We start from the raw sequence: 72,089 nt of genomic DNA on the forward strand, positions 1-72,089 counted from the left end.
CTCTCTCTCTCTCTCTCTCTCTCTCTCTCTCTCTCTTTGCTACATCTCTGCACTCTCCTATGTTTCCATCTTTCTTGGATTTCTTATTTTTGTAGGTTTTTATTGTGTTCTAATTTTTTATTTTTTGGTTTTTTTGCAGGTTGTATATCACTACTATCTATCCCTAATCTCTCAAAAGTAAGCCCTATTTTCTCTCCTCAATCTCTTCATATTATTTTGATTTTGTGCTTTTCAAATGAAGTTGATTAGTGTGCTGATTAGTGTGTTAATTAGTCCTAATTATAACTTGCATATCCATCATATCCATGCACATATGTAGATGGAGGACTGTACATATAGGCCGGAAATCACCCCCGGCATTACCCCCCCAACCAATTGTCCTACCTACTCCACGCGTCATGAGCCCTAACCAATTTCGGGCTTTCATTACACAAGCCACTCCCAAGCAAGCAGCCATGGCGAGCCGGGTGCAGGCCGCGGGTGCAGGCCCATCGTCAACCACCACCACCGTCACACCTACACCCATACCATCCCCTACTCAAACCCCCCACCCTCGGGCCGTTCCTCCAACCGCAGTCGTGGTACCACCGATGTATTTACCCCTCCATGAGAGCGTCCACCTATACAAAGTATGGTCGACACCCCCATCTTCTTGCGTCAATCTAGTCGATGTTTTGGTAGTAGCCCTCTCCCTAATGCAGATCAGCATCTTTACATGGTGCAGGAAGGGAAGGTGGTACTTGATGATGTTGGTCAGGGGGGATGCGCAATTGTGTGAGGGAACTATGCAAAATAGTATTTACCTACGATACTTTAACCAAATTCCTCCACCTTCCATCTTAAAAAAAAAGGGTTTGCAATGAACTCAAGAGTGAATTCAAGCCTGCCCTAGGTAGCAAGGAAGTACCCCCAATAAGTGGATCTATGATCTCATGAGAGATTGTATGAAACACAGGAGGTCGGATGTCACCCAAGCAGTGAAAACAGGGGGAGAAAAGCCTTGGTTCATTGACCAAGAGCCACGGGATGAGGAGGCGAGGAAGCATGCCAAAAATCCTCAACCGTATACTTGTAGCAGGAAGGAGTAGTGACAAAGCATCTAGAGAGCATGGGGAGCTTGCACCTCGGGAGTGGTGAATGGGACTCATTTTATGAGTACTTTGTAAGTATCCATGCTTTTTGTAGCCTCTCATTTGCATTCCAACTAGTGTATAGTAGATTTTTTTTATTTAAATGTTTTGTTTTCATGTATGCAAGAGAGGGTGGTTGGATGCCAGGCTACTGAGCTGGAGGAGCGCTATGTATTCAAGCATGGCACTTATGCCTTGCTTGAGCGCATTGATCATGACGGGGAAAATATAGATTGGAATATTGTGGTTTTGGTAAGTACATCGTACCATATGCCAGTTTCAGGTTTTTTGTAAGTTTGTATATACTAATTCGTGGGTATTGCATTGTTTTTGCAGAGAGCAGTACCTGAGCCTCCTCTCGTTTAACAGGAGCTCGTAGTAGATTGGAGACCTTTTAGCTAGCATGGCTTTAATATTGTATAGATCTTTTTGGTTTCGAAATTGTAGAAATCTTTCTTGCACCCCTTGTGGGCATATATAGGTCGCTCGTATATGCGGCAATTTTTTTGTATATCTAGACACGTATAAGTATATATATCAATTGGTATCAATGTCTCATTGTTGTTTGACACTAAGTAATGCATTTAGATGCTCAACTTGATTTTGTACATCTTTGTTTGTGGTGATAACTTAAGTGTGTCAAATTTCAATTGAATCTAGCTTTTTTATTCAAATATTTAGCAAATGGTGTATCCAGGTATACAATTATACATGTATGATCTATTTATTCAAAAAAAAACTTGCATCCATCTGTAAAAGCGTCGGTAGTATCAACGTTGATAATTCCCTGCATCCATCAACAAAAGCATCAGTAATTCTCTATGTCCGTCAGTAAACGCGTCGGTATAAACATCGAAATACGAGTGAAAATAAACTATTTTTGGGATAGAAGTAGGTACACTGATTTCGACATAGATACCGGCATTGATATTGACGTGTGTTCTGACATATGTACCAACTTTTATACAGATGCTTGTTCCGAGGTTTTTATTGATGCTTTCTTTGTGAAGTTTTTATCGACGCGAGTATAGATAGTTGTGAGACCCCTACTCTCCACAACCTATCGGAATGCTACCAACGGAATAGCAACTACACACACACAGGGTAGAGTATCCCACTCAGGGCCTCGCCTACGTCTATCCGAGAAAGAGACTATCCGGTGACTCTTCCCTAAGCCAAACCCTGAAAAATTTTCTTGCTAAGAAAACATGGGCGATTCCTCCAAGGAAAAATCTAACACAAACTATCTAACGTGGTCATTTAATCTAATGGTCTTCTAATCCAGACTGTGTCATGTTGTTGAGTGACCCAGCCCGTAGTAAGAGGAGAAAGTCTTGCACTTGGTTCAAAGAGATCAATGCTTTTTCCCCCTCGTGTGTGAGGCACACCCGATGATCCGGTCCCCTAAAGCAAGACTTGTTCGGGTTCTCTATCTACCGTACGTATCTTGAACTAAACTTCTACCCTTGATTTATTTATATTTCAACTATAAGAAATTCCACCGATCCAGTCCACAATCCCATGGGTTAGACGACTACCGACGACTACCGACGACCACCCAACCACTGTATTGGTGGAAATTCAATTACTCACCCACCCATAATTGAAATGCCATTTTGCTTTCGAAGACAAATACACACACACTCCTCTTAGACATTTACTCACACACTCCTCTTAAGACAAGGATGAGTAATCAAATATCAGTACCAATACATTTTCACAACTTGAATATACCAAATTCCATCCTTTTCAAAAAATAAGTATCATTCCGGATGCCCTATTTTGAAGGTCTACTGACCAAACAACGAGTTCTAGATTTAGTTTTCAAAATTTATTTCTTATACATAAAACTTCTTGCCAATCCATGAAGATCTCCCTCGTCATACGCATGGGTGTCATCGACGACCGCGAGCCCGAGCATCACCTGGTCAGAACCCTCTAGGATCCTCCTTAGGTGTCCTAGCACTTCACTCAGGGACCGCTTCATCGGCCCCTTGCCCATCGTACTGGGAGTACACCATTTTAATCTTACCGAGGCTGGTCAAGACCTTGGTAGACTTTCCCGCGTCGTGCTCTTCTTGGGTACACGACCTTATTTATAACAATAAACCAAATGCTCTCCCCCAGCATTCTGGCATAAAACAGTTCCTTTATCAAAACAAGTTTCTATGCAAGTAAAGATTTCTAGTGATTGATTATATTTTCACAAATAAGAATTTTCAACTAAGATTTCTAAGTTTTTATTCTCACGAGATCTTTTATTTCAATTTTTGGACTTTCCCAAAGGAATAGTCATGAATTTCCTCTTTCGCTTAATTAATCTACTATTTTCGAGTGGGATTGAATTCAAACTTATTCTAGAACGAACTCATCTTTATTTTGCACCCTTAATTGGGTAAATGTTTTGCACCCTTAATTGGGTAAATGTTTTACCATTTAACCCTTGCGCGATTATGGCTTTTGGGTCAGGTCTGGGGTCTTGACATGATAACCAACGAAGTCCCTATATTCTTCCTACTCTTAACAACTTATTTTTACAGGTCCAAAAGGGGTATTTTCAAGTTAGGCTATTTCTACTATGAATTTGAGAATTATGGGGTCAAATTTGGATTCAACACCATCACAATACCCTAGTCTCCCATTTTTTCGGGACTCAAACGAGTACCCGGAACTACTTTAATCATGATTGAAATTTATAATATGACGGTCCACCACCCTCTAAGATAAAAGGTCATCTAATTGTCTATTTGAGACACGGGAAGCACCCTTATGGTCACGGGACAGCGCGCTAGATATTTTTACGAAAATCACTCCTGACAGCCCACCGGACTACGCTGGTACTTAGAGAGGTTTGTTTTGACCTCCGCCCAACAAGGTGGTCATCCCATAGAAACGCTTGTTTCTTATACTAAGACCCATTTCATATGGTCATGATATTATACGAAACTCTATGTATCTTCTAAATAACTAAATATAAATCTCAAGAATTTTCTTTATTTAATTTCCAAGAGAGAGATTAGCCTCCAAGATGAAGATTAGGCAAGAAACACAATGGTTTATAGAAAAAACTAAGGTTTCTACTACGGGGATAAAGGAGAGTGAGAGGGAGGAAGAAGAAATACACTAAAATTATTTTAGACTAACTTTTTACAAAAGGGGAGGCTCTATTTATAGGGGAGATGGGGGTGCCCTCTAAGTTTAGAGGTTCCCATTTAATCTAGTTTAATTTTAGTCAAAATTGGCCTAGTTATGCCCATCTAAAAATAAGAGGAAATATCTAGCCACCTCATGTAGTTTTTTTAAATAAAAAATGGCCCATTGATGTGATTTCTAGGTGCCCCCTTAAAGTGTGATTCCCTCTCCTTGCAAGGTGTCAATTTTCTCATTATTATGACAATGGTCACACTCTCCTAAGTCTATGCCACCACTTGCCACTTGTTTGCTACCTCATCATGCTTGAATATTTTATGCTTTTTATGATAATTATCTTCTATTTTCCAATATTCCACATTTTCCATGTGTGTAAATATTGATGTCTAGAAAGATCTCTTATTTTAACCTTTGAAAATTTTTACACTATCATTTTTGAATAAGGGTGTGTTTCCTTGCACCCACCGTCCAAGATTTTAACCTAATGATAAATCCTTTTTGGTTTCTAATTGGTCGATCTATATTATAGAGCCTAGAAGAATGTTTTCCATCAAAAGGATTTATTAAAATTCCACTTCCTGATTCTAGACTTAATTCTTACCTTATGTCACGTAGGCTATAATGCCTGTGGGACCGACGGGCAGACCGGATGGCCATGTCCGGGGTTCAGTGGGAGGTGACGCCCATGCGGAATCATGGGCGGCCAGGCTAGTGTGGACGGCAGGCCACACACTATATAGCCTGGGGGATGAGGGGCAATCCTCATTCTTCCTCTATGACTGGGTGGTGAGCCAGAGGCCTTCCCCTCTTGTGGTAACGCCCGTAGTGGCGTTACGGATATCTAACACTGGTATCAGAGCGTGGTTCGATGGGATCGTCAGAGTCCGCGCGTGACCGAGGGACCGGAGCCCACTCGTCGATGGTTTTCAACCATTCATCTTCTCACCCTTATCTCCACAATGGGGTGTGTGGAGGGAGGCGGCCAAGATTTTGAAGGGAAGAACTCTCTCTCTCTCTCTCTCTCTCTCTCTCTCTCTCTCTCTCTCTCTCTCTCTCTCTCTCCCCGTCACACACAGCAAGCAAATTGGAGGTAAGCTTCTCGTTTTTTTTTCTGTTAAGCTTGTCTGCTGCGAAACAATTTGTCAATGGTTTTGAGGGGGGGCGAGGAGCCACCCGTAGACTGTGTGTGGGGGTGGGGGGCGAAAACCAGCCCAAGACTCGTAGCTGAAATGCTAAATGAACTCTGCGTGGGGGGGCTGAAATGCTAAATGGCCTGCGTTGTGTGGGGGGGCGAAGACCAGCCCCACGAAAGAATGCTGAAACTCGTGTAAAGAGGTGGGGCGACTTGCGTTGAAGGAAGGTCGTCGTCTGAGGGGGGCGAAGAGCACCCAAGGGCGAAAAGTAGCCATAACACTATGTGTTGTGTAGAGAGTAGGGCGAAGAGCCATTATGTGCGCCACCCGAAACCCACGTCTGTAGGGGGGGCGACTTGCTGACCTATGCGCCGTCTGAGCCTTGCGTGTGCGCCGTCTGAAGAGACTAGGCGGCCAGCCAGGCCAACCAGCCAGGGGCAGCCAGCAGGCAGTGGCAACGACCACCAGGTAGCCAACCAGCCCAGCAGATGAGAAAAAAATATATTTATTTTTTTAAATATATATTTCATTATTCATTTTTAATGAAATTAAAAATGAAACTAAATTCAAACAATCCTCTCTCTCGATTGGGGAGGACGGATAATCCCCGCAAAGGGATAATCCCAACAAGGCACAGCCTCTCGATCATTTTTATTTTTGTTATGAAGACTCTGGGAGCGTAGCCTCGCCAGATTTCAATTTCCACTTTTGCGAACGTTGTCTTGCTAGAGTTAAAGTTTTTGTTCGGACAAATTTGTGTTTGTTTTGTAGTGACAAACAAATGTGTTCTTCTGTAGACACACCTTCTCTGCAGTGTCACCACTCAGGTCTAGTCCGGAGTGACTTGGTCCTAGTTCGAAGTGAATTGAGGATAGCACGTGTGGTGATCACACATTTGGTTCAGAGAGACTAAATTTAAGCTGAGCATAGACTTAGTATTGACCATCAAAGTCACGTAGTTTGGCTATCGTGTAAATCTAAAACTACGGTGTGTTTTACTTGGGCTAAGAGGACCGGCAATGGCATCAGTTGTGCCCAAATTAGACGAAGTGCTTATCCTGAGAAATCAAGGTAAGCCTAATTGAGCCGTAGTGCTCATAACCCTTCACAATCTTTTAACAGTTGCTAGAAGATTGTGATAAACTTTGGCAAATGAGAACCATGTACAAGCGTAGTCTTGATGTGGTTATGCCTTGTGTCCAAACAAGTTGCGTACTGTTTGTAGCAACAAGAGAGCCTTGGCCCGTAGAGGCAAGCTGGCCCTTGTTGGTAGTAACAAAATAGTGTCACTACTTGGGCCTAGAGAGTAGTGACTAGTTTGATTTAGTCACGTAGATTGCCTTGTAAAAGTAATCCCTAAGGTGTGTATTACTTGGGATAAAGGGGCTAGCAGTGCTGCTAGCAGTACTCAATTGAATGGTTTATCTAGGAGTACTAATCTGAGGGATTAGCATACGCCTAGATAATAATAGCAGATTTAGGATTGATAAGGTAAATCTGAAGGGGTATAGTCTTGAGATGTAATGCTCAATGCCCTTATAGAAGTTGATCGACGAAGAGAACTGTTCTTAAACTTACTAGCATGGTTTTCTCTTCTTTTTATTGCCATGCGTCGACATCCCACTGCTCGAGAGTTTGTGGTGATCTTTCGAGGGGGGAAAGAGCCTTTTTATATGTCACATCAATTGGTTTGGTGGTATGGGACATCAAATTCTCACGGAATCGATTTTAGTCTTGGTGGAATGGGATGCCAAGGCTTGTGCATATAACTTGACTCTTTGGCAGGTCTGTATGTACACTTGTCTGTAGTGATAAAGTGTGCAAGATAAAATTTGAACTTTGAAAATTACCAAATATAGCCATAAGTTGGGATAAAACCCAGTTACAAAGTTCGGAGAAGCTCTAGGTAGCAAGACCATGATGGTGTACTAGTGCTAACAGAGTGATTTAGTTTCGGAGTGATCTAAATCTAGAGGTTAGCAGTAAGACTAGTTTGGTTGGACAGTTTCATGCATGGGGGACGCCCTATAGCATTTTGCAAGCGTAGTCTTGCCTATGTTCAACATAAGTGTGCGATTGTGAGCACATTTTAGTTGCTACCATATGAATTTGGGAAATATATTACTTTCCTACATAAGCAATTGTAATATTTCATGAGACAGGCTATTTTGCTTACAAAGTTCATGTGCGTGTAAACCCTATAAGTCGTATGACCCCTGGGGAATGAGTGGAGCATTTCTAGGATTTAATAAGGTTTTACATGGCAATAGTGAGTAGTATCTCACTCCAGACGAGCCTGGTTGTTGTTAGTATCGGATCCGACATATGTAGTGTACATAAACTCGGGCTGAGTTAGGATAGGAGGCTAAGCCAGAGAGCTTAGTGGCAAATCCGACTGTATCTGGTGAGTTTTGACTTAACCGGAGTGTTAAGAAGTAAACTCAAAGTCTGGGGCTGAGCTGGAGTGTTCGGAGGCAGACATATCTTTTGTTAAATCGGAGAATTTAGCAACAGATGAGCTTGGGGTGAACCATGGTACCCAGGAAAAAAGCTCTTCACACTAAAATAGTGCACAATAATTTTAGGGTGATAAAAATCCATCGCAGGAATGTTTTACAACTTTCCATAGATGATAGATGAAGACCATGTACTTTACGGAGTTAAAGTACATAGGTGGTGACTTCGGCGCCACATTTTTTGTAGGAAGTCATCAGTGGTGTGGTTAGGTCAGCCGAGACTCCACAAGACCTATGCACTAGTTTTTAAGTTGACCTCTATGATAAGGACGTCCAAAAATTCGTGTTGTAATACCAGAGATTGTACTGCAATGTGCAATGGAGGGGTCAATTTGTGTAGTCACTTCTTAGCAGCAAGTGACTTAAGCATCTTGTTATAGATGGTTGTATATGGTACTCCCACTCGGGGGAGGTACGCCATTGGGTACGGAGTTACTCACAGACTAGTATGGAGCTACTAGTGTGATGATAGTGGGTACGTAGTTACTCACTACTAATACATAGCTGCTAATAAAATTAAGATCCTCAAGTGAAAGATACTCTAGATCAACATTTTAAATTGCCGAACCACAATCCATGAGTATCGAGGTACTCATAAATATGTTGACGTTGCTCAAATCAAGGGACCGATTTGTTCGATGGTATGGAATAAGCAAGGAGAGTGGAGTAACTTAAAAGTTACACATCACTAGTCCTAGTGAGTTGTCAACGTCATCCGTAGTTTGATGATCCCCTCTACCTCTATCAGACAACATTCACTAATCCGTAGTGATTATGAGTTTGGTGTGAGATATGGTTATGAAATTCTTACAAGAGTACTCGTTTATTTGCTTGTCCATCGGTTATAGCTTGATAAAATTGCCACCTGTGATGGGTAGGTAGCTTTGCCGCTATAATGAGGAGGCAGTAAATAATGTTCTCATAGTTATACTTCATACCAAAACAGGGATAGGATGAAATTCCTAAGTTCATCATCACGAAGTACTGTGATGTTTGCATTTATATTGAATGTATGATGTAATGAGACATTGGGCTTGTGTAATTACCATCAATTATCTAGCAACCTATGGCCTCGCAGCAGCAAGCTCAATCATTATCTGTGGATTGATAATGTGGTTATTAGTAGTTTGGAATTTTTCTTGATAGATGGTACAACCCACCCAAATGATTCATAAGTGTGTAACCGCTTATGAAGGGTAATAATATGCAACAATGAAGCACTTTGTTACAAGTGTGAAACCACTGATCTGTTGCAAAGCACCATATGTGCGTAGACACTATACCGCATCTTCGTTGCAAGATGTTTAAAAGTTTCTTGGAAGGACTCAAGAATATAACATATGATATTAAACACGGTCTAGATTTGTTCTTGGACCTATGACACTAGTGCGTAGTTCGCTTGAGAGTAGAGTTTTTGAGGACAAAAACCTTTCTTGAGGGAAAGGAGGGATATCCTCAAATATCACATAAACTCGAATAGTTGTGTGAGTCCAGACAATACTTGAAGGGATGTGTCTGGTAATAGCAACAAAGAGTTGTAAGTGATTGGATGTAACTCCAGACACCCGTAGTGGTGCAAGAATCTTTATCAAACATCTCCACATACTATATGGTCTGCCCGCAGATATAGTATGGCATAAGAGATAGGAAGTTTGATTGTTATATTTGAAGGGAAATTTTCAAAACTTACATTTACTCTGAGTTAGAGTGGAGTTTAACCATCCGTAGATTAATGGTAGTTAGAAACTCAACAAGATTCTAGAGCATATGCTTATGCAAAGATGTTACTCTAAGAGAGAAAGTATCTCTCAGCTTTGGAACTAATCCTTGTGATGCATGATTAGATTGGCTCTAGTTTATTTCTCCTATGGCCGTAGAGCTTTCCAAGGAGAAGTTTTAACAAGTTGGTGATGCAACATGGTAGCGTAGTCTACAAATATCTAGTAGCATAGTCTAAGAACTTGCGCTACTAGAGTGCTCTCCAGTACATTAGCTTCTGTGCTAATGACATGATGCAAAATCAAGGCATGAAATTTGCCTTGGGGTTTTGGTTGAAATACTAAATCACGGCTTGCGTGAGTACTACTAGACATTTGCTTACCAATGACTTCCCAGTTTCTTTTCGAGTAAAAAGACAGTTTTATTGGCCTAGTTTGTTTAAGGACGTCCAGACTTATGTGCTGAAATGCAGTAAGTGCCAGGTCAATGAACGTCTTAAGGTTGGAGGACTACTCCATCCGCTGGAGATTCCTCAAGGGAAATGGGAAAGCATTTCCATGGGACATAAAGCTTTATCAAAAGCTTATGAATTTATTTATTTTTTGGGGTGGGGTGATTTTCGCCCGGCAGGCTGCAGCGCAGCCACCCCCCCCCACCCCCCCGAGCGTGCACCTGTTTTGAAGAAATGAGAGAGGTCTCCCTCTCCACTCTCCTCTCTCCTTCTTCTCCATATCAATTCCTCTCTCACCACCCCAACTCTTCTCTCTCTCTCTCTGTTAATCATTAATTAGAGAGTTTAATTTATAATTAATCTCCTTAATCATAATTAATCTTAATTATGATTAATATTTAAAAAAATGTAATTTTTTAAGAGGTGGTTTATCCACACGAGAGAAAAATAGAAGAAAATTCGGAATTGAGAGACGAAGGGGGTCCCACACACACGGGAGAGCATTCAATGCATCAACATGCTACCCCCTATTGAATTTCAACAGAAAATTGGCATAAATTTGATCGCATACCCGTGGGAAAACCTGCAAAAATGTATAAAAAATACATTTTTAACCATAAAAATGCTCTTATAAATTAGGAAAAAATTCCTTTAAAAATCTAGAAATTTAGGGAATTTATTCTACCAAAAATATCCACAATAAAATATGTGGTATTTTTGTAAAAATTTCCATTAATGCTTATTTAAAACCACAAAAAATAGGAAAAAATAGCATTAAACTCATGGAATTCCCCCGCAACATCGATTCGTCCATTGAATAATAGTAACACACGTTCCAATCGCCATATCGACGATCCACGTGCAAATCATCAACACAAATCAACAAAATAACATTTTTATTATAGTAAATATTAAAATTTACTTCAAAAAATACCAAAAATTACAATAAGAAAAATTAAACAACAATTAACTAGAGATTGCTCTGATACCACTGTTAAAACCCTAAGATCTCTCTAGATATTTTTTATGCATAAACATGCATAAATCAGGCAGCATAAACTCATCCACCCAACCACCCCCAAGCCCAAGGGATGCACACATGAATTATAAATGAAATACATCATACCTCTACCTTGATGTCCCATACCATCAAGAGGTATAACTCCAATCCAATAGCATGTAGCTATAGTGTGAAATGGTAAGTGAGTAGATATGATCCTCTACACAAGAGAGCATAACATAGCCTTGGCCTCACAAGCCCAATCCTCCAAGCCTCCAAGCCTCCCTTGAGTGTGCCCCATGCCCCTATTATATAGGAGGGCCCTCAAGTGACTCTTGACTCTCCATTTTCCATGTGTGACCCTTGGATGCCTAACCTTAACCTTAACCCTTAAGGTTAGTCCTAACCCATGCTCCACTAGAGCTTGTTCCCATGCTCCCATGCTCACAAGCCTAATGTGGGTAGCCTCCTAGTATATGCACATATAATGTGCATATAACACAAATGTAAGATCACTCCATCAATGGATTGTGCACAATTTGCTATGGAACAACGTGGGCTGATAAGATTGTATGAAGCAAAGAGGAAAATAGAGCAACGTGCGAAAGCAATATCAAGATATAAAGGCAGCATACAGGATGATGTTGATGACAAAAAGAGACAAATGATTTCTCGCAATATGGCTATATATTTTTAGAGATAGAGTTTTGGAATGGATGAAGAAATCAAAAGAGACCTTTTCAAGAGATTTCTTGGCCATCCCTCCTTGAGAGGCAAATATGGGAATGAAGAGAAAAGTGTTAAAGCAGCTCTCCCCCTACGGGGTGTACGTAATAGCCTTGCTATGGTGAAGCAGCCAAAATTTGTAGATCAATTGACTTTTAAAATGGTCTAGTTTAATGATGTTAGTAAATGATACAGAAAAGGAGTCCTCTCAACCAAACTTGGCTGCCACATCAAGGTTTTTGATTATGTCTAGGAGAAGCTTGTATTTGGTAAAATCTAGGGTGCGTGACATGGCTAATGAAGATCTTCCCCTGTCATCATGCAAGCGACAAACAATGGGGCAGTTCGATTAGCCAAGAGGTGAAAGAGTTGGTGTTTGACTTTTGGTCATCACACACACGTGTGTCACCAAACAAGAAGGATATGTGCCACAAACGGATAGGGAGGAAGTCATTTGTGCAACACCTGATTCATTTACTAGAAGTCCCTCAAGCATGCCTCTTGTTCACACAAGTACTAGTTATGGGTTGTTTGGCTATAGGACTACTAGCTGTTGGATTTCTTACTACTAGAATGTTATGAACTACTACTTAGGAGACTGTGCTACTAATTAAAAGATTGGATAACGATTTAGTAGACTGGACTACTCATTATAGTAGATAAGCCTACTAATTAGTAGACTGGACTGCTGATTGTAGTAGAGAAGACTACTAATTAGTAGACTGGACTACTCATTATAGTAGACTGGACTACTCATTATAGTAGATAAGCCTACTAATTAGTAGACTGGACTACTCATTATAGTAGATAAGCCTACTAATTAGTAGACTGGACTGCTGATTGTAGTAGAGAAGACTACTAATTAGTCAACTGGATTACTGTTTAGGAGTTAATTATTAGACTGGACTACTGTTTCATTGATTGAACTACTTACTAGTTACTAATTAGTAGACTGGACTACTGTTTCATTGATTGAACTACTTTACTAGTTACTAATTAGTAGAGTGGACTTACTAGTCCCTACCTCAAGCATGCATCTTGTTCATACAACTACTAGTTATGGGTTGATTGTTGATAGGACTACTATCTGTTGGACTCCTTAGTACTAGAATGTTATGAACTAATATTTAGAAGACTGTACTACTAATTAAAAGACTGCACTACTCATTAGTTATGGGTTGATTGTTGATAGGACTACTATTTGTTGGACTCCTTAGTACTAGAATGTTATGAACTAATATTTAGAAGACTGTACTACTAATTAAAAGACTGTTCATACAACTACTAGTTATGGGTTGATTGTTGATAGGACTACTATCTGTTGGACTCCTTAGTACTAGAATGTTATGAACTAATATTTAGAAGACTATACTACTAATTAAAAGACCGCACTACTCATTATAGTAGATAGGACTACTAATTAGTAGGTTGGACTATTGATTGTAGTAGATAAGACTACTAATTAGTAGACTGGAGTACTATTTAGGAGTTAATTAGTAGACTGGAGTACTTTTTTTGGTGATTGAACTACTTACTAGGTACTAGTTAGTAGAGTGGACTACTAATTAGTAGTGTGGACTACTGTTTAGGAGGCAACTATTTAGTAGACTACTGCACTACTGTTGATAATAGTAGACATGATACTAATTAGTAGTTCAATCTCCAAACAGTAGTTCAATTTACTAATTAGTAGTCCAATCTACTAATTAAAAGTTGCCTCCTAAACAATAGTCCAATCCACTAATTAGTAGTCTAGTCTACGAATTAGTAGTTCAGTGTTCTAGATAGTAGTTCAATCTACTAACTAGTAGTCTTCTCTACTATAAATAGTAGTCGATATTGCAATTCAACAATGCTCATTTGAATAATTGAAGCCTTATCTTGTAATAAGGAAGTTAAAAGATAGATACACATGTTGCTATATTCAGCACATACAAATGATCTTCCTTAAAGATTCAATGAACTTTATGCCAATAGCCTAGTAATGGATTTCATGGAGCAGGTTGTTTGTGCAACTGTAAGATATGCCAAAGCAATGGTGGTAGTTCAACATGCATATCTATTGATCACACCTTCAAAAGTGTTACGTCTATTTGGGAAGGTGTGATATGTGAAAAGCCTATAGCTTCTAGTTTTCATCATTTGGACTGCACAATGGGATGATGTAAAAAGTGTGGGCTAAAAAAATTGGTTTTTGGCCAACGTGATATTTCTAACAGCGAAATAGCTATTCCAGTAAAGGTTTTTGAGAATGTGGCTTACAAGGGTAGGGGTGGAACAACAAAGAAAAGGAAAGAGTTAATAATCAAACAAATGAGCTGCAAAGAATTAGTACACTTATATTTCAAACTCACCTTGTAAAGTTTATTCAACACAACTTTATATACAAGTGGCAAGCTGAGCAAATTAAAAAGTGTATGATGTATTTTCCATTTGACGTTGTTGTGTCTATTAATGACTTTGTTGAGAGCTACTCATTTCAAGAGCAAAATGAGATTTAGTCTATGCATTAGTATTCAAAGTAGGTAACTATTCTTGTGCACATAATGTACATTCGAATTAAGGGTGAGATTCAAAAAACTGTCCATTTCTTCATCTTTGATTATATGAAGCATGATACTCTGTTTGTGAAACATTTTTTTATGCTTCATTATACGTGGATGGAGAAATAGGCGGTAATGTTACAAGAGCACTATGTTTGGTAAAACGGCACAACATCTCAATTCAAGGCAAAGAGACCATTTTATTTTGTCGACACATATCTTGGTTTGATTGGCTTAAAGATGATGTGGAATTCTTTTGGCTCGGGACGTGGTAAGGGTGAGCATGATGGAGCAGGGGCTATTATGAAGAGAGCCCTCACACATGAATAATTGAAAGTAGATGCTATGCGACTAGAGTGTTGCTAATGTGGTCAACTTTCTTCAGTCGAATTTGTCAAATGTAGCTTAAGCTTCCTACCCATATATGTGGCTAGATTGTTTTGGGAGGTGAAGGCTACACAGAGGTTGATAGATTAGTTTTTTGGGACTGCCAGCTTGTTGATAAAACATGTTCTATACATTGGGTTAATGGGTTTTCAATGACTAACAACACGAGAATTAGAGCACAAAATTTATCATATTTTTGTAGTGCTTGCATGCATGGTGCATGGAAAAGATGTTGCGACAAAGCATATGTGCAATAATGGGAATATCATATTATCGAGCCCGTACCACCAAGTGTGCATACGAATGATGACACCTTTGATGATGCCACCTATGAAGGACACCATGAGATTCTCAGTGATGCTGTGAGCATTGAGGATAATTTTGTTGTACAAAGCTTGGGAATTCTGAGGGTGTGGAGTTTTGCATGATAAAATGTACTACTGCAAAGTTTAAGGCAAAACAAACATTACGTGATGGATGGAAAAACATCATTGAGAAAGACTATTATGTAGTCTAGAGTATATACTTATAAGTGACTTGATGTCTATACTTATTGCCTTCTTGATGACCAACCTGAAGTTTTGACTTACTTGCACCTTATCATGGCCATCAAGTTTCCAATGGTTCAAATGGAATCAGTCAACAATGAAAGGAAGGTTTTTTTATTTTCAGATGAAGTGTACGAATCAATATACGATAACATGCCACTTGACATGTAACAAACCTACATTTTGATTGAGTTTAAGAAACATCAAAGATTCTAATTTTGATTATTATGCTCTCTTCCTGTCTGTCTTCTCTACTATCTCGTATATGCAATTGTGGCTCTCTTCACCACACACACGTATACTCATGAATAGTTCATGAGTGTACTTGACTATTACTGTGGTGCATTAGGTACATTGTGGCGTCTAATAAAAATCACTTTACTAGTCCAATTGTCTAATTTGTTTACTTATAGTATTCTATTATACCCTTATAGTAGACTATTAGTAGTATATGCCTATTATACCCTAATACTGACCTTATGTAATAGACTAGTAATATCCTACTAGTACCCTATTAGTAGTAGGTCCTTTAATAGTAATCTGTTTAGTACCCTATCAATAGTCTAGCAGAAGTATTACCCTAACACTGATCTATTATTATCCTAAGAATAGACTATTAGTAGTCTAATAGTAAAATGCCTTATTTTAGTAGGTTCTACCTATTAGTACTTTGTTAGTACCAATGAGTACTAGCCTATTAGTACCCTATTAATACACTATTAGTATTTTGCACTACTACACGATAGTATATTATCGACACTTTTATCGATGCAAAACACTTGTACTTTAAAACCCATGACTGTTGGTAAGATTTCTCCTCCAACCTCTAAAGGTGTATGACACATTTCCTTAATCCCAAGTGATCACCCCCTCTCTTTTATGCAATGAAAGACCTTGTTTACCCTGTTCTTCTAACCTAGAGAGAGAAAATCATTCTAGAGAGAGAAGACCATATCTTGGAAATATTTTTGATGAAGAAATTATCCCAGACTTTATGATCCCATTCCTCAAAGCAGTACCTTAAAAAGGATTTTTAGTTAAGAGATATTTTGGACGGTGGATACACATCGCACATAAGGTGTTAGATATCCGTAACGCCGCTACTATGGGCGTTACCACAAGAGGGGACGGCCTCTGGCTTACCACCCAGACATAGAGGAAGAATGAGGATTGCCCCTCATCCCCCCCAGGCTATATAGTGTGTGGCCTACCGTCCACACTAGCCTGGCCGCCCATGACTCCGCATGGGCGTCCTCTCCCACTAAACCCCAGACATGGCCATCCGGTCTGCCGTTGGTCACACAGGCGTTACAGCCTACGTGACATTACCCCCCCTTAAGAAGAGTTTTCGTCCTTGAAAACAAACTGGGGAAACCTTTTGGAAATTGTACTACGGCGTTCCCAGGTAGCTACCTCCTCATCCCTATCTGTCCATTTAACAAGTACCTCCTGGTACACTTTGTCGGGTTTGTCTGTCACGATACTTTAGAATCTTTTCAGGTTCATGTGGTATCTTTGGTGGCTCTATCAAGTCCACCAAAATTTTTGGAAAAACTGCGTTCTCTAACCCGTGAACTGATTTCTTCAGTTTACTGACATGGAAGACAGGATGGACTTGAGAACACTCCGGTAACTCAAGTTAATATGCTACGTCCCCAATCTTCTTAAGGATTTTAAAAGGACCACAATATCTCGGAGAAAGTTTATCACACTTTCCTGTTTTCATGGTTTTTGACTGCGCAGGAACCTTGAGGAATACAAAGTCATCTTCTGCAAAGGTCACCTTTCTTCGTCCTTTATCCGCATAAGTTTTAGCGCGATCCTGAGCGCTACGAATGCTCTCTCGTGTGGCTCTGAGCATATCATTCATATCTTCAAGGAAATCCTTGACAGATTGAATCTTCTCCTTTTCTAGGCCTACAGCCATCGGAGATCTCGACTGGAATCCATACATTAACATGAATGGTGTAATCGCTGAGTGTTTGGAGCTGTTATAGGCAAACTCCAATAAGGGCAAGTACTCTTCCCAATTAGATTGCTTCTTACTAACATAAGAACGCAACATATCCTCTAGAATTTGGTTAACTCTTTCAGTTTGACCATCAGACTCCGGATGATCTGCCGTACTCATACTCAGAGTAGTATCCAACTTTTTGAAGATTTCCCTCCAAAAAAGACTGTTGAACTTTCTATCTCTATCCGACACTATATCTGCGGGCAGGCCATATAGCTTGTAGAGATGTTCAATAAAGAGTTTTGCCAACTCTGGCGTTTTTACAATTTTCTCCGTGGCAATAAACTTTGCCATTTTAGTTAACCTGTCCACTACCACCCACACCGAGTCATTCCCTCGACTCGTCTTGGGTAAATCGGTAATGAAAGTTTTTTTATTTCCAAAAAAAGCTTTTAGAATTGTTTAAAAAAGAAAGCTTGAAAAAAGCCTAGAAAAATAGATAAAATTTTGACATTTTTGCTTTCCCAAAACCTATTGGCTTTTCGAATTCCGGAAAGACTTTTGACCTTCCGTATTCCGGAAACTTTTGACCTTTCACATTCTGATTTTTTTTTGTCTTTTCATTTTCCTGAAACTGTTGGCTTTCCGTATTCCGAGAAAACCGTTGGGATTCCGAAATTTTTGACCGTTCGTATTCTAAATGCGTTCGGGGTTAATTAAAAATTTCAAAAAATTCATGAAAATTAGTGGTTATTTTAAATTTTGGGAAAATGTGGGGTTGATGTTTGGTATGTAGTCTGTCCATTCAGGCGCCCGTGTGACCATTCGAATTCCTTTAAAAATATATTTTTGACCCAGAAAATTGAAAAATCGATTAAAACTTAAAATTTTCATTGGATTTGAGAATTGTCGAGCGGAATCGGAAAATTCGTGAACGATGGGATTCTCAAGAAAAATTAGGAATATTCTAGAAATTATTTTTAGAAATCCTAAAAATTGGTATTTTTAAAATATTAATTGTATTTTGGCAAAATTAATTGCTAAATTTTTTTTGAAAAAATATAGGTTTAAAATGCCATAAGATAGGTTTGGTGGAATTTAAAATTATCATATTTTGAGGCCCTAGAAAATTAGGAAAAAATCATGATAATTCTTTTTCTCGAGAATTTAATATTTTCGAGGGTTATTTAATGTTGAAGTACGTTTTCTCGTGCTGACATTAGATAGATGCGGGTTGTTTGCATCTATTATTAATACGATTGTACCTCGTATTAGTAGTTTTTTTTTGTTTGGATTAATTCTAAACGATGGTTTCATGATTTTTTTTACCTTTGTTTAGCCATTCTTTTTGGAAATGTTCCATACTTTTGATGGCTATAATTTGCATTCAAAGTGTGTCACACCTTTGACACTTGTCCATGATTGCACTTGTTTAAGTGTGGTCTGTGCTTAATTTCTTAAGCCTAAGACAAGTTCTATCATGTGTTAGTTGATCTGTTTATTTTGGTGGATTTTATTGGATTTTTTCCAAGTTTATATGACTCATCAGGTTCTGCCTAGATCATTTGTGTCTAGGGATTTCTTATTGAGTGCTACACACGTGTTTCACTTGCTTACTTTGGAGTTTTGCTTGAACGAGACCATGTTCATATACTTCGGATTGATGAGTTGGCCACTAATTTTAATGCTTCGTTTGGCATGATTAATGACCATTAGATGGTATACATGATCAACTATGGTTTTCATGGATTCGAGGAGCTTCTATGCTTTTATCCATGGTTTTATAAGGATCTTTTGATCTTTTGGATAATTTTATGTACTTTGAAGGTAGCATTTGCCTTCGTTTTTTGCACGTAATTTTAGAGTATATTTCTTGTACTCTTATACAAGAAATATACACGTGGATTCGAGTGTTGAAATTTGAGCTGAATGATGAGCTATGGTGGATCAAACACTAGAATCAGCATAATTAACAAAGTGATTAGCAAGTGATTAAGACGTAATTAGTGAATAATTAGCACATAGATTAATGTAGGCATGGATACTCAAAAACCAGCAAATTCTCATTAGGGCTATGCCTCAATTTATAGAGTTTACATCAAGCATCAAATCCCCTTGATTTCTCCATGATTTACTCCCTGAATATCTCCACCTCTTGCCTGATTCTCTCCACCTCTTCTCTTTTCCCTGAATATCTCCCAGAATATCTCCACACTCCTAAATTCCCTCATGCTACCCATTATTCTCTCCCAGTAGATTCTTCTAACCTTTTCACAGGTTCTTTCACAATTACATCTCATCTTTTACAGCCTCTATCCAAGAGCTTGTTCCCACACACACCCTTTTCACTTGTATATTTCAACACCTCCCCTCAAGTGAATAATCCTAACACACCTGGACCCTGTATCAAGTTTCCCTCTTACTTGATAGCCCGCGACCAGTGCCTCAAGTCCCTAAACTCCATAGTCCTTGACACTCTCTCTCTCAATGTGTCCAAGGCTACTATAAGTGCCCGTGACCTTGACTAAAGTGCTCACACATACATCTACCACTTGGCCTACATCATCGGTGGCTCAGAGGTGGTTTTACTTTATTGGGGCAGGTTACATTGGGTTGTGGGTTCTCTCTCTCTCTCTCTCAGAAAAGATGATCCGACTCCACTTCTCTTGGAGCCTCCATGAAGTTTGCCGATGTCGTTCCTTCTTCACTGGGTTTGCTGTAGCAGTCTCTCGCCATGTGTCCTGGCTTTCCACATTTGTGGCAAGTGAAGGTCCTCCCTCCTACTCTGCCTCTTCCTCGTCCTCGTCCTCGAGAGAATCCTCCTCGGGTGAAGAATGCTTTTTCCTCTCCTGCTGTTGAGTCGAGCTCTTTCTTCTCTTTGCCTCTGCTCTCTTGCTCCAGTAGAGCTGCTTCTATCTCATGTATCTTCAGTTCAGGTACATTCTTTAGTGTTGCTACAATGTTTTCATAATCTCCTTTATCCACACTCTTCAAAAGTACAGCTAATGCTTCATCATCTTCTACCTTTTTGCCAATAGCTGCCAGCTGTTGCTTAATGCTTTTATATTTGTTCAAGTGTGTGATTAAGGGTTCACTTTCCTTCATGTCCAATTTGTAAAATTGCATTAATAGATTTATCTTGGAATTTTTTGCTTGTGTACCAAATAATTTATTGAGTTCATCCCATGCATCTTTTGCCCACTGTATCCCTGTGATATGGTGAATGATCTCATCATTTAAACTGAGTGCAATAAGCCCCAATGCTTTTTCATTCCTACTCTTCCACTCATTTTCCCCTCTCTCTGGGCATTCATCTCTCCCTTCAACTAATCCCCACAGATTTTTCCTCATCAGCAAATACATGGTTTTTGTTTGCCATGTATAGAACTGTTCTCCATTAAATTTGGCTATTTCCTGTGCTGAATTCATGGTGATGTGAAGGGGGTCTTACCTCTTGATCCAAATTCAAGATTCAAGGGCAGTGTCTACCCTTTTACAACTCAATCTGGTGTTTAATAGATGATTACAACAATTTTATCAGCATAAAATCACCAGAAATTACATTAAATTGAGAGTAACCAATTTGTACGGGATGGTTGGAGTATCAAACCAACTCCGATTTGAAATCTGAAGTTATAGGGATCTGTATCAGATACCTAATGGTTAATTTGAACCCTCAATTGCACCAAAGTAGAGTGATTAGCACTGATTAATCACTGATTAGCAAATTAATGCTCTAGTTTATGTGCAGAAAACAGAGTATGCGGGGAGTCCAGATCTGGTGCCTTCCACTTCAAATGAGCTCAAATGCTTTGAAAGGCATCAATAGCAATGAGTCTAGTAGAGGATTAAGCCAAGAAACACAAGATTTGAGCAAATAATGAAAGCTTAATCTCTGTTTTACCAAAGTCACCTGCAGATTTGATGAAGAGCTTTGATCTCTCTGTAGACTTGATGAAATTGATTTCTGTCTTCACCAGCTTGTAGAGCATGCTTGATTACCCTTTGTGCTAAGAGGAATTAGAGAGTTTTGACCTGAGCAAAGAGCAATCTTCATTCTTCTTCAGAAAAACGGCGCCTGGAAATCTGCGAAAAATTGATGCTTCCGTCGGCGGTTTGCTGCGTGGATTAGATAGGCTTGAAGCTAAGGAGCTTAGCTAGCTATGGCTAGAAGCTTTTGCCCTAATTTGATGTGTGCTAGATGCTAGAGACCCTCCACTGGCTGGGGGTGAAGAGGAAGAGTGAAAACTCACTAAAAACTGATTTTTTTGCTAATTATCTTACTAATCCTGATTAATTCACTAATGAGCTCATAAATCTAGTTGATTCTAGGCATGGCTCTGATACCATGTTGAAATTTGAGCTGAATGATGAGCTATGGTGGATCAAACACTAGAATCAGCATAATTAACAAAGTGATTAGCAAGTGATTAAGACGTAATTAGTGAATAATTAGCACATAGATTAATGTAGGCATGGATACTCAAAAACCAGCAAATTCTCATTAGGGCTATGCCTCAATTTGTAGAGTTTACATCAAGCATCAAATCCCCTTGATTTCTCCATGATTTACTCCCTGAATATCTCCACCTCTTGCCTGATTCTCTCCACCTCTTCTCTTTTCCCTGAATATCTCCCAGAATATCTCCACACTCCTAAATTCCCTCATGCTACCCATTATTCTCTCCTAGTAGATTCTTCTAACCTTTTCACAGGTTCTTTCACAATTACATCTCATCTTTTACAGCCTCTATCCAAGAGCTTGTTCCCACACACACCCTTTTCACTTGTATATTTCAACATCGAGAAGCTTCTATGCTTTTATCCATGGTTTTATAAGGATCTTTTGATCTTTTGGATAATTTTATGTGCTTTGAAGGTAGCATTTGCCTTCTTTTTTTGCACGTAATTTTAGAGTATATTTCTTGTACTCTTGTACATATTCCAACTCAGATACCTAGTTGTTTATGTATCTAGGTGAGTTATTTTTTCTACCCTAACTTTATTGAGTTTATTGGGTAGTTATCATTAGAAAGGCGCCAATAATTCAATTTCTTTTCTGATGATACACTCGGAAAGAGTTATTCATTGATGTAGTCTGAGGTATATAGAGATAGATTTTAGTATATGAAAGTCTGGGATAAGGCCATCTTATTCCTTTTATATAGGATTTTATTCATATTTTCTTAGACGACATACTAGGGAGTTTCAAATTGTTAAGGTATGTATGGGTGGTATGGGACGCTAGCGATCTCTTACATATATTATCTTATGGGATAATTTGGGCTTAAGATTGTTGCTTTGCTTACATCACTTAGCATGTTGACCTCAACATTCAAAGATAATCTCATTTTCTAAATTCACTAGAAGTTATAGTGTGGGCATTCTCTAGATGAACTTCTTTTATCTATAGCCTACATGTATTGATGAGTGTAATCTCTTTGGCATTTTCACTTGTTGAAATCTTTTTCTTTAAAGTTCAACAAGTTTATCTTGTTGTGTTTAGATTAAGGAAATTTGGATTTTTTCTTTGTTAGCATTTCTTTCTCTAGTTCCGTACTTTAGGTGATTTATACAGTTAACTTGATGGTTTACGGATGGACATATGTGACTCATCGAGATGTTGATGACTCTCTATGTTGATATGGGTAATTCAGGATGTTGATTATTCCATGTGCAGATGTGGGTACATCGGGGCGCCGATGAATCCTTGGTTCCTGCTGTTATAATGCCATGTTTTCCTACTTTATTCTGAATGGTTTACAACGAGGAAATTACTTTGAGTATGAATTCCTCTAATCATCCACAGCCTGATGGGCAAACAAAGCATATGAATCAGATTGTAGAGGATATGCTTTGTGCATGTCTCTGGAAAAGCATTAAATTGGGAAAAATATCTTCCAATGATGGAATTTGCCTATAGTTTTTAACATACGGCTATTGGTTTTAGTCCATTCATGCTTATGTATGGGTATCAACCGAGGGCACCTATTGATGTCGGTCTTAAGGACATCGCGCTTAATGAATCGAGGGATTTCTTGCGTGATATGCAGGAAATGCTAACCAAAGCTTGGGATTCTATCAGGAGTGCTCAGGATATGGCATGGTTCTATGCTTATAGAGGACGCTCAATTTGGTCTTTTGAACCAGGAGCGTTGGCTTATTTAAAAGTTCTTAAAGATTTTCAGCTTTTGTCTCAAAAGGAAAATGCTCGAATTTATCTCCTAGATATTATGGTCTATTTTGATTTATACATCGGATTGGCACGGTTGCGTATAAACTTAAACTACCTCCACATGTTAGAGTTCATCCAGTCTTTCATATCAATAGATTGAAAGGGAAGCTGGGAGGTGAGGATAACATAGTTACTCCTCAAAAACTCGTTAAAGTCGAAGATTTATCCTATGTTCCACATGAACCCGATAAGGTACTTGAATTCAGGGAAAGGAAACTTTCTAGTTGACTAATCCCTGAGGTCAAAATTAGGTGGAAAGATAGGAAAATAGAGGTTTCGACTTGGGAGTTGGTTGATATTGTTCAGTGCAGTTCTCTTTTTTTTCATTGCAAGAGTGCAATGTTTTGAGAGAGGGGAAGTATGTTATATGCACATTATGTGTGCATATACTAGGAGGCTAACCCACATTAGGCTTGTGAGCATGGGAGCATGGGAACAAGCTCTAGTGGAGCATGGGTTAGGACTAACCTTATGGGTTAAGGTTAGGGTCAGGCATCCAAGGGTCACACATGGGAAATGGAGAGTCAAGAGTCACTTGAGGGCCCTCCTATATAATAGGGGCATGGGGCACACTCAAGGGAGGCTTGGAGGCTTGGAGGATTGGGCTTGTGAGGCCAAGGCTATGTTATGCTCTCTTGTGTAGAGGATCATATCTACTCACTTACCATTTCACACTATAGCTACATGCTATTGGATTGGAGTTATACCTCTTGATGGTATGGGGCATCAAGGTAGAGGTATGATGTATTTCATTTCTAATTCATGTGTGCATCCCTTTGGGCTCGGGGGTGGTTAGGTGGATGAATTTATGCATGTTTATGCATAACAATTATCTAGAGAGGTCTTAGGGTTTTAACTATTTGTAAGATTTTTGTTGATGTAATTGTGTTGGAATACAGGCAATATTCTCCATTGTGCCTCAATACAAACAAATAAAACCTGAACAACATTCAATCAAAAATTAAAATTGAGAGAAACAAAACCTTTCAATAGAATGTGAAGTTTGAGCGGCGATAAACATTGGCCCTGATAGTGTATTCAACTGTGTATTGAGAGAGAGAGAGAGAGAGAGAGAGAGAGAGAGAGAGAGAGAGAAGTGCAAGTCAACTCTCATGCAGCCAAAACAATGAGAGAACAATGAAGATAATCATACTTGAATCAAAGAATGTGTTCAGTTGTGCATTGAGAGAGAGAGAGAGAGAGAGAGAGAGAGAGAGAGAGAGAGAGAGAGAGAGAGAGAGAGAGAGAGAGAGAGAGAGAGAGAGAGAGAGACCTGATAGAGTATTCGCTTGTGTATTAAGAGAGGGAGGGAGAGAGGGATAGAGAGAGAGTCACTGTAACTATGGGAGAGAGAGAGTCGTTGTAACTGAGAGAGAGAGAGAGAGAGAGAGAGAGAGAGAGAGAGAGAGTCATACATGCTCAACAGAATCCAAAGCATAAGAAATCTTGCAAAGTATCCATGTGGAAGAAATCACCTCCTTCTCACTCTCATATTCCTTCCTTGCTAAGATGTTGGCAAGGGTAGAATGTGTAGAGTTGCCTACCAAGAATGATAAATCATACTTTTAAAGCTCCATCAAAATAAAGGACACATACATGCTCAACAGAAGCCAAAGCATAAGAAATCTTGCAAAGTATCCATGTGGAAGAAAACACCTCCTTCCTACTCTCATATTCCTTCATTGCTAAGATGTTGGCAAGGGTAGAACATGTAGAGTTTTCTTCCAAGAATGAGAAATCATGCTTTTAAAGCTCCATCAACAACTTAACAAACTTGCATGCTAACGGAGTCATCTTTCTCACCAAATAAGACATTGATAGAAGCAGTAAAAATTATAAAGTGCTTACGAACAAAGCTTATGAACAAAGCATAATATTTCTTACCAAATAAGATAGTGATAACAGAAGCAATAAAAATTATAAAGTGCTTATGAAAAAATCATCCTTACCACAAAGAGAAGAACCAAGAAAAACTTCTCAGTATTTATATACTTCCTCTCTGTAGGAAGCATCACATGCCCAATGCAGTAGATTGGCGATATAAAACCTTTTTCACCTTTTTGAAATACAATAGTCCCCAAAGCCTCTTTGCTAACACTCAAAGATACTTAGAACTCCTCATCCCAATCATTGCTTCATCATTGCCTCAAATATGGCTTGATGTGCATCAGTCCAAGCATAATCACATGGTTGAAAAGTAAGACGATGATTAAGCGGTAGAGAAGCTATGCAAGGTCCTCCAAGAAATGTGTGTAATACTTAACTTTCTTGATGAAAGAACAATTTGTGAGTCTATTTGGGAATAGGTAGAGAAATAATAGCCTCCACCTTATCAGGATCCATAGAAATACCATCAAATAAAACCATATGGCCTACAAAATGCACCTTGGCTTCAGCAATGTGACACTTTGAAGGGTTGAGAGATCCTTGATCCTTATGAAGACTCTCAAAATCTTGACAAACCTTCTGAAGGTGCGTAAACTTGAGGAGTAGATGTGTTATGGTGGCCTACTGCACCTCCCAAGATAACTCCACACATTCACTAATGGAATAAGCAATAGACGACAACCGTCATAGGGTACTTGCCAATGCTCCAAGCTCATGTCCCTTAAGGCTCTCCAAGATCGCTTGTAGAAGCAATAGACGACAACCGTCATAGGGTACTTGCCAATGCTCCAAGCTCATGTCCCTTGAGGCTCTCCAAGATCGCTTGTAGAAGCTCCAATCCTCTAATCTCCACCTCCACTATGTCACTACCAAGTCGCTCACAATTATAATGCAAGGCAATCGTCCTCTCACTCTCCCACACACAAGCATAGAAGAGACACATGCACTAAAAGTACACTCTCTCCCTCTCTCTCTCATACATAGGATAAGACAATAGCTCTTCACCGCACAAAGGGGGATTGTGTCTTTCCATTATTAGAAATTATCTTATATACAACTAGCCCTTATTCAAACTTGGGCGCCCAAGATTTCTAACTAAAGCCTTGGTGACTAGCCATTATCTCATAATGTACCACATTTATAGTACCTTTACAGAACACTTATTAATGTCCTCAATGGGAGGAGCATCTTTGTTAATCCAAAATGGGATTTAACATCCCCCCTATCTGATGTAGGTTTCTTCCTCAAAACCTCTTACTAGGTCAAAAGACATGGTCATGACGTGATTGAAGCTTTTTTTAGGGTTCTTCAGAATGGAGAGTGTGACGTCCAGAACCCAGTGTATATCATATCTTCAAATGTGACATGCATGTATCTTGGTAGACACCTGAGGCGATGATAATAGAGCATCATCCCTCGTTCATTAGGGCCTATTAATATCAAAGCATAGCTGCTCTGCATCGTGTCCATCATATCTTTCCTTTGGCTGATCAATGAGAACTATGATCAATTTTAAAATCTAATTCTTCTTTTTTTAATATTATCTACAAGTAAAGAATGAAAAATTATTTAGAAAAAGTAGATGCTCAACTTACTAGGTTTCCCCTTTGATTTTGATATCACACCCCTAAATGGAGGTGGGATTGGGACATGAATAAATTTATATGTATAAGTTGGTAGATGGAGGGGGAAATAGCTAGGAAATTCCTATTGAAACAATCTCTAACATACTTTCTAATTTGTTGGGCTCCACTCATCTACAGATATCAATCAATAAGAATTCCATTTCAAAATATTTGTGGCATCCCCAAAGGTACAAGGAACATTTTCTCATCATCTCACCTCTTTAAGAGTGGTGCTCTTACAAGCTGGCAACCAAATGGGCTGTTTTTTCTTCCTTTCCATTGAATAACATTTTCTCATCATCTCACCTCTTTAAGAGTGCTGCTCTTACAAGCTGGCAACCAAATGGACTGTTTTTTCTTCCTTCCCATTGAATAACATTCCTTAACTAAGGCTCAAAGTCTTCCCATTATGGTCTAATAATCAATTTAAGACTTCTATTCTTTTCTCTCCCATAGGGTTTTGATTAATGAAGGTTTTGTGATCAACTTATGATAAAGAATAAAACTTGATCGAATGGATTGGCTTTGAGTACATGTAACTTCTCTCTAACGATCACTTTAAAGTCTCCTAATCTTTTCTTTCCCATAGGGTTTGAAGGTTTTATGATTAAAGTTACGATAAAGAATAAAACTTGATCGAATGGATTGGCTTTGAGTGCATGTAACTCAATGTAATCAAATGGTATTTAATTTGGATCCAATTCTCCTTCATACCTTTACTTTGTACATCAACAAACCCTTGATCAAATGGGCTGGCTTTGAGTACATGTAACTCAATGTAATTAAATGGTAATTAAATGGTATTTAAATTGGATCTAACCCTCCATATTTTGCAACTTCAAGAAGAAGACTATAGTAAACATAGGAAACTTCATCAAACTATATTTTGCAACTTCAAGAAGAAGACTATAGTAAACATAGGAAACTTCATCAAACTATGGAGGGACCACTAGAATAATATAACTCAATGGTGCTTATCAGTTGAGGAACTCAAAGTCAATTGTGGAGGGACCACTAGAATAATACAAATTAAGGGTGCTTATCAATTGAAGAACTCAAAGTCAACATTAGAATATCATCTATGGACTCACATCCGTGCTAATCAAGCAAGGTAAAGATGCCCAAAAGATCAAAGCAACACTGTTTGAATACCCAAGATCGGCATTGTCTGGCAATCCAAAATTTCACCCCCCCAAGCCACGAAAGCTCTATAATGCTTTCCTTCTTTCTGCCAACATCATTGTGCTTCAAGAAAGTCACACCAAATAGCCACCAAGTTTTCAAAAAGATGCTCAAGAAGCATCTAGATTCATTCAGTGATGTTCTATAAGTTGTCCATAGTTCATGGTTTACCAATATACTTGATAGGCTAGGTGTCCTAAATTATTCCATTCTCATGGACAATCTACTCTCATTCACACTCGCCTTATCAGCCAACCTTGTCACACATCAACCACCGATTCTCTATCTCAAACCATGTGTAAGAGTCAAAGAAATAGAATGAAGAGTGTTAAAGAAAGGAGCTTGTTGGAGGATTCATTAAAAGATGCTTCTACACATGGGCCCACCTTTTGCCTAATGCCCATGTACACCACCTGCTGCAATATCTCCATGGGCTCTACATGTAATAGACACATAAACACTATTATTTCATGAACTTACATCTATCACTTTCCATGTCACCTTGATAAGCTACCTACCATTAGGGCCTCCCAAAGCTTCCAATCACTTTGCCCTGCATCTAGCTATAGATTGGTCCTGAACTATACCACTTAACCTTGGGTGCCACCTTCATGGTGTATCCTGGACCATCCACTTCCTAACAGTAGCTTCAAGCAGCACTTCCTACTCAAACGACGATGAAGATGAGAGAGACCTTTCCACCCCAAGGCACCCTACAAGACTTCCAAGACAATGCTCGCCTCATGGCAGAGTGCAGTACCTCTTGGTCCCCACTTGTCCCTGGCATGTCTTCGGCTCCTCCAACTGTTCCTGTAGCCCTAATGGTAGCTTCTACATTCGCTTCCATGGACAAGCTAGCCAAGCTTAAGAAGGAGCTTGAAGATTTGAAAAGGTTACAATAAGAGGATGTGGTCGTGGCAGCGCTCAGGAAGGAGATCCAGAAGCTCGAGGTCAAAGATCCCAAGACGAGTCCATGGTGCCCAGTATGTAGCTCACAAGGCCATCTTCCAAATGGTTGTCCCACCAAGAAATATTGCTCATTTTGCTCAAAGGTGGGCCATGAGGACAATGAGTGTTACTATCTCATGATCCCAAGACGAGTCCATGGTGCCCAGTATGTAGCTCACAAGGCCATCTTCCAAATGGTTATCCCACCAAGAAATATTGCTCATTTTGCTCAAAGGTGGTGGGCCATGAGGACAATGAGTGTTACTATCTCAAGGGACTTTGCCTTATGCAACAACAACTTAAGCAAGGTGCCACCCCGCTTAATCCCTTCGCCGAAGACTACATGGTGACCCCAACCAGTAGTGCTTCAACTTCTGCCCAAGCCCCTAACCACCAACCAAACCCAACACCCTTCTTAAACCCTTCTTGAACCCTCAATCAGCTGGAGTAGCGACCCCCCAATCCCAAGATTATATTAACCCTGTCACCACTATCCCCTCCTACTTAGCTGCCCCACATACCCTTCCCTCCCCCATGGCTAGTTTTGTACAAACCCCTCCATTGTCCCAGGCCACATCATCTCAACAGGGAGCTCAAGTAACCACGGTAGCAGACACCAATACCCCTTATCCCGGAGCAACCCTATCATACAACCCCCTGCTTATGCAAATCCCATATCAAGAAGGCACTCTCCCAACCTATCAGCCATACATCCCACCCATGCCGGTCCCACAAACACACCAAGTCTATCAAAACTCACCCCCGGTGGTTCATACGGCAACTCCTCTAGTACCTCCAGCCGCTAACAACACTTACGGGGCCAGGACTAACCAAAGGTTTGCTAATCGCCGTCCTCCCAACAATCCCACCCGGCCTCTTATATGCTACCGATGTGGGGGGAGCGGCTACATGATGCAAGCTCAATGCACTATACCAGAGGGCTCACCCCCATGCCTCCATTTTCTGGAGGTTCGAGACCATTACACCTGTGATTGTCCTAAACCCCATTGGTTAACATGGTGGCAGCTGTAGTTCCATCTCCCAAGGTTGACACTCCAATAGTAGTGGTAGTGGTGCCACCTCCCACTGCTCGCACTCATACTGGTGGCTGTCACCCGGTCCCAAGGAGCCCCAAAGACACCAACTCCTCCTCTTGATGGTGCAATTTATCCATCCATTGTGGAAAAAGCTTATAAGGGGTGCATCTATTTAGCGAGCCAAGAGCAGTGAGCACAGAGCAGTGAGTAGAAATAAAGTCCTTGTGAAAGTGAGCAAGTAGGGGCATGGTATGATGTTAAGTGAGCATGTAATGTTAAAGAGAAGAGTGAAACCATAGTGCAACTCTATAATGAACAGAACAAAGAAGACTAAAAAAGTTTAAAAATGACTATTGCAAATAAAGCATTTTCAAATGAATGGTGCGGATATAAAAAATCACTATAAAACTCATACTACTTGGCTCGCTAAAAAGACGTTGAATTGGTCATTGAGCTACTAATAGAAACAAACTATTGTTTGCAACCACATGGAAACCACAGCGACCAGAGAGCATAGAAATCAAGCCATTCAGATGCACACCAATTTTAATAGCCATACCCACTGACACAACAATATAATACTCTTTAGAAACCATAACCATAGGATTTAAAATTTTTATAATCCAAATAAAAATTGTCCAACAATCAGCTACATGCTATTGAAAAAAACATTCAGAAGCATAACATCCATCAAAACATTACTTCCAATAGTCCCAAAAAAATGATTGTCTCAATTAAAAAAAGACTATCTCTAATGGCATTCTGATGTAGACATGTGATCCTCATAACTGCAAGAGACACAAAGAAAAGAAAATAAGCTTTATCAATACAAAATTATTCTCTACTAACATATTTATCTTTTCAACATGCATACCTTTGCTGAGTATGGTTCTAACAGGTGATCATAGATCCGCTCATCCTTGTCTAACATTATGACATTGCGATCCATAAATGCTGCCACTAGCCCAAGAGTTCCAGTGCCAGCAAACAAATCCAAAATCGTGTCCCCAGGACGACTGAAGACGGAGACGATGTATTTGCTAAGCCGCTGACCTCTCTGACAACCGCCCCGCCATGGTCTACCCTTTCTCTTCACCAGATCCTCCGATGGCACTCTTGAAAACGCACACAAACCATTAACCATATGCCATAAAGATCACCGAAAATCATTTTAAATTCTATCTTGATTTGAATGCATACATACATGTCAAAGATAAGATCTTGCCCTACATCAAGATCATCACCTAGTGCCAAATCCCTTAGTTGATCCCCATGCATCACAAAGCTTGTAGCAGGAGATGTTGAGCGAACAAAAACAGCCAATATTAGACAAGTGACCTACAAGCAAAGACACATTGGTTGTTCATGCATTTTCACCTAAAATGGGACAAAGAAGATTTGCACAAATGACAGCCCCAAAGAGAACAACACCAATACCTGGGTAGTAATCATTTGCCCCATCTTCTTCCCAATAGGTGGAGTACACCTCACAACCTGTCTATGATAAATGCCAAACCCAATGCTCTGTGCAACCTGCTCAATGGTCACTCCTTCTTCCATAGTGTAAAGGCATGTAAAGAAGCCTCGATCCGAGAGACAAGAATCAACAACTTTAAAAGTAGAGTCATACATGCCATCCCCAATCTTATTCCAATATGGAACCTTGTTTGCAACACAACCTCCAATGATGATATTTGAGGGGAAGTCTGCAAATATCAACTCCACACAGTAATCGGACCCTCTACTTTTGACATTCCCTACTGTGCAAATAACATTCATGGCATCAAGCACTTGCTTTCCCAATGAGGATGCATCCTCCATGTTCACAAAAGTAGCTGCAAGGTCCTCAATACTGACATTGAAGGCATAAATGGTTCCTATAGACAGGTTTTTGACATTTAACACACATAGTCTCAAGTCAAAACAATCGGATCACGATAGAGATGAGGTAGGAAGCTCACATACCTGGAGCTTGCAATGTCTTGGTTATGATGTCAGTTGGTTGTATCCCGCCTGCACTACTATTGGATGTCTGTTGTTGACTCTGCTCCCTATTTGCTTCCATTGCTCGATTCACCTCCAATGCACGATTCACTATTTCCCTCCCTAAATTCACTGGCAATGACTTACGAAAAGAAGCCGATGCAATCGATGTTGCATGTGATGTGGATGTGGCCTCATTATGATCAATTTGCTGGCTACGAAGCTCCAATATAGACTTATGTTGGCGATACAGATCAAGCTCCTCCTCAGGCACATGGTTTCTTTCAAGGTCCAACCACCACGGGCAGAAACGAGACTCTATGCTTGACATGGCCTGTTCAATGACAAACATGGGTAAACACAACTCACCCTCAATATGAACATGTTTCTCAATCATGGATTCAAAATGACAAATTCAATCACTTACTCTTCCAAGCTTCAAATCGGCATACATATAAGATTGATTGTCAACACAAAGCCACACACTAGCGAGAGGGGGTAAAATATCCAATTGGTGCTCCTCAATTTCAGAAAGCAACCATCTGCAAGCCAAAGCACAAATGATAAAACAACACACAGAAAGAAGCATGCATGTTTTTTAACAAGGAATATCTGGGTTATGTTGGAGGAAAACCTATAAACGACTCGCCGTGCAGCACTTTGTAGGCCTGGTTGATGGTCAATATCATGGCTAAATTTTATGCCTCCTTCGTGCACTTTGAAAGCCCTTTTGAAGTACTTTCTTCTGCATAGAACAACAAAAGAGGTGAATCGGCTCTCACCTGGCAACCTGACTCGATCGGCATTTTTAATATCATTTTGGATTCTCAAACCCAGCTCCGTGATCTGAAGCCAGTAGGAGTACATGTGCAGCCATTCCCTAACCTTTGTCTTATCATTTGGCATACCCTCAAGTGATCGCACTGCAACCTGAGAGTTGTCCAATAGCTTGACAATGTGAGCCTTATCTGTGTCTCTGATGCAAGCAGAACCTATCATATTGAGCTTTTCCTCTGTGGCCACATGATTGCTTGACGCGTGCCATGGGAGGGAGAGCACTGCACACCAAAAGGCCTCACCGTTGGAGGGATCAGCAATCCTTGCATATTTTGATGTTTTTCCTCTGTAGAGAACTTCTACCTTTCGAGTCACATTCTCCCTAGCAGACTCGGCAAGTGGTCCATTTGATGCCTCATCAATTTTTTGCTCCATCTCATCCTTGAACAAGAGCCAAGTAATAATCTGGATTGGCAAATGAAGCCAACTAGGCCTTCCTCTGGTAGATGCACTCTGCATCTCTCTCTCAACCCATAGCTTGTCCTCATTGTCCAAATGTGCCATGAGAGTTGTTAGGTCGGACTCTCCCAATCTTCTTAGTTGAAATAGACGATCACCAAATGTGGTTGGCACAAATGCATAATCATGCGTCCTACAAAACAAAGAAGAAATATGTTAATATTCTTGAGTACAAACAACTTACTTGACATAGAAGGAGACTCTGATAACAAATTAACTTACTTGTTCAACCTGGACAATGAAAACAAAAGCTCACCCACATCCCTCCGCTCGAACACATAAAATTTACAGAGAACACAACAATGCATGGAAAAATCCCCTTGAAACCCTGTAATAAAACACAAAATTAGGAAGGACAAAGAAGCATAAGAAACTATAACATCCCAATGAGAACTCACCTGTAGAAATGCAGTCCATCCAAGCATTGTGTCGATTATTACCATCAAGAATATGCACCATTTTTCGGCTCAAGTACGGACCCCACTCGGGGTCAAGTGCAAGAGTTTCCTCAAATTGTTGATTCACAGTCCTCCAATGCTCATCCCAAGATTCCTCCCTCTCTTGTGTCAATGGTGTCTCCTCCCCTTCCAAGTCCATAATTGATACTGTGAAAGCTCCCATGCTCTCAATGTACCCACCTAGTTTTTTGAAGCTTCGAGTAAGAGATTTATCTGTTGAGGGAGAAACCTTTCGGATTGCCTCCGTCTGGATCATCCTACAGAGAGGAACACGTGGAGGTGGAGACCTAAATTTGACTCCTATCCTATCTAAAAAGGCTTGTGGAGTAGATGTCTCTAGAATCTTCCCAAAAATATCAACCTTATTTTTTTTCTGCTTGCTTCCTTCAGTTTGGGTTGTGACAACTGTTTCTTCTTGATCCTCTAGTGGATGTGTGTTCTCTTCCCCCTCTATCTCTCTCCCAGTATCCTCAGTATTCTCACCTTCATCCTCATTATCACCACCTTGAGTATTCTCACCCTCATTTTGATCACCTTTATTTTCCTCAATTGCCCCCACTACATTTTGTCCATCCTCCTCATTTCTTTCATCACTATGTAGATGCTGCCTATCCATATCCACCTCCAGGTTAGTGTCATCTATGATATGTACCGCATGCTCTGTAGTAGTAGGGTTTGAGGAGGCGGCTTGCTCCAAAGTGCTAGAAAAATCAGCTTGCCTCCTTGTGTGTCTCGATGAGCTCTCACCTGGGCCAACCTGCACACTCTTTTTCCGCTTAGCAAGAGGTAACTCATCCATTTTTGCACAACAAGAACCTTTCAAGCAAGATGCTCTAGTGAAATGACTCGAACTCATTTGAAAACCAGATAGCCATGCAAAAATACAAGAACAAATCTTCAAATAGTATTGTACTCGTATTGTATAATTAATTGATTATTTTAACAACAAATTCAGTAATACGACACAAACTTAAAGAAAAGGTGGCACATTCACTAAAGAGATTAAATTCAGTACTGCAACACAATCATCAAACAAAGGTGGCACATTCACTATCCAACAAAACGGCCAACTCATTATAACGAACAGAATATCTTTGAGATTATCATATGGAGTGCTTTGGCCCAAATTCCAAGGCATTCAAAGCCGTATTGAATATTTTAAAAAAATCTCCATTGGAAAATATTTACGGAGCCCTTTTCAGGTGATCAATTCAAGGCATTCAAATTTATTGGAAAATATGTAAAGATTCGGTAGCCCAAATCTGAAGGCATTCAATATTGAGTACTAATAAACTTTAGAAGTGATATTTCGCAATCCAACACTTTTTTAAGGACAAACTTTTTTCTTTTTGTGCTATTGTTCTTTAGATGCACATGTTTGCTAGTCTCCTCTCTCGACTGTGTGAGCCGTTTCTCAACCAAGAAGACATCAAATGTGAGTTTTTTGAGCTTCTTGTATACACAAAGTCTGCATAATATAGACAGTAGTAAGAGAGACAGTCTATGCAATGTGTTTGAGACAACACCATATAGATAGCATGTTCTTACACTACTCTCTCCAAATTTCTGCCGCCGGGGGGATCCCCGAAGCTTGAAACGAACTCAAAATCGTGATGATTTTGTCAATGCTCGGCAGCAAAACATCCTATTATTTTGTGCGCTGAGCGGGCGCAGAAATTAATTCAAGAAAAATAGCAAGAGGTAACACCGCACATCTCATACTGTGTGTGGAGTGTGGCAGCAGCAAAACATCCTATTATTTTGTGCGCTGAGCGCACAAATTCATTCAAGAAAAATAGCAAGAAGTAACGCCGCACATCTCATACTACTGTGTGTGGAGTGTGGCGGCAGCAAAACATCCTATTATTTTGTGCGCTGAGCGCACAAATTCATTCAGGCAAAATAGCACAAATTCATGGATGATGATACCTTTCTGTGTCTCTTTGTTGGGGAGAAAGATTGGAGTGGGGAGAGGGCCCTGCGTATGAGATCAGCGTTTCTTTGCTGGGGAGACGTATGATGCTTCATGATCGCTTCTCTGCGTGTGTGTTTGAGGGAAGATGCTTCTGTGTGGAGGACGACTAAAAGCGTTAAGTAATTGCTTCATAAGAAGTAGCCGACTACTAAAAACCCTAAGTTAGGCACTGGACAAATTTTTTTATCCTAACACTAATGAATTTCAACACTAAAATTTAAGGGTTTGGTCAATATTTTTCCGATTTATTTAAATCTATAGCACAGTTATGGTATGGCATCCAACTGGTAGAGTTTTTGAAATCTAACAGGAGATTATGAAAAAGCGCAAGAACTAACACAAAGCAAATATGTGTGTGTGTGTGCGTGTGTGTGTGTATACATACACACACGTGTACACACAAACATATATACATATATACATGTACTCTTTTTGATACCCTTCATTATGACTATTTTTGCAATAAATATTTTTATTTGCTTCTACCCATAGTCTTAAAATGAGCCTGGTAAAATTGTATTATGGCTAGTATATGCTATTGATTAGAGCAAGAACATCTAGTATTAAAATATTTTTGGCTAATATTCAATGTAAATTCTTTAATTGTTGTTGTGATTGCATTATGCAGGGAGGCTCGTGTTTTCCTCCATTTTACAATGGGTGCATGCATCCGAGTCCCCTTCTTGAATGGCAAATGTCTTGTGTCAATCAACATGATCCGGGGGAAGCTTGGAACTATTGGTGGGATAAATGTGGAGGCCTTACTTGAAATTGGAGGAGAGTATGAGCCCATTTGTCCTTTACACTTGTATGCAGGGATTGGAGACGAGGCATATTTTATCTTGGAGCATTCATTGTCCTCTGTATATATTGCCAAATCAGAGAATTATTTTGAGACCCCAGAACAAGGCCCCTCAACTATATTTCCTCCCGGTTCTCGAAAGAGTACTCCAATGTAAGTGGCATTAACTTTGACTTTGACATTTTCTGTTTTGCATTGCGCATTGAATTAGAGAGCATTGTGCTTTACAGTGACTTGGACACTGAAGAGATAGAAGAAATCAATGTCCAAGCACATGGATCATTGCAAGAGGAGATAGAGGTCTCTCCTGTGGAAAAGTGCTTTCAACATTTGGAAGAGGAAGATGTTCAGTTTGATACTGCGGTCTCTTGCTTTCAAATAATCCGCATGTTACCTCCTACTGATGTCTTGCACACTTTAATCCATGATTGTGATTACAAAGGCAAGGTAAAAGAGCTTCCCAAGGTGTACCCAGAGTTCAGTACATATGAGCTTGAAGGTGGGAAAGGTATGGAAGGGATGGAGCAAAAATACGAGGGCAACATTTGGACAAAGCCACAAACGCAAACTAGGGCCAATAAAACTTTTGTTCTTAGGAAGAGCTTCTGCGGGGGAACCTTCCAGTGCATGAATGAGCACTGCTCCTTTAGGACACGTATGAATCAACCAAACAAACTCCATTGGAATGGGCAGCTGATAAAATCTCCAAAATATGGGAATTTAGCAATTGGGAGCTTTGGGAACCTTGAGTGTTTTTTCTGCAAGCATGTGCCAATGTGTCTTAAAGAATGTCCTGCCTGTGTCTATTATTTTATGCCAAAAGAATCAATGCATAGCAGACTATTTATTCATTATGGCAAACATACACACATGGTTTCCAAGGGAATGTGCCGAGCATCGATACGAAATATCAAGGCCTTTGTAGCACGTGCAGTGGGCATCGACCACAACGCTGGGCCCATAAAGGTACAAATGATTGTGGCAAGGGAGGTGGTTCTAAGAGCATTCACTGATGATGACAAGACACAGGGAGAATTCATGACAGAGAGGAAGCTACAGGAGATGTCGCAAGAGTTGCAAAGTTTGATAAATGTCAAAAAGTATGTAGGAAGTGCAATTTAGCAAAGAATAGTATGCAATTATCATCTTTAATACACTAAGTATGCTTTATGAATGCAGGGTGAAGCAGATGGTAATGCAAACACGAAAAACAACACGGCCTCTGGGTGAAGGATATGAAGCCATTCTTAATCTAAAAAGAACATGCCATTTTGAGTTCTTCCATGGTTCTCGATTTCCATTGCAAGCCACCACTACTACTGAGCGTTGCTTTATCTTTAAGATGTCTACTACTGGACCTGGTTCTGGGATTGACATTGTTCGGCGAATGGACAAGGATGGTAATGGGGATCTTAATCAAGCATGGGTCTGCTTTGATCATGTGCATCGAGTGGATACTGGATGGCATACAATGGGAGCACATGTTTATGACCACATGTAAGTTACAAGCGGTAGAGAGCATTGCTTAATTTGTGTCTTTAATATAACTCTGTTTCCATTTGTGGCATGCAGGATTGGTGAACTATTGACAATAGCAACTTGTGAATTTAGAGAAGAGGATGAGGATGCTCAAGTCATGTTTTGGGAAAATATGAATTTGGTAATGGTGGAGCACACAGGGAAGGTAGCAAATTTTTTTGGGTTTATGGCGGATGAGGCTGGCGCTAACTGGAATGCAGTGAGACGTGTCTTCAACGACGGAAAGGAGATGATTGAAAGGGAAAGGTCATGTTTATGGCATTGGGAAGACAACCTTCGTGTCCACACGCAGAGGTACATCTATAGCCCACATCAAGAAAAGCACAGGGAGATGTGTGAGAAGTGGAGGACTGCCCCAAACAAAGAAAGTGTCCTTCAGCAATTTCGCAGGATACGAGCATGGTGGGCAACTGGCAAGGCAGCTGATAGAAACATCCCTAAGCTTCTTAGCTGGTTGAGTTGGTGGCACTATAGGGTTAGTCGATGGGGTCATTTCATTTTAAAGGTAATGTTTGTAAGAGATTATTCATTGTATTATTGTGTGCCTCCTACTTATGTGCACTGCATTGTTTTTAATCAATTTCTACCACTCTCTTGTAGGATGGAGAGCCTATTGTCAATGCTCTTGTCCCAAGGACAAATATGTCAGAGACCAAGCATGCAAGCTGGTTGGCAGGGGAGGGGTATAGGCAAAAGATTAGTCTTTATGATGCTTGTGTGACAGATCTTATCAATGCTTACTTCCAATGTGCCAGACAACTGGCTTTCTTGGAAGGAAAATACACAGGTTGTGGGCCTACATTGGAGCTTTTGGTTGAGAGAGCTCTTTCTCGACAGAAAGCAAGTCCATCCCCAATAGCTACCTCACGAGCAGTGGATGATGCAGTGGCGGGGACCCCTATGTTTTCAAATAGGGTAAAATTCAAGGGTGAGAATAAAACTATTCGAGCCAAAAGGCCACTACATGACTCGACAGAAGAAAACTTTGGCAACTCTAGCCATAGGCCTGAGTTTAACTATGTGACAAGAGAGAGGTTAGAGCCTGCAATAGAGGTCAATGAGCAATGCAAAGTTTTAGAGAGCCTTGAAAGTGATGTGCATGATACAAAGTGGGCCTTGCGGAGGATACCAACAGTGAATCGAGTTGAGTGCAACCACTGGGCATCAGGGAAAAAGTGTAGCTCAAGGTTGCAAGGGGGTGATGTCAGTCCTTGTTTTTGGAGTGATTGTCAACTATCCTCCTGGAAAAAGGAGAAGTATTGCTATTTTGTAATACAGATGTTAGGCACACTTGGAAAATTACAAAGACAATATTACATCCACCAGAGGATGTCCCTTGTGTTTGGCCCATTGCTAAAGGTACCAAGTTACAAGTGAAAGAAGCCTGCAAGCTTATTAGAGCAGGATATGACATTGGTATTCCTCTTGAGTTTTTTCTAGAAAAGGAGCTTGCAAAAGGCACTAGCGAGACAAACAAGGAGGTGAAACAATTTCCATATCGACGAGGAATTTCAAAGGCTGCATTTGGTCAAATCACTGCAGCCTTAGATATGCATGCAGAAGTTGTAGGCAGCCATATACATATAGAAGGGGTAAAGGAAACATTTAGTATTAATCCATTGACCAATGGGAGCCAAGACACATCTCTGATAGAGGTCACTATTCAGAAGAATCCAATGTGTTCATGTGTGGAGTTCAGAGATAGAGTGGCCAAGAAAAGACCATATCTTGCATGCAAGCACATATACTTTGTGTTCTTAATGATTCTTGGACAGGATGTGAACAACAATATGCATATTCATCAAGTTTGTATTTCTGAGAGAATTGTAAAAGACATGCTAACTAAGTCTATTAGAAGTCATCCTCAACAGCTTTAGGAACCTGCAACCCACTTTAGTTGAAAAATGTATGGGGGTCATGTCATACCAGCTGAACCGTAGTACTTGTTTTGGAAATGTTTTGGTTATTTTATAAATTTTCCTGTCTATTGTCTTTTGTTTGCTAATGACTCTCCAACATTGTGAATACTATAGATTCAATATCTTTTTAGCGAGCCAAGCAATATGGGTTTAATAGTGATTTTTTGTATCTGCACCATTGGTTCGAAAAAAAAATTATTGCAATGGTCATTTTAGATCATTTCATGTCTTCTTTGTTTGATTGCTACAGAATTGCACTGTGGTTCCACTCTTCTCTTTAACATTTCATGCTCGCTTAACATCATGCCATGCCCCTACCTGCTCACTTTCACAAGAACATGAGCTCTACTCTTGCTTTGTGCTCGCTGCTCTTGGCTCGCTTTTTGACCACCCTCGCTTATAAGGAGGCTGTGGAGGAATTCACTCAAACACCACCCATGGAGAATGAAGCGGCTCCTACCTTGGTCATTCCCCCAACCACCACACCTTCAAAGGCAGATGACAGATCTACCCAACCCAAGGTTAGTAATTTAAGTTGAGAGGAAGTGTTGGCAGGATAAATCACCCTTCCTCAATTATGTGGGTTGAGCCAGGAAATAAGAGAGCAACTGCTAGGCTTGGTCCAACATTGGATTGATTCGAAGGTAACTAGGGATGAAGCCACATCTAGTAGTAGTGGGCAACGCCTAGGCATCAATCAAGGGTATGCCTCACTACCCCAGAAGTGGCTGATCATCGAAGCTCGAGGGTGACAGTCTCCGTGGGAGGAACTCAAATTGCAGGGGCCATTGGGGATGGTGGTTCTGGTGTTAACATCATGCCTGAAAGCTTGGGTCTCTGAATTACCGAGCTAGCTCCCTTCGCCATTCGAGTGGCCGAACAGAGAGAAGTGATGCTCTTGGGACTAATCAGGCAGGTTCCGATCACTATTGAGGGAGTATTTGAAATGAATTTTGTGGTGTTAGACCTCCCACTAGCTAGAGGGGCCTACATCTTGCTCATCGGAAGGCCTTGTGGTTAAGGGCAGCCTAGGTGATCCATGGGGGACCGAGACAACTTGCATATCCCTAACCCGAGGGGGACGGTGACCTTGCCCTTGGGAAAAGGTATCGATGAGAGTGCAAGGGGAACTGCCCTATATGACATGATTCCCATTCGGGAGGAAGGACCTCTATGGAAGAGCAGAAGGAATGGCAAGGATTCCTAGTGGATGAGGCCTGGGATCCACTCGGCTCAAAAGGAGAGGCGACAGAACCTCTATGGAATTGGTTAAATTTCTATAAGGGGTTCCAATGCAATATGGTGGACATAGTGGAGTGGACCCAGACCCCATTCAAGAGTGGAATATGGTGGACAAAACCTCTATAAGGGGTTCCAATGCAATATGGTGGACATAGTGGAGTGGACCCAGACCCCATTCAAGAGGTGTCCCAAGAAGAAGAGCCCTTAGAAGAAGCAATAGTACGGGATTGGACAAAATCTTTGCTCACTCTGGCCTCTTCCTCTCCACTAGTGTCTCTACAGGAAGAGATAGAGATTAAAGGTCTAGGGGATCCCTCTCTCTCTCTCTCTCTCCCACACCCCACCGCCCACCCCGTCACTCCCTCACGCAGTCACCTCACCGCTCCCTACTCCCCCTCTTCCTCACCACCCTCTCTCACGAACCCACCATCGCTCACCCACCACCCCCTATCTCCCTCTCTCCCGGCCCACCACCCCCTCACTCCCTCACCTCACCGACCACCCCCTGTCGCGACCCCACCCTCTCCCTCTCACCATTGCTCACCGACCAGCCCCTCCTATCTCTCTCTCTCTCTCGTGCCAGCAACCTCCCCCGTCCCCCTCACTCTCTCATGCGCCCACACCCCCTACGCTACCCTCCCCTCTCTCTCTCTCTCTCTCTCTCTCTCTCGTGTGCGCAGCCCCCCGGCCCCCCCCCCCCCCCCCCACGCACGCCCCTCACCCTCACTTTCTCGTGCGCCCACCCCCCCACTCCCCTCCCACCCGACCCCCCCTCTACTGGCCACGCATCTGTCCGTCGGTACCTCAGCCAACCGGACAACAAGAGGTGCTACGACGGCTACTCGAATCAGATCACTCGTCCCTCCCCTCCTTTTCTATTGTGCACCGACCTTCACTCCCCCCCCCCCCCTCCCCCTCCCCTTTGCACAGCACCTCCTCACCTCTCTCTCACCACCCCACTGTCACTGCCCCCCCTCCCCCCCTTCACTCTCTCAGGCGCAGCCCCGACTCCACACTCTCTCAGGCGCATCTCATCGTCCCGTTGCGTCGCCCACCGTGTGCAACACGTTTGTTTGTACTTGTCATGATAACAATGTCTCTATAAGAGTTCAAATGGTGCTAATCTCGACTAATGCCCACAAAGCCGCAGTACAATTCGTTTGAATTCAAAAACTGGAAGATGCTACATGCGTTTTCCTGATGCGGACACACACCCCTGGACAAGATAAGGGATGCTAAGTAGATGGTGTCACGGCTGCAACCAGCAAGTGCCGAGTCCCGATTGATGTCACCAGCATCACGACTCGTGAGCCTCGAGCTATATGCTTGTGTCGTGGGCCCACCAGAACCACTCCCTCTCCAACCCTTTTAACCATGGCTCACCAACACGTATCAACCCCCATCACTTATCAACGCTCTCTCATTAGGGTTTCTGTGTAGCTCCGGCACGGCCTTCTTAATAGCCTAGTCCTCCTTTGACTCTCTCATACACACTTTTTTCGTGAAAAAACACACACACACACCGGGACTTACCCTCAGCTTTTGGCCTTGTTGCGAGCGCATGCACATTGCACCCTCCTCACCCCATCGACCAAGCACCCCTCTCACTCGTCCCCCCTCACTCCTGTCCCCCTATGAAGGTGCACATTGCACCCTCCTCACCGACCACTCCCTCCCTCTCCTCCCCCCTTAACCCCATCGACCAAGCACCCCTCTCACCCGTCCCCCTCACTCCTGCCCCCTGTGATGGTGCAGATTACCAAAGCAATGTATGGTCGAACGGCCATGGCAATGGAGGACAAGCATTGAAAAACAAAGCCGATTACCAAAGCAATGTAAGATCGAACGGCCATGGCAATGGGGGACAAGCATTGAAAAACAAAGCCGATTACCAAAGCAATGTAAGGTCGAACGGCCATACCATGTAGAGAATCGATTTGAACCCAACTTTGTTGGCTATGCCTATGAGAGCTTTTGATTCTTGAAGGGATTTTTTGATGAAGCTTGCCTTGGCTACGGTTATGGCTATGGAGCTTGCCGGAACAACTCCAATTTAGAGAGAGTGAAGCTTCTTTTGGCTATGGTTATGGCTATCTTTGGGTTGAGTAGTTACACCATTGGAGAAGGTGATCTGCAACATGTGAAGCTTCTTCTCAACCACAAACCCAAGCTTGTCAACGGCTCCCTTTACCACCACAGTGCCCTTTCTCTGCTTCATTACACAGCTTCCCATGGCCAACCTGATGTCCTCTTGCTACTTTGGGAGAATGGGGCTATGATGGAGGCCTTGATTCATCATGACCAGACACCCTTGATGTTTGCTTGTTGCAAGCATGACAGTAACTTGCATTGAGCTGTGGTAGAAGGGGGAGCTAATTTCCTCAGGTTTCGATGCATCCTGTGGAAAGACTTGTAGGCACTACACTGGGCACCTCCACTTCTTTTGGATAAGCTTGAAGCAGCCTCAGATTTGGGAGCACACCTTTGCATTTTGCAGAGCGAGGTGGGTCAACTGAATGTGTAGCAAAGCTTCTATCATGGGGTGCAGATAGGTTGCCAAGAACCTCTCAAGGGCACACTCCTTTTTTCATCGCTATGAAGTACCATCACACATCATGTGCAACTCTTCTCAACCCTTTGGCTGTTAAGCCCTTGGTATGGCCATCTCCATGATAGTTTATGAGCAGTCTTGACTCTAAAGAAAAAGTTTTGTTGGAGGCTGCCTTCACACATGCTAATGATGCTTGGGAGAAGCGGATCTTTTTCTATTAATGAGAAGCAGATCTTTTATGTATTGGTCATAGCCAGGTTTCATTTGTATCTTTGTATGCTTGGACTTCGTGCCGGCTTTTTTGCTCGGACGAAGTGGCCAGTGATTATTGTTTAGATTGGTTTTGTGCTTTTGTTGGTGTTAACCTTCCTGTCGAATGCTTTGCCTGCCGGGGGACGACAATGGTAAGACATGTAGCAATGGCTTACTGGATGAAGTGCCTAGGAGCTCTCAGAAATAGCTTGCTGGATGAAGTGCCTAGGAGCTCTCAGAAATAGCTTGCTGGATGAAGTATCCAGGAGCTGTCAGTTTGATCATTTTTTCCACAGCTCGCTTGCTGTGGATGAAGTTGCCCAAGAGCCTAGTTGAATCATTTTTTAATTTGTGTATCTCTCCAGAAGGTTTGCCTGTTGGGAATGATCATTGTATGAGGTATGCCTGGGAGCCTGCCTATTGGATGTTTTTCATGGAGTCTAGCTTGCTAGAGAACCACCTATGTTTTTTCTGTGCCATTCATCGGGACGGTGAATTGAGTAGTAGTGGTGGGTGACCTATGGACGACGGGAAGCCAGGTCCTCCACACTCCACCAAGAGCTTCCCACCATCACCTCCGACATTTCCAACCGCTCCGATTGCTGTCACCACGATGGTGTCCTTCGACGGCTCCAACTACCGTCATCGTCGTCAATGCCCTTTGACGGCTTCGACCGTCGTCTCACCACCGCGGTGCCTTGTGTCCTCCGGACGAGTCCGATCGTTGTCACCTTTGGTGCCCTCCGACATCTTCGATGTGCATATCTAACTCCGATGGCACTCATGGATGCAACACCTCTCTCCCTTTTCCAAGGCAAGGCGAGATCAGCTTCGAGATCCTTTGAGCACCATCTCCCTTTTCCCGACGGAAAATCTTCCCTCTACACTACATGATGAGGGTGGGGACTTCGAGAAGGAGGACACCCAAGGAGGAGATAAGGGGAGCACTCTCTTAGCAGTGGAGGACATACTCTCTCTGGTAGGACGTTTATTGTAGCACATTCTGGCAGTCGAAGACTTTCTCTTGTATCACCTTCACTCTAGCACATTCAAAGAGAGCACATTTGCTGGTGTATGACATTCTCTATGATGGACCACTGTCTCTCTTGTATCATTCTTGTCTACAGTTTGGTATACAGTGTTGTGCTCTTGTGGTGTTTTGTCTATTTCTCTGTGTGAGCGAGGTGAGTGAGTGGTCAGTGGTGGGTGTGGTGCAAGTGAGAGCCTGTAGTTAGGGATACTGTGGTTCTAGGTGGTGGTCGGAGAGCACGGTAGACAGTGTAGAGTATAGGTCTTGCATGTCTATCCAGTGAGGTCAACTCATCCTTGGCGGGTATACTTCCCTGAGAGGATCCACGCTCCCTTTTCCCTTACCCTAGTGTTTGTGTCGATAGTCCTCGAGTTCCCTACATAGCAAGGACCGACAGAGTCATCTACACTCATTAATGTAGTGACTAGGTTTCCTGCAATAGTTTCATTTTTCCTTTTTCTTTGGCTTGTCACCTTCCTTATTTGTAGGCTTTCCCAATGACTTTGATTTCGTCTTGTAACTACCTTGAGGAAAGGATTTAACTTTTCCTCTTTGTTGATTTTTAGTAGTAAAGGCCTGATCTCCTATATGCATGATAGATTTGTTTTGCTTGGATTGCTCTTCTTTCAAGAGCACATAAACCAACTCCTCAAACTTCAAGGCATTTGGATTGCCTTTCATCATGAGTTTGATAGTAGAAGCAAAACCTTGATACGAGTCTGGCAACACATTCAAGATAGTAGGCAGCACCAATGAACTGTCAGGATATACTTCATTAACACTAGCCAAATAGTCCTTAAAATCCTTGCTTTTTTTTAAGGAAACTATCCATGGAGTCTCCCTCATCCATATGCTTTGACTCTAATTTCTTGCATATATAAGCAACACGTTCTTTATTACGTACTTGGTACAATGTCACAAGTGCATCCCAAGCATGTTTAGCAGTCTTGTATGATCGAATGTGAGGAATGATACTTCTCTTGACTAACAAAGCAAGAAATGCATGTGCTTGTGCACCTCTTCCATCTCACTTTGTTTGCTCCTGCGTAAGAGGTATGGTATGTTGTGGTAATGCACCATGTGAAACTAGGTCCGTGTCTATAGATGTGCCTTCTACATCATGTTCATCAGAGGAACCAGAACATTTCTCAGTATCGACCATAACATTCCATAGCCCTTTGGCTACCAATACATGCTGCATCATGTAGGATCATAACGAGTAGTTGGTCTCGTCAAGCTTATCCTCAGTGCATAACATTCGAAATACATCACTGTGTTGCCATTTTTGATAATACCCAAGCAATTAATTACGCAACCTGCAAAGTGTTGTGTGCTCCTTTGATGTAACTAAGGTGGCTACTAATAAGGCCATTAACAATGGAGACCTGCAAGGTGTATGAAAGAAATGCAAAGTGTAGTGAGTAAAAGTTCTACTCGGGTCATAAGATACAGAGCTCGATGTCGTTGAAGTGAAGCTCGTAGACAAATCCGATGTGATGAGTGTCTGTTGATGCTTTCTCATGTATTTACACACCTGTTTGTAGTATATCCACCAAAAGTACTACATAATCCGATGAAGAACAGTGCAAATCGAGTCCCCAAAATATTTAAAGAAAACCAAAAAATGCGTGAACGGCTCCCAAAACAAAAATCTAACCGAAAAATGCAGCACAAAGTACTACACGCACTTCACGGTCCTTTTTCTTCTCCCAAAAGGGCTCCTTGATTCGGTTCAAGAAGATAAGTGACTTGGGGTGAAGGGTAGGTAGCAGCACACAGGGGCGAGGAGCATATGCTATGATACTAAATGTTAGAAATAGAGTTGCTGGAACACACACACACACACACACACACACATGAGAATCTCAAGGGAGAACATAATGAGATGATAGATCAGTAATGAATGTGTGCTATACAAAGATGATAAGTATACCCCAAGATGGGTGTATACTAGCATGGGGGAAAAAAACTCCTAAAGAGGAAAAAAGTACCCCAGCTGGTCCTAGTGTATTCGCATATATCACTACCAAATATGGCTATAGTAGCCATATGATCATGAAGATCTTTGATTCTATTGAGAAACACCTTTGCTGTGTCATCTTCATTTAGCTTCTCTTGTTGAAGTTGGTTTTCAAGCTTCTTAATCCTTGGGGGATTTATGGTCTCATAATAGCTTTACAATAAAGCCCATGCTTCTACAAATGTGGAAGCATGTTGAACCATGGTCAGCATGTTATCTTCTATGCTAGTGATGATGGTGCAGAGAGCATCTGAATCTATTTATCTCCAAGCTTGGACAAGGTCAGCAGCACAGGTGGTATAGGGTTGCCATCTGCACGTTGGTGGACATTGGGTGAACATCAACACCGACGACAGTGTCCTAGATCTCATTGGAAGAAAGAATAGCCTTAAGTTTGAGTATCTAGAGAGGATAGTTGGTGTCATTAATCTTTCCATCAGCACCGAATGGTGGTGGACAGAGCCTTGTGCACAAGATGCCATTTCTCTAAGAAAACAATTAGCAAAGAAGTTTTATATCAAGCTAGAGCTCTAATACCATCATGTAAGAGGATACAACATGTAGTTTATACAAGAGAACACTCACAAGAAGTAGGATCTTTCATAGGGACTATACTAGATAAGCAATTATCAAAGAAGTTTTTTACCGAGACAAAGCTTTAATACCATGTAAGAGGATATAAGGTGCGGTGTATACAAGAGCACACTCACAAGGAGTAGGATATTTCATAGGAACTACTAGACATGCAATTAGCAAAGAAGTTTTGTACTAAGCTGGAGCTTTGATACCATGTGGTGTATACAAGAGAACAATGACAAGAAGGAGGATCTTTCATAACACAAACTTTAAAAACTCAAATTGCACAATAACAAAGAATATTGTATATAACTAAAGTGGTACAATAGATGGTGAAGCCCCACATGTGTGTGGTCCTATGAAGGGAGCTTTGATGGCTAACCTAGAACTGCTAAGGTGGAGACTTTATGCTAGTAGAAGCTAGGGAATAAACTCACAATGATGATTGATGGGGTGTGTGGAGGCCCCATATCTATATAGGCCTATATACATGGGGACATAACCGTGTAGGTCCATAGTCATAGTCGGTGCCACCGTCCATAGTGTAGACTCGGCCCATAATGATGTATTTGAAATTCTAAAGTAGGTACCCCACCTCCCACGGCCGTTTGGGCTCATCTTAGGCCCCATTCAAGCCCCACAAAACGTTAGGATATAGTGTCCAAGAGCAAAGTCTACCTACTCCATGTGTGGGCTATTATTAGATATAACGGTCTAGTGGTAGCCTGTAGCCTATTTGGTAGTGTGCTAAATCTAATCCAAGTTACCTCTAAACCATCATGCCTCTAGACCACCTTCTCATGCAAATATGGGGATGTCGAACACCCATGCTACTACTCCTCATGGGGGACGTACAAACAACATGAGCTAGCCAGTGCCTCGATAATACAATATGAAGGTGGAGCATTGATATCCAACAATTTATTCCACCACATTAGATCCCAATGTTTATAATGAAATAGTGATAAATCCTCTTTTTTGGTCCTAGTTTGTCATAATTTTTGTAATGAATAAATTTTCACACTCCTAGTGGACAACTAAAAGTTGGATTAGACAAGACTAAAAAATAAGGTTTATCACCATTTTGTTATAAATTTTTTTTCCTTGGACAACCAAGAGTTTAAAAAAAATGCACATCAAGTTTAGAACTCGTAATACAAGTTCTTTTAAGAATGTGATCTTTTATTATAGCCACGTTTTTTTGATCGTGCTATGATGCTACTCCTGTTTGTGGTCTTGCCTAAGGCAAGACATTGTAAGGAGTGGTTTCTTGGTTTAGTATAATCTTCTCTTGGTCAATCATCATGGGATATAACAATGGAAGTAATTCTATGTATTTTTTTATAAATGTTATTATTTTTAATAAATTTAGATAAGTCAATCACATCATCAAGCATTTATTGCTAAATTTAGATTTAGTGTAGATATGTTTTGATTAGCATTTATTTCTTCTTTAAGTATAGTAATGGGTCACAGTAAGAAGTGTGTAAGTATAATTATGGTTCATTTTAAGAAGTCAATCATCAAGCAAAGTAAGGGTGAATTTATTCTATAATTTTTTTTAAAGATTTGGTGTAAATTTATGTGTGATTTTATAATAAAAACACTATATAGTGGCAAGGCACCCTTTGACAAATAGGTACTTGCAACTTGTATTTTTAAGGGTCAAAGGCCTTTTGTCACCATTAATTTTATTGGTCCATACAATTTTGTCATTATAAAAGTTTCAAATAGGAATATTGAGATTTTATCTCAAACTAAAGCATGTGGCTAATATGTTTGTTTTACATTACCATGGTCCCTCATTGGCTAAGAACCTTGTACTCCCTCATCAAGTTAGCCATCTTTTCCCACACTTCTCTACCATGTAGCTAATATGTTTTTTTTTACATTACCATAATCCCTCATTGGCTATAAGGACCTTGTCCTCCCTTGTCTTTAGCCATCTTTTCCCACACTTCTCTACCATAGCTCTAATATCAAAATGGAAAGAATTACATACATATATAAAATAGCACATCAACTAGTTTTCTTTCTAATCATAAGAAAAGCTACATGTTCTTCTTCCACTAGAAAAGCAGCCCCTTTCTCAGTCTCTCCTTCTCTCTCTTGCATTGAGTAGAGCTCTGCCTCTCTACCTCTATGCAAAAAGTAAGGACTCTTTAGCTCAATGGAGAGATTAACCTAAAAAGTTAACTACTTTAGTTGGAAAAGTTTAACTTTTTTGAATTGATTCATTTTGATAATTTAATGGCACATATGGTAGGAATTTATTATGGTAGAAATTTTTAGTGATGTAATGGCACATATGGTAGGAATTTATCATGGTAGAAATTTTGAGTGATTTAATGGTACATATGGTAGGAGTTTTGAGTGATTTAATGGAAGATATGGTAGGAATTTATTATGGTAGAAATTTTTAAAGTTAACTACTTTAGTTGGAAAAGTTTTAGTTAACTTTTTTTCGATTGCTTGAATTGATTCATTTTGAGTGATTTAACAACACATGTGGTAGGAATTTATTATGGTAGAAATTTTGAAAGTTTTGCTCAAGTTTTCTATTCTCTCATATTTTCCAAGCTCACCATAGCATCATCATGGTATTGGCCTCTTATTTTTACCCTTTGTATTACCTCTCATGCTTTCTAATGTAGTGTAGTCAACTATTTTTTAATGGCCCCCCATTTTTAGTCTACATGTGCAACAATCCCTTCCACTAAGATAGCCTCTTTGTTATAATATTTTCTCCTCTTTTAAGCTGCCCTAATAATAGTTCAATTCTTTATTCCACCTCCTCACATAGAATGGACACAATACTATGTGGAAAAGCTTTGTCTTCTTTCCCTTTACACCTATATCCCTCCCACTACTATGTATTCCAATGGCCATGACTTACCCATAATTTATTCACCTAACTTCTTGTGTTGACAACTATATTAGAATCAACCATGGATCCAAAGGTACTCAAGTAGCTCTACATTGACATTATCAAATCTTCATTTTTTTTTCACCAAGTACACCCATTTCTTTTTTAATGTTATGTACATTGTTATTTTGTTGTGCTTATTTTCTTTTCTAGATCATTATATTCAAAGCATGTTGACATGATTTCTATGTTTTTTAAGATCATAGTTTAGCACTTGTGTGCATTGCATAATTTATGAAATTTAAAATTACTTTGGTCAAATGTAAATGTGCTCCAAATGATATAAGGCACATTTTTATGATCCTTCATTAACACATGTATTTTTATATATAGTTATTAATTGTACCCTTTTACATAACTATGCCTTGACATGGCTATGAGATGACATAATTAGATGTAACTTTGTAAAGCATGATGTTAATTTGCATAAAAGGATTGAACCAAAATGCTTGGGCAACTTTGCCTCTAGTTTCTCATGTGCAACATCAGGGAGATATAGATATTTGAGAGCGTGTTTACCTGTTTATTGAGGTATTCATGGCTAACCTAGTCAATGAAATATTTACATTAAAATATGTAAGATAAGTTCCCTTTAACTTTAATTTTTGCCATCTTTGATTATCCAAAATGCTAACTAGCACTTCTATCCACAAATACACCTTAGAAAAACTATAGTTCTACTTTGATGTTTGGTACTTTGCAAACATAGGAGTCAAAAAAGCACTTGCAAAGAAAACCTTGGTCTTACTTTTTTAGCCTTTTCTTCAAAACATGGTATTTATTTCTATTTAGAAAAATCCAAACAGTACTAAGGAGCTATATCAAATAATTGATTAATAATTTTAGTGGGATCTTAAATCATAGGAATAATTATTAGGGGGAACCCCCTAATAATTTTAGTTGGGATCTCAAATCATAGAAATATTTCCTATGATTATAGAGATTTACAAAAAGTGTGTTAATATTAAATATTAATTTACTTTAGGGAGCTATTTGAGAGGATTATCTATTTAGTATTTGATGATCATAAGAGAAGGAAATATGGTGAAAAAAAATGATTAAGATGATAAGCAAGGTAAATATGGTGACCAAAAATATATAAGAAAAAGTCATAGTAGTAGCGAACCAACCGCTAGGGCTACTGCCATCCCATCCTAGTAACAAGAGGCTCCTACCTCACCATGTGTTCATTTGGGGAGGCTATGAAGCCAACAGAACAATGCAAGAAGTGTATAATATGTAACATGCATAGAACACACTAGGAATGGCAAGACTATTAATTAAACATAGCTGTGCAATGGGACCACTTCATAGAGATGCCATACCATAAAGTTGTTATATTATTTTTGGTCAATAGTGTTGAAATATACAAGTGAATAGGGTGTGTGCGGGAACAAGCCCTTGGTTAGAGGCTATAAAAGAGAAGATGTAATTGTGAAAGAACCTGTGAAAAGGTGAGAAGAATCTACTGGGAGAGAATAAAGGGTAGCATGAGAGAATTTAGGAGTGTGGAGTTATTCTGGGAGATATTCAGGGAAAAGAGAAGAGGTGGAGAGAATCAAGCAAGAGGTGGAGATATTCTGGGAGTGAATCATGGAGAAATCAATGGGATTTGATGCTTGATGTAAACTCTATAAATTGAGGCATAGCCCTAATGAGAATTTGCTAGTTTTTGAGTATCCATGCCTACATCAATCTATTTGCTAATTATTCACTAATTACGTCTTAATCATTTGCTAATCACTTTGTTAATGATGTTGATTCTAGTGTTTGATCTACCATAGCTCATCATTATGCTCAAATTTCAACATGGTATTAGAGCCATGCCTAGAATCCATCAGGTTTATGAGCCCATTAGTTAATTAATTAAGATTAGTAGATAATTAGCAAATAATCAAAATTTTAGTTAGTTTTCACTTCTCCCCTTCACCCCCAGCCAGTGGAGGACTCCATTCAGCTTGTACACTCTAAATTAGGTCTTGGGATTCTAACCATAGCTAGCTAACCTCATTGGGCTCCAGCCTATGCAAAAAATGCAGCAAACCGCCGACGAATGCAACCGGATTTACGATTTTAGCAGGCGCCGTTTTTTTGAAGTAGATTGGAGATTTCTTCTTGCTCAAGTCAAATCTCTCTAATTCCTCTTAGCCCAAGGTGTATTCAAGCATGCTCTACAAGCTGGTGAAGACAGAATTCAATTTCATCAAGTCTACATTGAGATCCAAGCTCTTCATCAAATCTGCAGGTGACTTTGGTAAAATAGAGATTAAGCTTTCAATATTTGGTCAAATCTTGTGTTTCTTGGCTTAATCCTCTACTAGACTCATTGCTATTGATGCCTTTGAAAGCAGTGTAAGGCACCAGATCTGGACTCCCTGCATACTCTGTTTTTTGCACACAAAATTGCTAATCAGAGATTAATCAATGCTAATCACTATATTTTGGTGTAATTGAGGGTTCAAATTAACCATTAGGTATCTGATACAGATCCCTATAGCTTTAGATTGCAAATCGGAGTTGGTTTGATACTCCAACCATCCCGTACAAATCGATTACCCTTAATTTATGTAATTTCTGGTGATTTTATGCTGATAAAATTATTGTAATCATCTATTAAACACCAGATTGACTTGTGAAAGGGTAGACACTATGCTTGAATCTTGAAATTGGATCAAGAGGTAAGACCCCCTTCACATCACCATGAGTTCAGCACAGGAAATAGCCAAATTTAATGGGGAACAGTTTTATACATGGCAGACAAAAACCATGTATTTGCTAATGAGGAAAAATCTGTGGGGATTAGTTGAAGGGAGAGATGAATGCCCAGAGAGAGGGAAAAATGAGTGGAAGAGCAGGAATGAAAAAGCATTGGGACTTATTGCACTCAGTTTAAATGATGAAATCATTCATCACATCACAGGGATACAATGGGCAAAAGATGCATGGGATGAACTCAATAAATTATTTGGTACACAAGCGAAAAATTCCAAGATAAATTTGTTAATGCAATTCTACAAATTGGACATGAAGGAAAGTGAACCTTTAATCACACACTTGAACAAATATAAAAGCATTAAGCAACAGCTAGCAGCTATTGGCAAAAAGGTAGAAGATGATGAAGCATTAGCTGTACTTCTGAAGAGTGTGGACAAAGGAGATTATGAAAACATTGTAGCAACACTAAAGAATGTACCTGAATTGAAGATACACGAGATAGAAGCAGCTCTACTAGAGCAAGAGAGCAGAGGCAAAGAGAAGAAAGGGCTCGACTCAACTACAGGAGAGGAAAAAGCATTCTTCACCCGAGGAGGATTCTCTCGAGGACGAGGACGAGGAAGAGGCAGAGTAGGAGGGAGGACCTTCACTTGCCACAAATGTGGAAATCCAGGACACATGGCGAGAGACTGCTACAGCAAACCCAGTGAAGAGGGAACGACATCGGCAAACTTCATGGAGGCTCCAAAGGAAGTGGAGTCGGATCATCTTTTCTGAGAGAGAGAGAGAGAGAGAGAGAGAGAGAGAGAGAGAGAGAGAGAGAGAGAGAGAGAGAGACCCCACAACCCAATGTAACCTGCCCCAACAAAGTAAAACCACCTCTGAGCCACCGATGATGTAGGCCAAGTGGTAGATGTATGTGTGAGCACTTTAGTCAAGGTCACGGGCACTTATAGTAGCCTTGGACACATTGAGAGAGAGAGTGTCAAGGACTATGGAGTTTAGGGACTTGAGGCACTGGTCGCGGACTATCAAGTAAGAGGGAAACTTGGTATAGGGTCCAGGTGTGCTAGGATTATTCACTTGAGGGGAGGTGTTGAAATATACAAGTGAATAAGGTGTGTGCGGGAACAAGCCCTTGGTTAGAGGCTGTAAAAGAGAAGATGTAATTGTGAAAGAACTTGTGAAAAGGTGAGAAAAATCTACTGGGAGAGAATAAAGGGTAGCATGAGAGAATTTAGGAGTGTGGAGTTATTCTCAGAGATATTCAGGGAAAAGAGAAGAGGTGGAGAGAATCAGGCAAGAGGTGGAGATATTCTGGGAGTGAATCATGGAGAAATCAATGGGATTTGATGCTTGATGTAAACTCTATAAATTGAGGCATAGCCCTAATGAGAATTTGCTGGTTTTTTAGTATCCATGTCTACATTAATCTATTTGCTAATTATTCACTAATTACATCTTAATTATTTGCTAATCACTTTGTTAATGATGTTGATTCTAGTGTTTGATCCACCATAGCTCATCATTATGCTCAAATTTCAACAAATAGGAACTTGGTTGGGAAAGTTTGGGACACAATGGGCCTTTGTATTCCCTTTTCACAACAAAAAATGAGCACCAGAGTATAGCACATGATCACTTTTCCTTGTAATGAAGCCATGTTGATGAGGTAAAAAACCCAATGGGCTGGACCCTCTCATGAGGTCTGGTCATGGTACCGCTTTAGTGGGCACAAAAGATATGAGAATACATTGGATTGATTTATTGGGTAGGGTGAAATAGGTGAGGGATGTAGATAGATACATCTCTTGTTCCCCATATTGACTATGTATTTTACCTCTTAACCTAGTAGAAACTAATTGTTTTATCTCATCCACAAAAAGTAGAAGCTGAACCAATCATGTGCTATAATGTGAAATATCTCTTAATGTGATTTTCTCCTTTTCTATATTGAGTAATGAGGTTGAAGTAGTCCCCAGGGCTGAAAGGTAGCCAAGAACTGTAACATGAGGGTGGCCCAATCCGGGAAGTGGTTGACAGGAAATTGATTATCCCACTAGTTGGCACTTTCTTCTATCATTGTTAGGAACAAGACCAAGCGTGCATCATCTCTGTTGAGACCTCTTGAGTCACACATAGTGAGGAACCGCCGCACATGGTCTTCCGCATGTTGAGTGATGGTACCTTTGAAGGTTGGTAGTTTAACTTGCGGTTAAGGACAGTAGCCAATGGCTTTGGCCCTGGAGCTGCCATAGGGTTAGAAGAGGAAGATGTTGAGGGAAGAGTAAGGGAACGAGGAAGAACCCTACGTTCGAAGAGGAGAATGAAGGGGTGCATCACCTCTAGAAGCTATAGTCTTCGGGAGCATACACAACACTCCTCTCACCACGAATAGAAATCACCAAAAAGAAAACGAAAAAATGTTTTTGAGACTATCCTTGACGTCTAGGAGAGGAAGATGTTGAGGGAAGAGTAAGGGAACGAGGAAGAACCCTACGTTGTGCATCACCTCTAGAAGCTATAGTCTTCGGGAGCATACACAACACTCCTCTCACCACGAATAGAAATCACCAAAAAGAAAACGAAAAATGTTTTTGAGACTATCCTTGACGTCTAGGAGAGTCTCACCACATGATCACCAAATTTTGTCTTAAGCTATAGATGGCTCCACGCCGATACTCGCTAGGGAACTCAAGGACTACCAACACAAACACTAGGGTTGGGGAAAAGGGACCGTGGATCCTATGGGAAGTATACATGCCGAGGATGAATTGACCTCACTGGATAGACATGCAAGACCTATGCTCTACACTATCTGTCGTGCTCTCCAACCACCACTTTAGCACCGCAGTATCCCTACCGACCTCTCACTCGCACCACACCCACCACTGATCACCTTGCTCACACAGAGAGATAGACAAAACACCACAAGAGAATAACACTATATACCAAACTGTAGACAAGAATGATACAAGAGAGACTGTGCTCCAACACAGAGAATGTCATACACAAGCAAATGTACTCTCTCCATATGTGCTAGAGTGAAGGTGATACAAGAGAGAGTCTTCGACTGCCAGAATGTGCTACAATGAATGTCCTACTAGAGAAAGTCTATCCTCCACTACCAAGAGAGTGCTCATCTTATCTGCTCCTTGGGTGTCCTCCTCCTCCTCGAAGTCCCCATCCTCATCATGTAGTGTAGAGGGAAGATCTTCCATCGAGAAAAGGGAGATGGTGCTCAAGAGGATCTTGCCCTGCCTTGGGAAAGGAAGAGAGGTGTTGCCTCCATGAGTGCCATCAGAGTTGGCCATGCATGTCGAAGATGTCCGAGGGCAGGTGATGGCGGTCGGAGCCGTTTGAGGGCACCGGCGGTGACATCGGTCGGAGATGTCGAAGGGCATCAGCGGCGATGATAGCAGTCAGAGATGTCGGCAGAGGGCACCGGTGGTGACAACGATCAGAGGCGGTCAAAGGGCACTGGCAGTGACAACGGTCGGAGGTGCACCATCGGGTGACGACGGTCGGAGCTATCGGAAGGCATAGGCGGTGAGGACGGTTGGAGCCATCGGAGGGCATTGGCAATGATGGTGATTAGAGCCGTCAGAGGGCACTAGCGATGACGGCGGTCAGAGGTGCACCAGTGGTGATGGAGGTCAGAGCGGTCTGAGATGTCAGAGGTGATGGTGGGAAGCTCTTAGTGGAGTGTGGAGGACCTGGCTTCCCATCCACAATGAGTGCAAGAAACAACTAGAGAAGGAGAAAAAGAAAGACTCAAGTATGGCTACAAAAGCTGATGTGTCAACATCTAATGTAGAAAACAAAGAATCTGCAAACTATGCACATGATGATTGGGCTTTCATTGTGCAGTGTAGTTTTGACCATTTGCCTAAGGATGAATGGATGACTATTACAGATGTACATGTCTGGTATTTTTGATAGTGGTGCTAGTAAGCACATTACTTCTCATCGTAGTTTCTTCTCATCACTTGAATCTACTCCCACAGGGAAACACAGTTACCTATATAAACAACTCCTCATATCATGTAAAAGGAGTTGGTAAAATTGTTCTCACAGCTACAAATGGTGGAACAATCACGCTTTTAGATGTATTATATGTACGAGGGATCAAGAAGAACTTGTTATATGTATCTGCCATTACTAAGACTAGCTTAGTGGTTGAGTTTGTGGATGCCAAATGTGTTGTTCATGATCATAGTGACAGCAATACAAATTTTTCTTCTAGTACTATGTCTCATGGCCCTTACAGGCTAGATGTATATGAAAGACAAAAGACATGTTATATGCATAGTTTCTACCACACAAAGACAATGTGTGATGCTAAGATGTGGCATGCACGCTTTGGTCACTTGAACTTAAATTGGAAGTTTGCTATGTTTGCATAAACATGACATGGTGTCTAAGCTGCCACATCTTGAAGCCCCTATGAAACATGTCTGTGAGGGCTGTATTCTTGGAAAAATGCAGTGGGCATCATTTCCTAAAGTTGGTTTAGTTAGAGTTGTCCAAAATTTGTAGCTTATACACAATGATGTATGTGGTACTATGAGGACACCATCTATCGGGGGCTACCTCTATTTTGTCACATTCATTCATGAATATTCCAGAAACACCTGGATATATTGATTGAAAAAAAAAATCAGAGGTTTTTATGTGCTTTAAGCACTTTGCTGCTATGGTTCAAAATGCTTCTACATGTAAGATTGGTACCCTGCATACTTGTCAGATCATGGGATAAAACACCAATGTATTTTGCCCTATACAGCTTTAAAAAATGGTGTTGCTGAATGTAAAAATAGGTCTCTCATGGAGATGGCACAATGTATGGTCAAAAGTTTGGAGCTAGTTTATGTGATGAAGAGGAATCTATCTCCTTCGATGAAGCAAAGAAATCTGAAAATTGGATGAGTGTTATGCAATCTGAGTATGATTCAATACTCAAAAATGATACAAGGGATTTGGTAGACTTGCCCCTTGGTGGCAAGAGGGCCATTGGTACAAAATGGGTTACAAGCTTAAATGTAGAGCAGACAATAGTGTTAGGCGATACAAAATGGGTTACAAGCTTAAACGTAGAGAAGACAGCGGTGTTAGCGATACAAAGCTAGGCTTGATGCAAAGGGTTATGCGCAAGTGAAAGATATTGACTATGGTGAAACCTTTGTATCCACATGTTGTATGACTACCATGTGGAGTATCATTGCATTAGCAGCACATTAAGGTTGGAATGTATGTCAATTAGATATCAAAAATGCTTTCTTTAATAGAGATTTTCATGAGAAGGTCTATGTATCTTAGCCTCATGGTTTTGTTCAGAAAAGCCAGGAATTAAAAGTATACATATTAAAGAAAGATTTATATGGTCTTAAGCAAGCTCCCAGAGCATGGTCTTAAGCAAGCTCCCAGAGCATGGTACGAAAAGATACATGCATACTTGGTTGCACATGGTTTTTGCAACATCCCAACTAACAATACCCTCTATATTTAGAGGACTAAGGATGTCTTATTGGTCATTGTGTTATACGTTGATGACATGTTACTCACAAGCCCTAATGATGATCATATTTTAGCTTTTATAGCTAATTTACAGAAGTTTTTTGAGATGTCAAATCTTGGACCGTTGCACTATTATTTGGGCATTGAGTTTTGGTAGCGCAATGAGACGGCCTTGTTATGCTGCAAAGGAAATACATAGATGCATTATTGAAGAGGTTTAATCTTAAAGACTATAAACATGTGGCTACACCTATGGAGCTAGGTTTACGACTAAGTCTTGAATATGCAGATGACTCTTTTGATGTTGGCTTGTATCAAGAAGCTATTGGATGCCTTATCCTTTTATGTAACACACCAGGCTTTACATTCAATATATGGTCTCAATATTGAGCATATTTATGCATATCCCAAGCACAAAGCATTGGCAGAGTCTATCAAATGGGTGTTCCATTACCTAAAGGGCACTAAGCACTTTAAGTTATTTTATCGCAAGGGGGGTAAATTACAACTGCATGCATTTACAAACTCAGACTAGACTGGATGTTATGACACACGAGTGTCCACCACGAGTGGTTTTTCCTTTTACCTTGGTGATTCATGTATATCATGGCTTAGCAAAGAAGCAACCCACTATGGCCACTTCTAGCTGTGAAGCGGAGTACATGGCAACCTTTACAAATACAGTTGAGTGTGTTTGGCTAAGGTGCCTTATTTGTTGATTTGGGTATTGGCGAGTCCTTAGTCACTACCATCTTCATTGATGGTCAAAACGCTATGGCAATTGCAACAAGGAATCCAATTTTTCATGCTCGCACAAAGCACATTGAGAGGAACTATCATTATGTCAAGGAGAGATGCTATGCAGGGGAAATCAGCTTGGCTTATGTGTCAACGTAGGACAACTTCGGCATATTCGTTCAGAAAGCTCTCCCACAAGAGAAGTTTAAAGCTTTTTGCAAAGATTTAAACTTACTTCCCTTTGGGGACTAGTCTGGGTTCCCTATCACAGTCCAAAGACCCAGGCACATGTCTGTACTTCTAATGCCAGCTCACCCTATGTTCACATCATCACTCCAGGGGGGATTTGTGGCCATATTTTGTAGTGATGTGTGTAAACACACTAGGACTAGCCAAGGCACTTTTTCCCTCTTTAGGAGGTTTTTACCCCCGTTCTAGTATACGCCCATCTTGGGGTATACTTATCATCTTTTGTATAGCACACATTCATTATCTATCTATCTATCATCTCATTGTGTGCTCCCTTGAGCTTCTCCAATGTGTGTGTCTGTGTGCGCATTCTTACAACCCTATTTCCAACAACTACAATTGACATGAGTGTGCTCTCCTTGGATCTCAGTCACATCGCATTCTGAGAGTATTGCCGCGCCTATGTATGTGTTACCATATTATAGTAGTGATGTGTGTGAACACACTTAGGACCGCCGGGGCACTTTTTCCCTCACTAGGAGGTTTTTTCCCCCGTGCATTGTATATACGCCCATTATCTTCTAGGGCTTGTTATCTTTCATTTTTGGCACTCATAATACACTACTGTGTTGTGCTCAAGCTTCCTCATCTTCTTGAAGTTGTGTGTGCATTCCTGCAACCCTAATTCCAACAATTGGTATCAGAGCAGGCTTCCTCCTCCCGGGCAGCATCACCGGCACCTGCCGCTTCATCTCCTCCGATTGCGACGAGGTTTCACGAGCGTCTGCAGGTTAGTATATGCCGTGGGAGAGTCCGTAGGGCTTGTTCGTTTCAGAATTTTGATCTGAAGTCATTTCGCCCTCCGTTTTTGCATTCCAAGTACTGCGCAGGCAAAATCGTCCTACTGTGCAGATTTTCTGTCAAGATTAAAATCTGCAGGACAGGTGCCCATTCGTCTGTTTTGGGCTGTGCTACATAGCACAGGTCGATTTTATACAGGTTTACCTCTTACAGACAGCATTTACATCTAGTAGTACAGTCATTGGCCATGGCTGACAACAATGATGTATTCCGCATGTTGGCTGCTGCTGAGGATAAGTTGGATGGCACCAACTATCCATTGTGGGCATATATGATGCGACATGTATTGGTAGCAAAGGGGTTATGGAACATTGTGCAGGGTATTGATGCACGTCCTATTGTGGCTGGGAATGCTGCAAACACATCAGAAACAGGTACTGTTGATGATGGTGCAGGCACAAGTGCTGTAGCAGCTGTTCGAGAACCACCACTTTCAGCAGAGCAGATTCGTTGGGATGGTAGAGATGCGCAGGCTCATGCCTTGATTGCGTTGTCTGTCAAACGTACCATTATCCCACATATTCGCTCCTGCAGGACTTCTAAGGATGCTTGGGATGTACTTGCCACATTGTATCAGGCAAGAAATGAGGCTCGTGTTGCTTACCTCCGAAAATAGTTGGAGAGTGAGCATATGAACGAAGGTGATTCTATGGATAGCTTTTTGACAAAGATCAAGGATTTCAAAGAGCAGCTCATTTCTGCAGATGAAATCCTGTCAGACAGTTCACTTGTGCAGACTGTTTTGAATGGTCTACCAGATTCTTATCAGGGTTTTGCTTCCACTCTTCGCTTGATGATGAAAGGCAATCCCAATGCCTTATCATTTGAGGAGTTAGTTTCTGTTTTGCTGCAAGAAGACCAGTCAAGGCAAAACAGGAATATTATGCGTGTCGCAGATCAAGCTTTCGTTGCTAGTCAGAGAAGCGGGAAAGGTAAAGCTGGCTTTTCTTCTAGTAAGCAGAAATCTGCAAATGCTGCGCAACCAAAGAAGGAAGACAAAGATGAGAAGAAGGGTGACAAACAGAAGACATTTTGCAAGTACTGTAAGGGAAATGATCATGTCATCAAAGCGTGTCCTAAGCTGGCTGCGAAAGAGGCTAAGAAGAAAGAGGCTGGTATGGCTGTTGTTGCAGATGCCTCTCCTTCTAACAATGAATCTGCTAATGTTGTTCAAGATACAGAATGGGCATTCAATGCGCAGTGCAGTTATGACCCATCTTTGCATGACACATGTATGTCTGCAGTAGATTCAGATGTATGGTACTTTGACAGTGGTGCCACTAAGCATATCACCTCGCAGCGCAGTTTATTCACTTTCCTTGAGTCTGCTCCCACAGGGAATACTGTCACTTGTGCCAATAACTCCTCTTATCCCGTTAAAGGAGTTGGACAGATTGTGCTGAATGTTGCAAATTGCAACACCTTTACACTTTTTGATGCATTGTATGTGCCAGGGATCAAAAAGAATCTGCTGTCAGTCTCCGCATTTGCCAAAACAGGTTTGGTTGTAAAATTTGTGGATGACAGATGTACTGTTCATGATCTCTCTTGTGGTGACATCATTGTAGCATCTGGTTCACTATGTCGAGGGCTGTATAAGCTCAATATGGATGGCAAATGTGTAGAGGATTCAGCATGTGCTATTATGGATACGCAGGCTATTTCAAATGCAAAACTGTGGCATGCACGTTTTGGTCATCTGAATTTTGCAAGTTTGCTGCGCCTGCAGAAATCTGAAATGGTGTCTTCTTTGCCTCAGCTTGAGGCACCTGTCAAGCATGTTTGTGAGGGCTGCATATTGGGTAAAATGCAGCGTGCTTCCTTTCCCAAAGATGGATCAGTGAGAGCTGAACGCAGATTGCAGCTTGTTCACAGTGATGTTTGTGGTCCCATGCAAACTCCATCATTTGGAAACTACCTTTACTTCATGACTTTCATTGATGATTTTACCAGGCATGCATGGGTATATCCTTTGAAGGCAAAGTCCGAAGTGTTTTTGTGCTTCAAACAGTTTTTGGTTATGGCTGAAAATGTGTCAGAAAGTAAGATGGGCACCCTCCGTTCAGATCGAGGGGGGGAGTATATGTCTTCAGAATTTAATGCATTTCTGGCTGAGCGTGGGATAAAACACCAATGTACAGTGCCGTATACACCACAGCAAAATGGTGTGGCTGAGAGAAAAAACAGGTCTCTCATGGAAATGGCAAGATGTATGGTTAAGAGTCAAAGTCTACCACATGGTTTTTGGCTTGAGGCTGTCATGTGTGCCACTTATGTACTAAACAGGTGTCCCACCAAAGCATTACAGGTTGTCACTCCATATGAGGCTTGGCATAGCCGCAAGCCATCTGTTGGCCATTTACGTGTTTTTGGTTGCCTGGCATATGCATTAGTGCCTGTGCAACATCGCAGAAAATTGGATGACAAAGCTGTCAAATGTATTTTTGTTGGATATAGTGCTGAGAGCAAAGGCTATCGTTTGTATCATCCACAGACAAAGCGCATTTTGGTTAGCCGTGATGTTGTATTTGTGGAAGATGCAGTTCAGCCCTTGGTTTCATGTACTAAGGAGACAGATATCAGCTCACGTGATGTCTATGATACATTGTTGCCTCTTTTCACTGGTGCACAGTCAAGTGCAATACCTCATGAGGCAGTTTTTCAGCCTATGCAGGTTTTAAATGATGGCACAGATCAGCCTATATCTGATGCAGATGTGCATGATGCACTCGAGGATGAGAGACAAGAGATTGAGGGCTCTAGGAACATGCCCAGATGGCTGGTGCAGACTTTGCGTGACAGCAAGTTGGATGCCCCTTTGTCTAGTCGCACTCGTTCTGGCTCTCATGGTGCCTCTTATGCGTCAGATTGTTATGCATTGGCTGTTTCTAGTATGTGCGATGAAAGTGAGCCTGTTTCATTTGATGAGGCACAAAGTTCAGAAAATTGGATGGCTGCTATGCAAGCAGAATACGATGCTATTATGAAGAATAGTACATGGTCTTTATGTGACTTGCCCCCTGGCAAGAAGGCCATTGGCACTAAGTGGGTATACAAATTGAAGCGTAAGCCTGATGGCACAGTGGATCGCCATAAGGCTAGGCTTGTTGCAAAAGGTTATGCTCAAGAGAAGGGCATTGATTTTGATGAGACTTTTGCTCCCACATGTCGTATGACCACTGTTCGTAGCATCTGTGCATTAGCAGCTCATAATGGTTGGAATGTACATCAGCTGGACATAAAGACTGCGTTCTTAAATGGAGATTTGCATGAGGAGGTGTATGTATCGTAGCCTCGTGGTTTTGTTCAAAGAGGACAGGAAAACAAAGTGTGCAGGTTAAAAAAGGCTTTATATGGTTTAAAGCAAGCTCCACGAGCTTGGTATGAAAAAATACATGCATATTTGACTGCACATGGGTTTCAGAATAGTCCAACAGAAAGCACTTTGTATGTTAAACGTGTGGATGGTGTACATCTAATCATTGCTCTCTATGTCGATGACATGCTGCTCACAGGACCAAATGAGAGTCATATTGCTGATTTTAAGGCTGATTTGAATGCCTCTTTTGACATGCCAGATTTGGGGCATTTGCATCATTATTTGGGGATACAATTTAAGCAGTGTGATGGAGGTATTGCTTTGTGTCAGACAAAGTATATTGAAACATTGTTGCGGAGATTTGGCCTTGAAGACTGCAAGCCTATTGCTACTCCAATGGAGACAGGTTTGAAGTTGAGTCTTCATGATGCTGGAGATCACTTTGATGTCACACTCTATCAGACAGCTGTTGGTTGCCTCATTTATGTATGCATTACGAGGCCAGACATTCAGTTTGCAGTCTCACAGGTGAGCAGATTTATGCATAGCCCAGGCATTAAGCATTGGCAGGCAGTGAAGCGTATCTTTCGCTATTTGAGTGGTACTCGGCATCTTGGGTTGTTTTATCCCAAGGGGGGATCATTGCCGCCAGATTTACATGTTTTTTCAGATTCTGACTGGGCTGGTTGTTATGACACACGCGTGTCCACGAGTGGTTTTTGCTTCATGCTTGGAAGCTCATGCATATCATGGTTGAGCAAGAAGCAGCCTACTGTGGCCACTTCTAGTTGTGAAGCTGAGTACAGGGCAGCTTTCACAGCTACGGTTGAGTGTGTGTGGCTCAGACGCCTTATGGCTGATTTGGGTGTTGGGCAGCCATCTGCCACCACCATCTTCACTGACAGTCAGAGCGCATTGGCAGTTGCGCGGAACCCAGTGTTCCATGCTCGTACGAAGCACATTGAGGTGCACTACCATTATGTCAGGGAGAGACTCTCTGCAGGAGAGATCAGTTTGGCTTATGTGCCAACACAGGATAACCTTGCAGACCTTTTCACAAAGGCTCTGCCTCGTGAGAAGTTCGAAGCTTTTCGCAAAGCTTTGGGCTTACTCCCTTTTGTGGATTCGTCCACATAGCTAGACACTTCCCTATACATGAGTGCTAGCTCTTGTTCACCGCATCACTCCAGGGGGGATTTGTTACCATATTATAGTAGTGATGTGTGTGAACACACTTAGGACCGCCGGGGCACTTTTTCCCTCACTAGGAGATTTTTTCCCCCGTGCATTGTATATACGCCCATTATCTTCTAGGGCTTGTTATCTTTCATTTTTGGCACTCATAATACACTACTGTGTTGTGCTCAAGCTTCCTCATCTTCTTGAAGTTGTGTGTGCATTCCTGCAACCCTAATTCCAACAGTATGATAGTTTTGTTACATCTTTAAATGTTGGTCCATATGCTCATAAGACCAAATTAGATGCCAAAAGTTAGAAATGCATCTTCTTGTGTTATAGCATGGAGTCGAGGGATATGGCTCTATGAACCTCATGTAAACAACAAGATCACAATGAGCCGTGATGTGGTATTCTAGGAACAACCACATCGGATGGAGAAGGAGCTTCCTTCTTCTTCGTCATACAACAAAGAAGTCACCAAAGCAACACAACCTCTGCATGTAACACGGGCTTCCTTGTATTCTGATGGAGGACATCCCCACACCATTTCCTATGGACATAGATTTTAAAAATGAAGAATGAGAGAATGATGTGCCATAAAAAGATAAACCATTTCCTATGGACATAGATTTTAAAAATGAAGAATGAGAGAATGATGTGCCATAAAAAGATAAACCATTTCCTATGGTTTATCTTTCTATGTCCATTTCCTATGGACATAGATTTTGAAAATGAAGAATGAGAGGATGATGTGCCATAAAAAGATAAGCCATTCCCTAAGCGGTACATGCAACATTTGATGGATGGAGGCAGAACCTCCGGCCATGGAGGATATGCCTCAAGATATTCATAGATCCAGAAGGTTAGAGGAACAAAAAATAGCTTAGGAGAATATTGTAAATTTCTCTCATGACATAAGTACTCAAGATTCAACAGCCTACCACCTTTGATGAAGCATACGGGGATCCGAAGTGAATGGCAACCATACAAGTAGAATATGACTCCATCTTGAAAAACCACACTTGGACCATTGTAGATCATCCTCCAAGATGTAAGAGGTAACTGGCATTAAATGGGTTAATTAAAAAAATACAGATTTGATGGTGCTTTAGAAGAAAATTACAAGGCACGTCTGGCCACCAAGGTTTTGCACAAGTTGAAGGTTTTGAGTTTCAAGAAACTTCAACTCCTATAGCCATGTTTATGACAATCTGCATTGCTCTTACATTAGCAATGTAAGTAGGATGGCTTGTTCTCCAAATGGATGTAAAACTTTCTTTTCTCAATGGGAACGCCAAGGAGGAGGTACATGTGGAATAGCCACCTAGGTTCATGGTTCCCGATTTTGAAAAAAAGTTTGTAAGTTATGAAAGGCAATCTATGGGTTGAGCATGGTACCCAAGGATTAATGCACTTTGTGGATATTAGTCTCTTACATAGCCCTTCAGATGTAAATTTGTTTGTCTTTTATGAGCAAGGAAAGTATATGGTCATTGTTCTCTATGTAGATGACCTCATCTTAAAAAGATCTCACAAACATAGTAGACGTAGAGTTTGAGATGACATATCTTGGGTTGATGCATTATTCTTTCGGGATTGAGGTCTCACAGAAGCTAGATAACATTTTCATCTCTCAGCAAAAATATGCATGTGAGATACTAACGGCATTTGACATGATCGAATGCAAGGCAATTGTGGTACCCCAATGAAGAGAGAGGTAATTGGGTTAGTCAAGGTTGGTTTTGTTAAAGTTGCCAAAAAGACGGTATAGATTGATAGACATAGTTTTTCTTCTTTTATATTTCTCTTTAAAATTAATATTATAAATATTATGATTCTTCAAGATTTTAACTGAAATTATTGTTCAATGAAATAAAGATATTTGTTTAGTTTTCAAGCCAAGATAGTCTCTAACTCCCACTTGGTGTTTGTAAGAGTAGATTTTTGGGTAATATTTGTGAGTTTATTTTCATGCACATGGACCTAAAGACTAATAAGAAAAAATGAGAACTTTATCTATAAAATAGGCAAGATAGTGCTTACAAAAGGGAGTTTTCAAAAAAAAAAAGAGGTGCAAGCACGGCTTTGATTTTTTTTTAAACCTCGGTTTCCATGATTTTTTCCTCTTTGGGACATTTGGCTTACATATTTTTTTGGCTTTACTTATGAAGGACATTGTAAGGAGTGGGGGAATTGTCAAATGTGCCAACAATTAAGGATTATGATTTTGTTTTAAAAATTATAAAATTATACTTTCTTGATGCCACATTTAATATTATATGTGCTTTGTTATAAATTATGGCCAAAAAGTCGCTAGTCTTTTTTTTGTGTTAATTATTCACCTTTGAATGTTGGTGGAAGGATGCCATTTGCCATGTTTTGATGACTATTTTTTAACATAGCCTTGAAATTTTGGTAATTTTTCTAAAGCTCTTACAGATTAAAGCTAGAATATGACTAAATTTCAAAATTGAGAAATTTAGATTTTTGAGCAAAAATATGACTAAAATTCAAAATTGGCAAAATAAAATTTAGAGGTAGAAAAAAAAAGTTGCAATTACAGGTTTGTGAACACTGATGGAAGGTAGTAATTCAAAAAATTTATCGCCAAAACCCTTCAAATTTCAAAAATTATAACTACATGTATTTTTAAATCTAAAGCCTCAATGAGAGAGAGAGAGAGAGAGAGAGAGAGAGAGAGAGAGAGGTAGAAAAGACAAGTAGCTCGAGTGATGGCCACACTGAAACACACACCTACCTTCTCCAAGGTGGTAGCCTAATGGATAAGGCTTTAGACTTTTTACGGGAGGTCCGAGGCTCAAAGACATCTCATACTAAGGGTGTGTTCGCATGCAAGTGGGCACGTAAACTATCATCGAAATAGCTTAGGCTGTCATCATTCGATCATCTTGGTGGTTGCTTCCACCCTCCTCTTCAGTGCTCCTACGGTGACAACAGTGTGGAGCATAAGGTTAAACAAAAAGAAGAGAGGAATGGCAATTTGTGAGCTTTATTGACATCTTCAAGGCTATGGGGAGCTCCTGGAAGAGGGTTGTAGTCGGGATTTGCGCCGTAGAGAGCCTGCGCACCCTGGATGTCATCTTGTTGCAGCTGAAGCTTAACTTGGCCTGGGACAATGCTTGGGTACATGATGGAATTCTCTACTGGGGAATGTGCCAAGCCAATAAGATGCCCAATCTCATGTGTCACCACAGACTGCAGGTCGATCTCCTGAGGCACGCCACCACCGCCGGAGCTATAAGAATGCCAGTACTCGGAGTCGTCGAGATGAAACCGGCCGTCAGTGGGTGAAAATGCATGTGCTAGGATACCCAGGATGCCATCAAAGGGCTCCCCATCACCATGTTAGAAGGAAACAAACTCAATCTTGATGTCTGCTGCATCATAGTCATCTGTTTCAGTGAAGTTGATGGAAGCCACCGCCGCCCATTCGCTGAAAGCGTCGGCGAAGGCCTGCCGTCTCTGATCAGAGCTCAATCTCTGTGTTTCACTCAGGGAGCTGAATGCATAGGTGAGGTTTCTTTTTGCGGGTGGCCATCTGGGTGTAGAAGGGAGGAATTCATAGTGGCGCACTATGTGAGTACTGTTTCCGTCAAATGCAGACTGCCGCATCAGAGGGATTCCGTTGGCCACATCTTCTCTCCCACACCTGGGCGTCATGATTTGTAGCAGAGTCTGCAAATCCAGCTTGCCGGAAACCGTCAGATTGAAGCTCTCCTGGTAGAGTTTCACGGCAGCCAGAGTATCTGTGTCGAAAAGATCCGTCACGTTCTGTCCGGCAGCAAGGTTTAGGTAGCCGAACTTGGCGAAGTATCTCTTGAGCGGGGTGATGGCATCCCTGGAGTCGCCGACGCCGGCGTCCAAAAGAGATTTGAACTGTCCCCACGCACCGGCAACGAAATCTTGGAGCGACGACAAAGGAATCTGCAAGGGGCGCGGCATCAAGTCATTGGGGACCGACAGAGCGAGCGACGGAGGGGCCAGCAGAGAGCTGAAAAGCAGAAAAAGAGACCAGCATTGGCGGTTCATCTTTCGGACTAGCGGCGGCAAAATGCCGGAAGTTTTGGACAGAATGAGGACAGACTGCTCGGTTTGGGCGCTCAAAGACAGAAGTGCAGAAGCGGGCGACGCAGAAGTTCAGGAGAGGACGCGACGGGTCTGTGGGGCCTTTGCAGACGGGAATGGCGACGCATTTGCCGAACTGAGCGACGTAGGTTCAGAATGGCGACTGAGATTGGGGCGGAAATAAACGGAGCTTGTCGGATTTGCTGGGCGAAATTGGAGCCAGAATGTGGACGAAGAAGTTACGCCATTGGCGAGAGTTTGAGGACGGACGGATTTGTTGGAAATCAGACGGAATGTTTGGGCAACAGATTCCTCGCCGCAAAGCCGGAACCGATGGGTTGCCGCATGTGTTGGTAATAGGGGCCTACAATGACCTAAAAATCAAAATCGATTAATTAATAAGGGGTACTCGATTAATTAATAAGGGCTACTTGGGATAACCTTTGCTAATAGTTTTTTTAAAAATTAAACGCTGCACATCTCCTAACTGGCGCTGTCTGCGCATCTCCTTCCATTCATCCCTCATCAGCCCCTCGTCGCCCTCATAGCAGGTCCGCCTGCATCTCCTAATTGGCGCTGTCTGCGCATCTCCTTCCATTCATCGATTCGCTCCCCTCATTATTCAACGTGTTCTTTATCTATTGTGTATCTCTCGTGTCTTTATGTCTGCGCATCCATCTTTGTGAGAGAGTTGAGAGTGTATCGTGTGTTTTTCTTGACAACAAACTGGTATTAGAGCCTAAATTGCCTCCCTCTTTGATCTTGGGTAGGCGTATGAGCAGATTAGAAGCGGTGTTGTGCAGATCAAGAGGCAATGCCAGCAACGAAGAAGAAACATTGTCATCCAATAGCCCCTCCAACCAGGCCATGCACCAAATTGTCAAGCCCATAAGCATAGCGTTAACTAATGCAATCGATGCCTGTAGCAATCCATCAACAGCTTGCAACAGTTTCAGGGACAGCAAGACGTAGAAGCCAACGTCCATCGCTGTAGAATCGAAAAAGAAAAGGAAGAAGAAAATTCGAATTCGCCAACCCGTAGACATAAAAGAATAACAGAAAAAGTAAGAAAGGTTTGATTTAAAAGAAAAAACCTTAATTAAATTCAATGGGGAAGATGGCCTTGTGCGACGAAGCGAGGTGGAGAAGATGGTGAGGGCTGCAATGGAAGGCGAGGAGGGTAAGACGCTGCGGAAGAATGCTAGCAAGCTCAGAGAGGCCGCACACCGCAGCTTGCAGCCCGGAGGATCATCACAAAGCAACATCTGAATCCATAGGATTTTTCCATAGTGAAAACAAAAAATATTGATGGAGGTAAATCCCTCATTAGTGCAGTCATTTGGGAGCTCTGAATTTTCAGAGATAGGAGAGTCATTTGGTAGTAGGCGCCTATGAGAAACCACAAAAATTCATTCACATTAAGTGAACCTTCAACCAACTGACTCACTATAGTCTATATCTCTTCTTGCAATGAAGTAGATTTGGTTGCACATGCACATGGGAGATGAGGCCTAAGCATTTGGGCTTAGAGTCATTTACATGTGTACTTTTAGGTGCCTTGGATTATATTAGATATAGGGCTCATGGACATTGTATTTTTTTAAATCATATTCACTCTATAGACATTTATGTCTTCTTGGTGCTCATGCCGCCAAGCTTTCATGGTAAGCTTCTCTTATATGAGATCTAGGATGGTGACCTACACCCTTGTTGTCTACTCCATGTAATGAGTGGACCTCTTTCTTGCAGTGGTATCAGAGCTCTTGTTTTGATCCATTTTTTCTTGAATTTTTTGTATTTTTCTTGAACTTTCTGCATGTTCTTGATTTTCTTGATCAAGAAGATGGATATGGTGACCTTGATTGGTTAAATTCCCATTTCTTGATCTAATTCCTGAAGTTTTTGGGGCCATGGATGTGATAGGGATCAATTTTGGGGTAGCTGCTCTACAAAATTTGAAAAAGGCAAGACCAAAATTGGGAGAGATTTACTAATCTTGATTAGTGTTAATCAAAAAGTTTTCCCCTTTCTTCTTCTTCCTCCTGATTGATTTATGTGAGTTAGGGTGCCTTCATCTTGCAAAATTAGCTTGCCAAATCTTGGGGATCAATTAGAAGAGGACTTTATTTACTTCTTTGTGGTGATTTCGTGCGTTTTTCTACCCTGCCAGGCTACTAATTTTCGCACGATTTTGCCATTTTCTTGGTCTCTTAGAGCTTCTACAACCACGCGTTAGTCATTCTATTCTTAGCTTGGCTTGAGTAATTGTTTAAGGCATACTATGGGCTTTTGTTTGAGCACTATGGAAGCCATATTTCTCACGATTTTGGCCGTGAAGGAGAAATTTCGATGCGCGCGTTTTTTTGCATATTCCATGGTGAAGAGGGAGCTTATGGCTAGCATTGAGGTTTACTTAAGCTTGATTAAGGCTTAAGCAAGCTTAGAGAGCTTGCCAATGACTATTCTCTTGGAGTTTTCTTAGCCATGAGGATGCTTTGGGACCGCGCCCATTTTTTATCAAATTGGTTTCACCACGATTTAAGTGCCAAAATGAATGGTAATGCCTTTCCAATGCCTAAGCAAGACTCTAATTTCTTCAATGCTTCCAATTTTCAATTTCTTGGTTATTAGGATTTTCATTTAAAAAATCAAGGTTTCTTATCAATAATCCAAGTGTAGACAATGATGCTAGTGATCATTAGCAAGGCTTAATACTCCTTTAAGCCTGCATTTAAAAGTTTTGAT

At 41.0% G+C, this 72,089-nt stretch overlaps 2 protein-coding genes across 2 annotated transcripts; both read right to left on the reverse strand.

Moving 5' to 3' along the window:
• Nucleotides 1-24,344: 24,344 nt before the first annotated feature.
• On the reverse strand, nucleotides 24,345-32,256 carry LOC147639055 (uncharacterized). Its single transcript, XM_086793360.1, has 3 exons — nucleotides 32,137-32,256; nucleotides 31,666-32,048; nucleotides 24,345-24,431 (listed from the first exon to the last, which is right to left on the reverse strand). The coding sequence occupies exons 1-3, from the start codon at nucleotides 32,234-32,236 to the stop codon at nucleotides 24,345-24,347; spliced, it is 570 nt and encodes a 189-aa protein (XP_086649486.1). The 5' UTR covers nucleotides 32,237-32,256.
• Nucleotides 32,257-68,224: 35,968 nt separating this feature from the next.
• LOC147639056 (metalloendoproteinase 2-MMP-like) lies at nucleotides 68,225-69,694 on the reverse strand. Its single transcript, XM_086782699.1, has one exon. It carries the CDS (start codon nucleotides 69,306-69,308, stop codon nucleotides 68,625-68,627), a length of 684 nt encoding a protein of 227 aa, XP_086638825.1. The 5' UTR covers nucleotides 69,309-69,694; the 3' UTR covers nucleotides 68,225-68,624.
• Between the last annotated feature and the right edge of the window lie 2,395 nt (nucleotides 69,695-72,089).

The sequence above is a fragment of the Cibotium barometz genome, chromosome 4, assembly GCF_041138505.1.
Source record: "Cibotium barometz isolate CiBa-2024 chromosome 4, ASM4113850v1, whole genome shotgun sequence".
Taxonomy (NCBI): domain Eukaryota; kingdom Viridiplantae; phylum Streptophyta; class Polypodiopsida; order Cyatheales; family Cibotiaceae; genus Cibotium; species Cibotium barometz.

What these genes read in the sequence shown, in the direction of transcription:
- LOC147639056 (XM_086782699.1), bottom strand. Translation starts at nt 69,308, where the DNA reads ATGAACCGCCAATGCTGGTCTCTTTTTCTGCTTTTCAGCTCTCTGCTG.
- LOC147639055 (XM_086793360.1), bottom strand. Translation starts at nt 32,236, where the DNA reads ATGGAAGCAAATAGGGAGCAGAGTCAACAACAGACATCCAATAGTAGT. An exon ending in CAAGACATTGCAAGCTCCAG is followed by an intron (nt 32,049 to 32,136) that starts GTATGTGAGCTT and finishes ACCTGTCTATAG; the next exon opens with GAACCATTTATGCCTTCAAT. An exon ending in TTGGCATTTATCATAGACAG is followed by an intron (nt 24,432 to 31,665) that starts GTTGTGAGGTGT and finishes AATGTTGTTCAG; the next exon opens with GTTTTATTTGTTTGTATTGA.